Below are 72,089 nucleotides of genomic sequence, written 5' to 3'. Positions count from 1 at the left end.
ACAATAAACAAATATTTTACAAAATTTACATTAATTTTAAAATAAATTTACAGTTTTTTTGAATTCTTTTAACTTTCAACTCTTTTTCTAAAATAATCCATCGCATATCCTTGCGGGGGAGGAACCGCAAGATGCCGTGTGGCAAAGTCACGTAAAAACTAACAGTGTAAGTGCTCTGTGAGTAATCTACCAGGAAAGCTAGTTATAGCTCACGTGGCACCAGAATTGCGCGGAAATTCAAATTAACACTGAGTTGTAAAACCGCGTACAAAGTTCGTCCCTGTATTATATCTAGGATCTAATATTTCTTGCCGCGATTACGTTATCAATAACAATTAAGATTTATATAAGACAATATTACAACAAATGTTAAAGAATGTCTTAGCGGTCAGAACTATGATAAAGGAACTTATTTCTATTCCTTTGCAGTGAAAAGAATCTGGAATAGAATATTAATTTATTGAAAAATTTGTTGTACATATAACAGAACATATTCGTATTTATTAAACTTATGCTAAAAGATAACTAACTGCAAATACTTGTATTATGAAGATTTTGGAATGGATGTATTAACTCTTTTGTACATAAAACCGAGAAAATAAGAAAAATTAAAAAAGCAAATATATTTTGCTTATTATCTAAAATTTAAAATAATTGACATATGTTATTAATAATTCTGTTTTACTGTTGATTTTATCTAAAAGTATAGATATTAAAATAATCTCGATATATGGCATGAGATATATTCGGATAAAGCCTGTTCATTTATCGATCATGTCTATCATGCACTATATTGCTATAATTACGTCACCTTAGCTTGAAATTGCCTATTTGCAATTACCGTAATGATTATCAAGTCGATACGCCTAAATTGAAAGCGAGATGGAACAAGTGAAAGCGCAATTGATAAAATATTCAACATTTGTCTAATAATTGAAAATTTTTCAGTCATAGTAAGATGACACACTACTAAATATCATAATATTTATTGCTGACCACAAATAAAAAATGAAACTCCGTACATTACATGTACACGGAATGAAATGAAGTAACAAGATCTCATTAAAAAAAATTATCTGCTTATCGTGATTTGAGCAGGAAGATAATAATTTAATAAATTCTTGCCTTATCTTTTGTATCGTCACATCTTTTGTGCGTTAGCATTGCATGGAATCTTGCTATACCAAGCATGAATAGCAAACTCATGCACTTTATATTACGTCACATGTATAACAATTAACACATAACACATTGCGTCGTTTCCCTGGAATTTTCATTTGACTTTTATATGTGTTAAAGATTGTTTTCGTGTGATAATGAAATTGTAATCCATTATAGTAACAACTGCAATTTTAAGATTCATTATTTTATTCGTTACATGTTAGCTACTTACTACCAACAGTTTTTCATAAAACTTAGTCCTTGTGTGCTGTAATAAAAATACAAAACAATAAAAATACATGCTGACGTGTATTAAAACATTAACAAATTTTATTGATTTTTATCTTCTACAGAATTATAAAAGATACAATTTCTAAGTGTAAAAGTCAATACGGAAATCAGTGATTAAAATATAAAATTAGAATTAAATACAATTTTAGTAAAAAGATACAACTTTGAATGAATATAAATGTTTTTTAAACCCAAAATAATTTGCTGTTTTTTAACAGATAAAATTTTTGTCATTATGATAAGATAACTTAAAAACAATACATATATGTGTGTGTGTGTGTGTTGTTTTTAAGTAAGTTTAAAAAAAATATATATATATACACAGGGTGGTCCATTTTCCAATCCAGTCACTAAAATATCTCAAAATCTTTAAGTTAAAGACAAAATGTTTCAGACAAAAACTCAGTTATAAGGAGGAAAAAAGATGGTAACCTTGGTTGATCTTGAAAAGGGGTCTTTAAAGTTATACAAGGTTATTTAACATTTTTTAAATAGAATTATATATTTCTTTTACATAATATGATTCTTTTAATTATTCTACATATAAAAGTATTAAGGTGAGATACCAAAAAACCAATAGTTTACGAAATATTTTATACTTTATTCTGAGAATAATGAGATGAATATGATATATATATATAATACATATGTGTATGCAATTTTATTTTATGCATCTAAATTCACACAAAAATCATGAATGATATCTTTCACAAATATCACAAATTAACTTTTGTTAGCAATTTGGAAGCAAGGGTTATACCGTTATGATTGCAATTAGGACAGGAAATGCGAATAAACGTTCGCAAGTCTCTTCAAGTTTACGTCCGTTTCGCAGCGTACACATGGCTACCGAGATATGTGCACATATTTTATGCGTTTTCGAGGGGATTCTAAATAAAGCAGGCGGAATTCATTAGGTCAGTTCCTTCTTTCATGGTCTGCCAGATGGTGACGCTTCTCATATGTATACTAATGATAAGTGCATGTGTCTATATAATGTTACCAGATACAACATATTGTACGAAATTAAAATATCTTTTATGATATTGTTGTTTGTAAAGTACGCTAAAAAATAGGAAAATAAACGCTATTTCATTCTTTGTTCGATGGACTGTATTCTCGGTATCTAACTTAACATCTTTAGTTGTTAAAGCGGATTTAGATAGATTAATTTAATGATATGTTTATTTAATGACATATAATCTTAAATATATTTCTTCAATTTAATATAATAGGTAGGCACACGATGGAAATTAATTATAATATTAAATTATTTTAAGCTTTCAAGTTTATCAATAATGTAAAGGCATGTGAGATTTTTTTTTGCGGCTAAGAATTACTTATTCTAACACGTTCATACAATTCAATGTGTGAGGATACCTCATCCTAGATAGCCACCCTTGGATTGACAGAAAATCCAAAGTGAAAATCCACCGTGATGATTGAAATTCTGTAACCATCCACGTTAGGAAGAAGTACTCTTGAACAAATAAAAATGCAGATTATATTCACAAGATTTTGATCGGTTGAATAAGTCAATCATTATATGTTAATGTGTGGTCAAGTAAAATATATGTTACTTACATGGCTTATTCAACCGATCAAAATCTTGTGAATATAATCTGCATTTTTATTTGTTCAAGGATACTTCTTCCTAACGTAGATGGTTACAGAATTTCAATAATCACGGTCGATTTTCACTTTGGATTTTCTGTCAATTCAGGAGTGGCTTCCATCTAGGATGAGGTATCCTCACACATTGAATTATATGAACGTATCTCGCTGAAGAAGACTCAAACGTTCGAAATTTATACTTATTAGTAAAGAAAATATACAATGAATACGATCTATTAACCGCGTTATACTTTCACATGCCTTTACATTATTATTGTTAAATTCAAGAGTCACAGAGATATCGTTTATTTCAAGTTTATAATCGTCTATAATTAATATCAAGAAATATCTTATTTATCAAACTATTTTCCAACATACTGATTTAAAAACATACAGTAATTATAAAATAAAATTTTAAAAACGACGTGTATTGAATTAATCAGTTCCGACTAAATGATAAAAACTGCTCCGTAGCTGCATATCTGATATTTAATTATATTCAGTAACAATCTATATTTGACATAATGATTGCAAACTACGCTCTTTGTTCGGTCTCGTTGCACACTAATTATCGGTACGAGTGTGGCGTATATGATTATCTCCAAATAGCAGTTGATATTTCTTTGAATACAATACGTCTCTCGAGATTGCAATTCGTTAACTAAATCGTGTATGCGATATAATGAGTCCTATTAATATCCAATTTGACAATACGCTTGCTGTATTCATATACACGTAACTTCGCAAATATATTTTTTGATAATATATTTCGATGTTAAAAAAATATTATTATTTTAATAATATAAAAATGCACACATGGGAAAAAGGGGGTTGATGAGAAAAATAAGATTTGTTTTTGATATAAAATGTTCCACATTTCAATCATAATCCTACTTAAGCGACGTTTGATGACTAACGATAGATAAGAATATTGTGTTTTAGATTTTCTACAGAAGAAGAGGCAAAGTGTAATCCAAGTCTTTTGATCCTTGAGAAGGCGGATTTATTTGCAGAGATATGACAGATATTTTTTAATCTGATAAATTAGAATGTTATGTCAATTTCAGCCTCGCCTGATTTTTATTACACTAGTATACCATTCTTTGTCAATTTCAACACGTTATTTCATTGTCGCAACACATTATTTCATTATCGCGTCATATTGGTGTAATACTGGCGGATTGCCCGATATCACAGTGCTACAGTGGTTTGACTCAAATGCTGTCAAACTTCACTGCTATAAGCTTTCAACATCTGTTTATTTATTTACCACGAATATATATATCGACGTTTGAAATCTGTCAAATCCGTTCATCAGCGATATCTTTGAGGAAAAGTTTTTTTCTGGATTTTGGGATAAGTTCAAGGTTTGCGAGTAGCATAATTTATTCAACTTGCAAAATTGTTTATCAATAATTAAAATTGCACTTATAATAGCTAGTTTTACAGAAAAAGTCTATAAGATCTCTTGCGTAGATTGCACAACATAGATTGGCATTACACAACTGATTTTCATGATGACTGTATGTATGAGAGAGAAGGCTGAGATACTTCTAAATAATACTTCAGTTGTAATTATGTAATCCGTCTAGACATTATTCGTCTAAATTTTGCATATGATTAAATGCATAGAAAAAGTGATTTAATTAACTGCTAAAGTATCTAATTTCTCTAGATACAGATCTGAAAATAATTTTGTTAGAGATCATCAAATAATCAAAATAATTATGCAGGATGCTCAAGCTAGTCGCTAGAATGTCAACTTTTTACAATGTTATTAACTTAAGCATTCTATATAATTATTTTAATGGTTCAACAAAATTATTTTCAGATCTATATCTAAATAATTTTCAGAACTCTGTAGCTAAATTTTTACTCTTTAATAAAACCATTCTATTCTTGTGAAGCTTGGATTTACTTATTGTTTGGTCTCGAGCACGTGTGAGCTATGTAAATTATTATAATCCCATAAAAAATCTGTAGGAGGTATAAGAAAGCTCCAAAGAAGTATATTCCGCACGAAGCATGAGCTTGTGTGGAAAATCGATCCGCATCTACGATTAAATAACAAAGGGGATAATCTTTTCAATGAGGCCAAGTGCCATTCCGCCCCTTGCTTAGCTCTCGACCGTAGTGGATGGATATTGCGATCGATTCCACGAACTTCTGCCTGTAATTGGTGTCTCCACGAAGACAATGAATATCTATCTTCGTAGCCAGTCGCTATATTTGTTTTTAAATGATAAATGGTTCAAAAATATTTTTTAAAGCACAACTATTAATGTTTATAAATTTTTATATATAATACTATGTAAAGTTTGAATGCTTTCTTTACGTAGTCACATATTTTTTACTTTTTTTTTAACTTTTGATTCTCATGTTGATTTTCTAATTGTAAGTTTCCAAACGTAAGCGGGGGATAAACAATTGACCTCAAAAAATTTTCTATATAACAGCACATTCATGATTTAAAAAATTAGTTATAAAGATGTGAACATTAAAATGTACTAAATAAACATATTAATAATGCTTAAATATAATACAACATTATTCACTTTTTTTATCGATACAGAATCTCTTCAAAACTAAAAAATTATAATATATTATACTGAAACAATTATAGTGCTATATTTTAGTTTTCATACAGTACTTATTATTGCGAATAACTTAAATGTTACAATTTAAAAATCCATAAAAATTATCATAATTTTCTAGAATTATTGTGAAAAGATCATTTACAAGACGAACAGCTTGCCTCGACTGAAAGTCGAAAGGTTAAAAAGAATGAGAAATGTTAGACTTTAAAGATGACCTTACATTGCTACAGGATACTTTCTGTGCTTGAAGGATCGCGTTAAATTCTTATTTTTAAAAATACATTATATTATATTTCCGCAGATCATATTCAAGTATATTTTTAAATTAGTTAAAAATTATTTATACCGATTTTATTAGGTGTCTTAAAACTTTATTATTATTATTAAAAATTGTACATTTTTTAATAAAACTTTGCTCTATTGCATTTGTAACACTATAATGAAAAATTCTAAAAGAATAAAAATATAAAAAAAAAATCTTTATTTTTTCTCGAATAAAATAACAAAGAACATTTTCGCAATCCTTATAGACTGCCGACGTAAACAAATTATTTTGCAAAAGCAGTTTGCCAATCGACACAACAGATAGCTAGTTAAATAGTCAGACAATCAATTTTGCATTTCAATCCGTGCAAACGTTGTTACGTTCCGCGAATGAGGACAAAACCACCATCTTTGACAGAAAAAAACTGGCAGAAAAAAACGTTTCTCCACGCATTCTCCGCAAACAATTATTTCTCGAATATGCGAGACCAACATAGGTGTGAATAAGCCGGGACATCTCGAGATTCAACAGCCACGATCCAGTTAAAGCCAGTCGAATCCAGCCGATCTGGTAGACCATCTGGAATACCGCAAGGTTTGGGATTCCGAAGCATTAGTCCTCACTTGTATGAAACGCAGCTCATACCAAGGATAATGACTAAATGTGCTTAAAATAAGGATTGTATTGAAAGAAAAAGAATTAAAGTTAAATCTAAACTATCGCGACAATAATATAATTTTTAATATGGTGTGTTATATTTTTAGTCAGTCGTTTATATTTTTGTCTTTTTTTATTGTTAAAATAATTAAATAATTATTAAAAAAGTATTTTTGTAATAATTCCAAATTTTTTTATTTTTAATTCTAAAATAATTCTTAAGAGACTGTGGAAAATTTTATCAAAATAGATTAATTTTTCTTTAGAATAATTTAGAATAATTTGAAATTTTTAATAAATTAATAATATAAATTTAGTTTTAAATAATATTCAGTTTTTTTTATTCCTGGAAGAAATCAATTAGATTTATGATGTAAGCATACATATACACATATACAAGAAAATTTTTAATTCGTCTGTATGACAGTTAATGTTTATCTCATATCCCCTTCATCCATTATGAATTTCGTGAAATACCAGCTCCTCACGTAACATATTTTATTTGAGAAATGTTTACAAGAGTCCTTAGAACACCCTTAAAATGATCCTTCTGGATGTCTTTATAACGTCTCTTAGAGATCTGTGCTGTGTAGGATCAGTATCTCTAACACGTGTCGTATTCGCGACTTCTCATTGCAGCTCCTTAAAAAATAGAGGTGTGGAAGCTTCCGACGGAATACGTCATAAGAAGTATACTAAATGGGGCCAAACCGCTGCGAAGAAAGAGTTGTAACTGATCGATAGAACTATACACGTGGTTCAGGCATACCAATGTTTACCATAAGGATAAAGTAGGCGAAACCTTATCTGTATGAACTGACTTACGCAATTGCGAAAGAATATTTTTTGCAAACGTTTGTGCACCACATCGTAACTCTAGAATATATTATTACTACACAATTTGACATCCCCCTAACTAAGACGTATTATAAATATGGCTTTACCTAGGAGAGAGACTAGATTTTAATGATAATAGTTCAAAAAGTTATCAAAGATTTATGATAAAATAAAATAAAAAATCTTAAAAATTTTTATTTTTTACGTATTGATTCATAACAGAATCTTAAAAATTTATTTAATTTTATAGAGAAAGTCGCTTATATATCGTACCTTATAAGGTTTAAACAGAAATTATAATAAAGTACTGAAGAGATCAGAAGAGAACTTTTTTACTTATATCGAACTTTATTGATTTATTAGTATATAACAAAACAACATTTTTATGAAAATAAATATTGAAGTATTGTTTAAATTGAATGTTGTAGAAAAGTAGCTATCGAGCAATTACGATTGAAAGAGCGAATTTTTAAATTATATCATATTGGCCGGGTTCCTATATCGTACTTCTAACAATAAACAATCATAATAATCACTTTTACATAAATAAATTTTTTTTATACATAAATCAAGGTAGTATTATAATAATTATGTAGTATTATTTAACTACTTAATCTTAATATGTTATTTTATCTTAAATATAGATACAATATAAATGTCAACAACAAGTACGATTTACCCCACTTCCTCTATATTCACAAAGTTACCATATTACCAACAGCAACATAACCCACAAATGCTTTGCTAATTTGATGTTTTACTTAAAAAGAGTTTAAATACTAATTATAATTCTAAAATGTACTAAACTTCAATTAGTCACATTGTGCTGATCACATCTTAGAAAAAATTATTGCACGACAATTTATATTAAACACCGAAGGAAATCATTTTGAATGTCACTCGTAAAATACAATTTAGTCAACTCTCTCTCCTAATTTAGTTGATTAATTGTAATATAAATTTGAATAATATTAAAAACAAATATTATTTTTATTTTATAATAAATTTTTTTAGAAATATAGTTGAAAGAAAGATATTTCTTAACAACAATAAAATTTTTTACTTCTATTTTTAGCTGCTAATGCATAAAGTAGATAATGTTACACAAACTGTTAGCAGTTCTATAAATAACGGATATACTATATGTGTTATCATTTTCTTCTTTAATCGTGAATCTTTTCACACGGCTGCAATAAATGCCAATCGTATTTAGAGCTTGTATTATCACGGTTAAAAATATTAACTGCATAATATTTTTAATAGATGCTATAAAAACAAGGAAACATTATTGTCTTCATAATCAATTCTAATATATAACGAAAATAAAAACATATTTATCATATTATTTTATACAACATAAAAAATACAGATATAAATTGATCGATGGTTTAACCCCTTTAGATTCTGTGTACATTGTAATATACATCAAATTTGACCACATCCATTGAAATCATTTAGTTCTATCGACATCGTCTGAGATCAGATTGACATAATAATGTATATGTTGAAAAAGTATAAATTTAAAAAAAAATTAATTTTTTAGTATAAATTACTTATTAAAAAAAAGCCCTTAAATTAAATTAAATTAAATTAAATTAAATTTAAAAAATGCTTTTTAAACATGGTTATTAAAATCAGGTAAATTAATTCAGAAATGAGTTAATTTAGAAAACAACGAAAAGCTTGCTTAATGTATAATATTTTCATTTTCAATATTACATGAAGTTTGATTAGAAGGAAAAAAGAGAAATAATGTCAAATCAAAATCGTATAAAGCATACATTAAAATTATACTAAAACCCACAAAGCCATTTAAAGTTATATAAAAATTTTAATATTTACCTTTAAAATTGATACAATGTTGAAATCTTCTTTAAAATCTTGAATTAAATAATTCCCTTTGCATGCAATGGAAATTTGCGTGATAAAGACATTTATAATTTCGGTAAAGTTTTACTGATGTAAATTTTACAGAATAATCTATACCATTACTTAAGAATTTTTACTCTATTATAATAGCGATATTGTATCATATATCTTAGAGTATATTTCTTTGAATCTTATATTTAACAATTTAAATATAGAAACTAAATTAAATACTATTTGGCAAGTGAATAAATAATTGATCTTTAGCATAAACTGTCAATAAACTGAAGCAAACTGAAGAATCCTCAAATATAAGTATGCGCTGCAATCATCCGATGAGACTACTTGGAGAGCAAGCTAGTATTAGCTAGCAAGATATTATTGTTGGTATATTTATTGTTTTAGTTTAAATCCTAGGATGTGTGTGTGTGTGTAATTAGATTTAACTATGAGAACATAAAAAAACAATACACATTAATAAAAATAAAACAACTGAATTGCGCAGTTCAAAAACTCACAAAGAACATAAACTTTGATGTATTTGTCACGCACATTAGACTCTATCTATTGCTCTTTTTAATGTACTTCAAGCGTTTACAAAAGAAATTTGCAGTGAGATTATTGAATTAATAACGTTTTACGAGGGATATGATAATAATAAATACTTGAGATGGAAGAACCAATCTTTTTACAATAATAATTGCAAATATTGAAACTTTATCAAATTCTGATAAAAAGTGTCTACATTTAAACATAATAATAATTTTTATTTATATCTGTATAACTGTCAATATTTTCTAGTAATGAATAAAATAATATTTTAAATTTTATGATGCGAATAGTAGAAAGTCTGATTTTCCCGCAATTTTGTACAAAGTATTGTAGCTTTAAAACTATAATTTTGCACATTTTTAGTAATAATTTTTTTTAGCAATAAGTTTTCATGACAAACCAATTTTAGAGAACGTAATTAAATCTACTACGTCTATTTCATGTTTTACACGATCATATCTGGAGAATGCATATATAATTACAGTATAATATTATTTATTCAGACATTTTATTATTAAATAAGATATAAGAATTATATCAACGTCACAAACTTATTGATTGAATATAATTTGTATATTTGGAAACGTAAGCTTATATGATTTCAAGATATAAGCTTATAATTGTAGACTTACATTTCGACTTGGCTTGGTATATACCGATAAATACTGTATACATAGAATTTCCGATATTTTTCTACATAATATTATTTATTATAATATGATCATGGTCCAAGATACGTGTATCTTCAAAAATTGAATAAATATCATGTGTAGGTCCTGTTATGTCTTTTGAAAATACAACGTGATGCTATAATTTATCAATTTTCCGTAATCTATTGATATTGAAACATCGCATTATCGGGCGCTCTTTTACATAACTACTACTTTTATATTCAGTCGATAATTGCAGTTATAAATCACAATACATGATCGCAGACACGCTGTTAGAAACTAATTAGCGACATCGGGTATAATAATATCGCGATATTATTAAACTCATATAATAATAAATATTATTATACTCATATAATAATGGACATTATTATTATACTTATACAACAATGCATAATACAATTATGTTAGTCATACAATTCATAGTATGATATTTGAAAGACATAAATTGCATCTCTATAAATCTGACTTATGAATTTCACTACACACTTGATCACATTTAAGATTAACTGTGATGTTTTTATATTATATTATATAAAAGATATTTGTGTATTCTGTCTAAGAACACAGCGACTGATCATGAATACGAATGACACATCTAAACACCTATTCAATAAATTAAAAAATTAAAGCCCGCCTAAAGTATCTTTTAGCATCATCAAAAAGGATTAAACAATTAAAATTATATATAATTTCCAATATATTCAAATAAATAAAATTCACTGGATGTTAACAAGTTGCTTAATAATTCATTTACATTCAAAAAACTAAAGTCGGTTCCGTCATGTCTCGCCTTAATTATTACTGAAGATTATAATCCAAACTAAACTTTCTTAGTAACTAATATAACTATATGTACTAATTTTTAAATATACTTAGTACATTGCACTTGTGGACGGACATTTGCTTCAAGTCCGTACAATTAGGCTCGCCAAACAAGAACATTGGTATTTTTCGGCCTAGAAATCGATCACTAACGGTTTTTATGTATAAATAAAATCTCTCAAGTCGATTAATCAACGTAATTGTCGGAATAATCGTTCACATTCTACATATTTACAATTATAGAGAGCGACGTACCACGGAATTGAGATATATTCTGTACAATGATAACAACAACAATAACAATAACAACAATAAAATATCTGATTTGAAAAAATAATCAGAAATCGTTCTGTCTGGATAATATTACAAAAGGAACGATTGTTGTGTTACCAAATATAATTATTATATATAAACAATTACGTCTTCTACATTTAGAAGATATATATAATATTTAATACACGACTGCAGTACTGCTCGATTTCATGTTTTTCTTGCATAATTTAAAAAGTATTTTTTATTATCTATTCCAGATTCAAGTCAAAATGTTTAAAATTTATACTTTTTCAATGAGAAGAGCAAAATTCGAACTTTATTTCCTAAAATGATATTTTTCTTGTATAAACAACACAGATTAAAAACGCAGATTAAAATTAAAATTTATGTTTTTTCGCTTCAGATAAATTGAGATTTTTAAATTATACATATACGCTGTTAAGGAACATTTTTTAAAAACAGGGTGTGTATTTTATTATAAAATAAGCGACTTATTACTTCAAAAATATTAATAGAAATTTAAAAATTTATAAACATAATTTAAATATAAATAAACATATACGTTAAATCTTAAAATATTATATTCATTTATTTTATTTAAAAGAGATTCATAAAATTTGTCTTAAAAATTCATTTCTAAACAGGAATATCTCTTTAAAATCTTAATCAATTCTTGGATACTATATACTTCAAAATATGCTCAAACTTTCTGATGGCGATTCAATTGCATTACATTCGTGTAAAATTATTATATAATAAAAAATGTATTAATCTCAACACTAAAATTTCAATCGAACTCGTCTCTTCTCTTGAACTTTAATGTTCCATCTACATTGCGAGACACATTAAGCAAATAATATCAACGCATCTTATAATCTTAGGGATGTTCAAAAATAGTACCGTTGTTTAAGTTCAAAGAATTTTAAAAAGTTTGTTTTTTAAATATCGATTTGTAAATAATAATAAAGTTAGATTTTATTTACTTTTACTAAGTAAGCGTATTTTAATTAAGAAAGTATTATACGTACGCAAATTTAGAAGAGTAGCAAAAACTTCTCTTCTGGAGAAAAGAAAGAAGTCTTTGGGAATCCCTAAAATTCTATACTGACAAACCCACAAATCGGTAGTGAAATGAATTGCGTCAACATCAGTAAACTTACAAGTAATCTAAGAGTTCACATATCACAAATTAATTTCACGCTATAGGTAACGTTTAGTTTTTCCAACAAATCTGCACATATCATCTCACATATCATTACGTAACATTTAGCATTCTAACAAAATACACATTCACCCTGTTTTATATTTATTTCGTGATCATCATTTTGTCTGTCAGTTCGACAAAGTTTCTTTTTTTCTTGAAGATATTAGAATATCTCTTTAAATCAGACAACATTTGGCAACTTCGTAGTTTATCTTCTTCAGTCAGCAGCTTACTCATCCATCCGTACAAAAACCTTTTTGGATAAAGGTTCCTTCCGATTTCACATACATTCTACTGTCTACTTTGGTTCGCTAACCAAATAGCTCTTGTCAACTGACGTTCGTTTTCGCAAATCTTCAGAATTTCTACTTCACGTCGATTCCAGCACACCGCCGGCGAGTTTTGTCGCGTACAAGTTTAGTGCCTTTAAAAAAGAAAAATCTATTTTAGACTATCCGTATCAGGTTGTGATAACATTATATTATTAAATTTGATTATACATAAATTAATCTATCTTCCGATATAATTTTAGAAATTTAATTTCAGACAAACCGTACAGTTATAACTTGGATTTATGAATTTGTAACTGATATAATTTTTGCGCTTTTATAAACTCTAAGCATATCAATTATATAAACTTACAATAGTTTATAAACCAAACAGCAAACATTTTCCTATTTCTTTATACAATTATATTTTTTTTACAGTTTTATTTGTAACTGTAACAATTATATTCTATCCAACTTTTATATAAAAACTCTAATTTGATTTATTCTTTTGTAAATGTCATGTTTTATATTTTTAACGTAAAATAAGTTATTAAATAAACTATTAATTCGTATAGTTAAAGTAATTTGAAGGAAAATAAGCATTCTGTTTTAACGTTCTCGTGTAGCGTTTGATAGAATCGATTATCACCTTGTATATGAAAGCATATTGTTCCTTGGTCTGAACTGCGCCAGCCCGATCTCTCCTGATAGTATAAACGACCCTCGGCACATCCACAGTCCTCGTAATTTCATATTGTCTAATTCCTAGGTCGAGGGCTATTAGCGTGCCAGTGCGTCCTGTGCCAGGACTACAATGGACCACGATGGGCCCGGGGCCACCTCTCTGGAGTGCTCTCGCCTCGAGGAGCACCGCTATTAGGCCTGTACCGTCTGATTGGACGCCACTCACTGGCCATAGGTACCAAATGTGGAATACCTCTCGGAATGTATTGTTCTCCAGGTTCTACAAAAAAAATTAATTTCTTGCGCTTGATAAAAGGTCGCCACAAAGCTATTGAATATTTTAATTGCTACAATTATTGTTATGTTCGTTAAAGCTATATTTGGATGCTATTTCTACAGAGATCTCTCGCAGTATATTATACTTTGACTTTCACAAAGAATGTTATTTTGTAGCCAATATTTAATTAATTAGTCTGAAGCAAATCAATAATATAATAACTGAAAAAATATTACTGATTTTACTAAATTATACGCGTTAGTATAATGAACTCTTACAAGACGAGAAGCTACTAAAGTGTACTGAAAGAATGTCTTATTTTGAAACAAGAAATAAAACTTTATAATAAATTTTACTCAGAAAAATAAAACTATTTGTAGCTTAATTTTTAAAAGGTGGCAGATGTGTTTTTAAAATCTCACAGAGCTCTCTCTCTCTCTCTCTCTCTCTCTCTCTCTCTCTCTGTGAGATTTTAAAAACAAATCTGCCACTTTTTAAAAATTAAGCTACAAATAGTTTTATTATGTGCACTTAGGAATATTCTGTACCTTAAGGTGAAGTGTAGAGATAGCGTACTTCTCCTTGGTTTCTCGCTTTTTCAGAGTGACTTGGAAATCACCGTAGAGTCGATGACAGTCTGTTATCTCTGAAGGTGGAATGTATTCCGTACACTTTTCCACTTCATTCTCGACGAGATCGGTCAGCATGATAATCACTTTGGACTGCTGCTCCCAAATCATTCGCCAAAAGTCGGTAACGGTCGACTCTATTGGCGCTTGGCACGCGATATAATACTTTGTGGCGTTTTTAGGTCCCTGAAAAATTGGCGAGCGTTTTTTTATCCAAATTGAGATTCTATACGAAACAACTATACTGAAATATTAAAAAATTTTGCTAAATATAGATCTAAAAATAACTTTATTGGACTATCAAAATGGTACAAAAAATTTTGATAATTCAGCAGAATTGTTTTTAGGTAACTAGCTAAATTTTTAGATACTTTAGCAAAATTGTTCTTTCGTGTATACAAATAATACGTACAATAATTTTTTTTTTCTAAATATTTTCTAACAATGAAACTAAATATCATTATTTGTATCAAATATGAGTTAGCCTCTTTATTAAATATGTTCTATTAGGAAATTAGAAAATGTGAAATATTAGATTCATTTTGTAGTTAAATTATTAATATTAATATATATAATACACGTTACACATAAAATATTATCAATTAAAATATAAAATATTTTTTTATCTAAATTTAGTCCGAAAGAAAAATGAAAACATAATAATGTCTACAAATATCAAAGAAATATAATTTATCTTATATATTATTTATCTTACCATTTTAAAATGAAACTCATTTCTTCATTAATTATTGCTACAATTAATCTAACATTGCAGGGCATATTCGTGGAAAGTTTTAATTAATAATATTATATTTTTAGTAACTCGGCTGGTGTAGAGTTTTGTTTTTTTTTTAATTTATTTAAAATATTTGTTCAATTTATAGATAATTATCAAGTATAACTAATGCTCTATTCAAACGCGCAATTGTATTTCCAGAATATTGCGCGATCTTATCGAGAATTGAGCGAAATTAATTACACGTCAGACTGCGTTCCATCGACCACATTCGACGCGCATTAATTGATTGTGTACGCTCTGTAATTGCAAGACGTATGCTATATACAAGGTAGAAACGTTACGAATGCTAGCTTGATTCGCGATATGAAGCAATCCGAAGGCGGAAGCGATATCGCTGTATACGCTTATCGATCGATCGATTCGTTCCTAATGGAAGTCTTGCCCATTGCCGCCGAATCCCTCGTAAAAGCGATTTAACGCATATGAGATAAATGGGCTCGCTGTATCCTTAGGGTGCTAGGCACCACAGGATACTCAGGAAAAGAAAAAAAACATGACTCTTGCGTGTTTATATACTTTTTCTCTGGACTTTCATTTCTTAAACAAAAAAAATTTCATAAGCGATAAATTGAAAATTGCTTAGTCACGGCGTACTTTACGTTTATTGAATAAAATTATCACGTAAATTGTTGCGACACCATATGCGTAATATATTCGCGACATCCACTTGCGATTTATGCAACAAAAGAGATTCCGTATGCGCAAGTTTTTCTTTTAGTATTATTATTACTACAGATTGTCTCTATCAAAGTACTATTTATGTGCTACACAATCGCGATGCGTTTTGGGCATTGCTAAAATAGATTTAATCAATGTATGAAATATTCCAAGAATCAATAAATATCTTAAATATAATAAAATAAAACATACTTTTGAACAGAGAAGGTATAACTGAAAGATAAATTAAATAAATTTTAGGAAAGAGAGTAACCTCCCGCACCAAATCTATAGTTAAAAAATAATTTTAATTTCTTATTTTAAGGCAATATTATCATAAGTATATAAGTCACTTTTTAACAATCCATCTACATGTACTGTATATAGAATTGATTTTAAGAATCTATCTATATATATTGTGGATAAATAGAATTCTGTCTGGAATTATGTCATATTATAGGTCGCCCAAAATGAGTTCTGTAAAGTTTTTAATTATGAATTGTGTCTTTTACTATGTATTATACAACATATTTCATCATTATTTTTAATGATAAAAAATCAGGGTGTGCATAAAAATTTTCGTTTTATAATTTCATCAATTTTTTTATAGATTCTGTTCGAATATATACTACCAGTATTGAAAAATTAATATATATAACGTGAACTACAGATTTCAGTACAGGCAGAGTATATTCAAAAACGATCAAAGACGCATATGACTATTTTCCAGACTTCTGCAATGTGCTGAATTTGTTGAAATATTAAAAAATTTAGCTAAATACAGGTCTGAAAATAATTTGGTTAAACCACAAAAATAATGTGGGAAATTTAAGCATAATGAGCAATGCTGCAAAAAGTTTTGATATTCTAACAATTATTTTGATTGTTCTCCAACTTTATTGATGGGCCATTATTTTCATTTTTTTATCTAATTAAATTTTCAGATATTTCAATAAAATATCTTCAAAATCAAACATCAAAATAGCAACGTCCTTTCCATGTGATTTCCTTGAAATGTGCGAGAAACGCATATACATTCCAAGACGAACGTATTCCAGGTAACCTTGCGCTCGCGAGATTAGCCTTTGTACTTCTTTGACCCCGTTTTGTGAAACTATTAAGGCTATGAAAGACAAACTATAGTTATATTCTGCAGACAATTCCTAACACTTCCGCGTCTAAGTTCCCAGGTTGCGCGATACAATGCACTCACTTTCCCGGCGATGCGTATTACGAAATATTTCTTTCCCACGGCACCGCGAAAACGCTTTACTACACTTTAACACTTTACAGCATTCTCTGTATGACGTGACTGACGTAATCTGATCTCGCATATAAACACCTCATTATCCTAATGACATAGATAATCATGCAATTCTCCCATGGTCTATGTAAAACCGAGACGGGTATAAGTTAAAATAGATCGTCATTTGTTTTTCATTTGACGCTACTCGCTATTGATTCACAAATTAATTAATCCGTATTAGACCTTATCTATTATATTATACAATGGTCGCTCAGTCTGTGTCGCAGGCCGCAAGCTTGATGCGACAGCTAATCTGATACTTCAATATTAAAATTGAGCATCAATCAGATTGGCTGTCACAGCAAGCTTGCGACCTGCAACACAGCTTATACGACTATGGTAGATGCAGAATCCTCAACACAGAAACATGGATTTACAATCAGAATTCCAGGACATAGCTGTAAATCACTGAATTCGAGCGTAGGTTATGGCTTCATATTTCGTCGTAAATGCCGGGGGAGAATAAAGTCTTCAACAGCAATGACGCGTGTGCAGTGACAAAGACGTCCCTTGTGAACCACGCGATATGTGACGAGAGATATGCCCGCGAAATCAGCTTGACAAAACGTCTCACTTACCCGCACGTAACTAGCATTAACGTATTCGGTTAAGGCGTCATTGTTCAGTCTCTGTAACGGCACCCTCGTCTCCGGAAGCGGAATCACGTTCGCGTATCTATTCTTCACCTCTGCACCTGGGGGCAGCTCGTCTATCTTTGCCGAAACCTGAGGTATGCCCGCGAACTCCTCGTTGATTGTGTTAACGTCGTTACAGAAAGATGAAAGCCCAGCGAAGTTGAGAGGATGGGAGGGAATGGCGCTCTGAAATAAGAGAATACCTTTCATAGAAAGCTTCACTCGTAGCTTCCCTCGTGGAAAGAGAGACCGTCGCCTCACTTCCTTTGATCGAGCACTATCATGGGAAATCACTCAATATCGATTGAAAATAGATTGAAAAATATTTCGAATATGCTAATTTTCTAAATTTAATTAAATAGAAAAATATATATTAAGTAGATAGGTTTAATTTTGAGTTATAAAGTAACTTTAGCCAAAATACATTTTATAATATTTCCGATATACTAATTTTCCCAATTTAATTAAGTAGAAAGGTACACATTTAAAAAAGTAGAAAAATTGATCTTGAAATATAAAGCAACTTTAAATGTTGCAAATTAAAAGTATGTATTAACGGATTAAAGCCAAAATATATTTTTTTAATTTTAATAACTATATATATTATATTAAATATTAATATAATTCTTTTTCATTTTAATAATTGTATTTATAATTCAACTTATAATCGATATTAAGAAATTATTTTCAGGAGACATATCAAATAAATTCCTTGCGGAATTAACTGATTAAAAGCTAATTATTGTTACCAATGTCTATAAATCCTTTGAAGATAATGATTTATCAATACATTTTAATAAAACAAAGTACATGTTGTCCACATAAAATTAAATCTGTGTTCCAGAATATAGTTTACAAAAAGAATTTACGCAAGAGTTGCTATATTTAATAAGGCCAACAAAATTCTAGCAAGAATCTAAGTCAACTAACGGCAATCTAACGGCAAAAATCAAACAAAGCAACATAATTAACTTACTATAATGTGTCGATCCAATCTACTAAACCAAATTGTTAATATATTGCTATCATTTTACAATTTGGACACAGATATTATTGCTCTCTTTTACCTAAACAATCAATTTAGATTTATACTTGCGTAACACGTAACAGCTATAAAGAAAAAAAATTACTGCTGTAAAATAATAGAAATTATATAACTATGTATTAATAAAAAAAATGCATTGTCAGAACAAATAAATCGTTCCTTTCTAAAAAAATGTCACATTACGTTATTAAAATATTAAAACAATGTCCATTAAAGAAAAATTATTGTAACATTGTTAACTAAGCTAGCTAAATTTTTCATAATATTCAAAATATTTTTAAATTAATTTACATAACGTACAAACTCTTAACGTAACTAAGTATAGTATAGTATATATATGAATCGAAATATTTCTGATGTAATATATTTCATAATTATTGATTAGAATTAAGATTAAATTCCTATAAACAGCACAATAAAAATTCAAACAGTCTTGAAAGAGGTGTTCATAATTAATCTAATCGAACTTACCGAATCTTCAAAAGTCGGGTTGCCGTAACTTCTCTTGGAGGATCTTACCGCACCTTTGCGTCTTACGCTATTGTACGCCGAAACGCTGTCGAGGCTGTAGGCGTCCAAGGATACTGGCCGGCACCGTTCTCCATAATTGAATCTCGTTTGCCTCTTTCTCATTATGAACTGTAAGTAGTTACAGCTAAGGTTTAGCGGCCGTTACGTTCGACGAAATGAAAAGCAAAAGCTGAAGTAGCGACCTTCTACTATTTGCAAATTTGCAACTCTGCTCCGTAACTTGTCTACAAATACTCACGATATCCCGAAATGCGGTGACGGTTAATTTAGTAGCCATGCATTGAATCACAAACTGCGGTTCGCCAGCGTGCAAAATACATTTACAAACGATAATAATAACGATATATCGCGAACTATAATCGTCGATTTAAGGCTTCTGTTTACTCGCCAATACTCGGATTGTGATATCAGAAGCGAGAAAATTCAATAAAAATTCGTGCATGTTATATTTGAATAGAAATACTTTTTAATTAAACAATCAATAGAATAGACTTATAAAATATATCAAAAAGTATCTTCTTATTCCTGGAAAAATTAAGTTATATTTAATTTTTCGTTTTAATTACATTATTAAATTATATTTATTAATTTGACAATTTATCATAGTTTATATTGTGAACATGTTCATTTCGTTTTTAGTATAATTCGTTTCTAAATATGGTTATTCATTTTAATTAACGAAACAATAAAGGGGAGTTTTTGAAATATTTTGCAAGCGCACGGTTCTATCGATTACAAGTATTAATTGTTTTATTAAAACATATTTCAATATTAAAATATTGCAAGAATTTTTATTGTGTATTTTCTCATTTCTGACGTCACAGGTTGAGTGACGCATAGTAATGAGTAAACAGGGACTTTAAACAAATTAGTATAATGGAGAATTGTACAATTACGTGTGTTTCTTATTTGACTCTTAATAAAAGATAATTGTAATAAGGAAATTAACTATCAGTTAGATCAATTGATGCAAACGTCATTCCCTTTCTTTTTCTAACTGTAATTTAATAAGAGTAAAAAAGTAAAACTGAATCAAATTTAGCAAGATTATAACGATTGTCAGCATACGTCAAATATAACGATCAATTATAATCGTAAATCATGCATTCTGATAAGTCCCTTTCATTGCAATTAACGACACCTGTATTACCAATTACGCCACATGACCGACATATCTGAAAAGAGATTGAGGAAATCTCACGACAGTCAGCGAAATAGAATAACGTATTCGAAACACACGTAACAGAGGGGGCCATTTCAACATCATTATTCGCATGCACAAAGACACGGCAAGAAACACGGCGCAGCGACGCTGATGAAGTGTGGAACGCCGTTTGCTAGTCAATCTAATCAGGCATTCAAGGTTAGACAACCGTGTGTGCGAATGACATTTCATTTCTTCCGGCAAGAAGACGCGACACCAATTTTCTTATCGTTAATTGTACGTTGCTGTAAATATACGCTTCATAGTATTTCCTCATATATTGCGTGTTCGATAAGCGTATTTAAAAATAAACTGCATCAATTTTAATACCGTATTAATAATTTATATAATTTAATATTATATTATCGTCATTATTCATATTCCATGTATATAATCATTTTTATTTTTAATATTTTATGATACTGCCGATTTATATAATTGAATAAAAATTATAATTTAAATATAAAAAATGGCAATGATTCACGCCAGAGAGTGTTGTTCTTGCGTTTATATTAATATACTTAAATGCATATAATATATCTAAAAATTATAAGTTTTCTAAAAATGCGTTTCATTTTTTTCGCGACGTTAAACACGTTTTTCACGCTAAACTTGTATTTAATGAAGTTATTAAGTCTACTCAATAAGAAAGATTGCATTTATAACGACGAGAGTACATTTTCGAAAATAGAATAATACCGTTGTATTTCCTAACGCCGTGCAGTAGATAATTTTCTTTCTCTTCTATATTAATTGATTCGTTAAGTTTCGTTAGTTCAAATTCCGTCTGATGTTATACGACTGTATTATACATTCATTAAAATTAATTGCTGTGCAAGTACGATATTAATGTTACTCAGGACCAGAGAAAACGTTACGCTGTAAGCGGCGGATCTTGATGTAACGACGCTATTATCGAAATAATAGTAGAACATATTCCAGCATTAAAGTTATATAATCTAATAAGAAATATAAATGTAACCATTATTTTTGCGATTAATGATACCGTTAATATCTAAAAGAACTACATTTTTTTCTATTAATGCTTACAGAAATAAAATATCTTTTACACAAGAATAATCTACAAATCTCTCGATTTCCCGTGAAACAATCAACTTACATTCGGTGTGAGTCACACATCATATGCATGCATATTATTATAAATGTCATAACCGCGAGTGAAAAAAAAATATAATAAGCTGTCGTTATCGTAAAAGTAAAAAAAGCTCGTTTGTGCCACGAAGCCATTACTCGTGCATCGCGCATTATCTTCATCATTCCGCGCGACGGAGAAGAGAGAACATTGTCTCTTTCACCTCCCAGGTGAAAACATATACACAGACATGTTATCATGAGCGTATTACGTACACTGGAAGAGAATTATGAGTGTGGACAGATGGACGAACGAATGGACGGTGACGAACCGACACGCGGAACGTAAACCTTCCGTGAACAGAGGTTTATCGCCATGCAAGCGCGACTTAGCAGCAGGCTACGTCAGTGAGCAGAGATTTTCGCGGACCTGCGCAGCTGTCATCTTGAAATATTAGTATTTCCTGCTTCGATTCCTCAGTAACGTGCCGCATGATGCGTGAGAAGAGCACGGCACAAAAACGCATGCGACATACATTTACAATTGAAAAAAAAAAAAAAAAAACAAGATAGAAGACTTGAGGAAGAACACTCAAGCTTGAAAATTCTCGCAATCATGTCGCTCCGTCGAAAGAAATCTAGTCGATACCAACTAAAAGCAACATAACATCAGGGTTTGGAAACTTATCTCATAAAAGTAACTTGTTACCGTTATTCGTTACTGATTTAAAAAAAAAACTCGTAACCGCATCATTATTTAAAAACTATAATGAGTTGTTACAATTTTCGTTACTTTTTAAAATTAAATTTTGATAATTTTTTTGTAGAATGGCATCCAATTGTCCATATCATTGTAATTAATCAGTTCAACATGAGATTTTATAGCGGCACAATTATTATGGTAAAAAAACTCGCATGTATCATACTTTCTAAATTCTTTAAAGTGAAATCTTACTCTAAAGAGTGAAAATTAAGTTACTCTAAAAAAAAGCTTAATTTTTAATCTTTAAGAGTGAGATTTCACTCACCATAATGAGATTTACTCTAAAAATTTTAGAGAGTACATACACATGTATTGTACAAATAATGATTGTATTTGTTTTACAATTATATTGTTGAGCGTAAAATTATAACATGTATGTTATATTATTTTTAATTAAGGTCGACTGAGAAACTGAATTAATCTTACATGACATGCCGAATAATTTCTACGCTGCGCTTTTTATTTTGCGTGTATATATAAACGCGAAAAGACTAATTTAAGCATCAATATCTCTTATAAATTAAATATGGTGCATAGATATCTCCGGAATTGTTAAATATTTATAATTACAGAACGCTTACTTTTAAAAACCCTTACCAAAAGGCCAGCTAATAGAAGTAAGCAAATAAAGGCCACAGAGGAGACCACAACGACCGCTATTGCGTTTCCGGAGTCCGTTTCCGATACCAGGAGAATCTTGTGTATCTGGAAAGAATGAATGACCTAAGAAAATTTAATATAGAAATACTTTTTCGATTATTGTCACTAATTATAATATCAATTACTTCGATACGGCATCGATCGATTAATAGAGAAAGCTAACGGAGAAGGAGCGCTTCATAGAAATATTTTCAATGAAAATCGAAAATTACTCGCGAGTGATGAATGATTTCAAGTTAATAATCATTTTCACGAGACGTGCCGAAGCAAGAGTTATAATGGACTATGGACTTTTGCTGACATTCAACAGCCAGTGCTTTAATCCGCGCTCGACCTTCTCCGCCGTTTTCAACTTACTCTCACTGGGAAGTTGGGAGACACCTTGTATAAACTTGGTAGAATCTTCGTCATGGCGGCGTCAAACTTGCCGTCCTCATCGATAACGTAAATCATGAGAGTGATTAGAGAAACGTCTATGGGTGTCGGTGACACATTCTGCTCCTGGCAAGGGTTTTGATGAATCACAATTTGTTTTGGCTGTACGGGCCTGCAAAATAAAATATTCCGCACTTTATAATATGTGACAAGTGTATTTTTAATCAAATCTCATTCATAATTTTCAAACCTTCATTGATATTGATATAGGTAAATAAAGCTTGAATATTTTTGCGAAAAAAAGAATGACATTTTACATTAATCTACACTTTTTCATAGTCTCTATAAATTCACATATTTTTGAAAAACTTTTTATTAATTTATTATTATTTATCAATATTATTGTACTGTTACATGGATTATCTATTCAAGCACAAGATTTATTTATATTTTAATTTACTTCTAATGTGTACAAAGGTATATAAATATATACGATTGCAAAGATTTAAATATCTAAGTACATGAAAAATATTTATATATTACATATATAGAATATATTTATAAAATAATGTAATAAATAATAAATAATAGTTAAATATATAATAACATTGATCAATAAGGTTTCGACAACATTGATAAAACCTGTATTTTGTGCTTCTCTATTGACTCTGTTTCTCTGTGTCTGATATTAAAAAAGTTGTAGCATGTCATTTTTGCAATCAAAAGGACTTGTTTGTTGAACATGTAAATAGGCGAGTTCTTCTTGTATAAATGCATTAAATAAATTTTATGTATGTGGTTGTTATAAAATCACAAAGTAAATCGCTTACAAAACTTTGAAGGAAGCTATACACGTTTAGTTCATACACGTATTTCGATTATCAATTTAGAAATCGAGATAAAAATTGATTTTCTTCGTGTATGCTCTATACGTTATTATGTATCTCTCCTTACCTAGTTAAAAAAAAATAAAGAAAAACTTTAAACTTACCTCGCTATTAAAAGAAGATAATAATAAATTATTCAATATCAAAAAATTGTACGTGTTAAAGAGTTTGTACATATTTTTATCTCAGCGAGCAAAAACAATTAACAATTACTTTATTTGATTCATAAAAAAGTGTTCAATTAGTATATTCATACATTCAACTGTAAAAAATATTCACAGTCAAAATAATAAAAAATTTTGCAAATCACTTACTTGTTCAGTCCATCCCTGAGGAAATCCGCGAGCGCTTTTCTTAGATTCGACAACCGAGGACAGACCTCGTGTAAGGTACCTTCGATGATTATTTTAACTAACAACGTGATCTCATCCGGTGACGGAGTTTGAATATTTTCCGTTATCTCTTCCTCGGGAGATTCCGTGAAACTCATTGTACTCCAGAATATTATTGGCTCCAAAGTACTCGTAGCCGAAGGGCCCTTTGTGACGTTCATCGTTGTCCTAATGCTTGTATTCGGTGGAAGTTCCGTCGCGCCTGAGGCGGACGTCTCGGTGATGTTCGCATCAAAACTTGAATCCTTAGATTTTGAAGGATCCTCGATAACGCCGGAGGCTCTCGTAGCATTGCCGGCAGCGTCGCTGGTGAAATCGATAACGCTTATAGTAACTTCGTTCATTTCCGTTCGATTATTTTGACTCTCAGTAGTGGTCTGAGTAATTGTGGGATTTCTGATGGTTTCGTTGTGGTGCATATCCAACACTTGATCCGTCGTTGGAGTTCCGTCTTCAGTCGTCACAGGAAGTTCGGTAAATTCCTCCGGTTTCATCGCAGTAATCACGTTCTCCGTCGAATTGTCCGTCGCGGACGAATTTTGGATTGTCGTTGTCCTATAAGGTATCGTTTGTTCCTCGAAAGTTTGCCCTTCGATACTCTTCTCGGTCACGTTTTTTTTTTCCGAAGAGATCGCTTCCGTAAGACTAACAAACTCAAATTCGATGGATGTAGTCGTCGGAATTGGGGATTCATCGGGATTTAAAGTGACAAAAGGGGGAGATTCTGTGGTGTGATTAACACTCGAAGAGGGTTGCAGTGTGACGTTCGTTTTCGGTGCAGATTCCGTAGAATTCTCAAGAAGCATTGTGGCGATAGTATTAACTTCCGCTGCCGTCATCGAAGTTTTGGACTTACTCGCTTCTGTCGTCGCATTTTTGTCCAAGGGAATGACACTCGTGGATTCGGTAACGACAAAAGTTGAACGAATCATCATAGCTTCTTCCGGTTCCATCTGAATATCAGTATTCAAAGACACCGCCTTAGATGTATGTGTTTCTGTGGAACGTAACGTTGATGATTCCGTTGTTCCGCTGAAACGTGATTCCGATTTCACTTCTTTGCCATCCGGAGTCAGGCTCACTTCCGTTATTCCATTTCCAGTCACGTCGTAGCCTTCGTCTCTGCCTACAATCACTTTCTCCTCCTCTTTCACACCTGACGTGTCATTTTCGTTTGACTTCGATCGTTTGATTTCCGTGGCTTTTGAGCTGCCATTGAATCCTTCCGGAAAAGTTTCGTTCATTGGTTCAACTTTAGCCGAAACACTCGAGATTGCCGTCACTGGCATCAAAGAGGAGAAACTCTTTGTCGTAGAATTCGTGGACTCGTTTTTTTTGTTCGGCTTGTGCTGTTGAATGCTATTCTCGATCACAACTGAAGGTTCAGTAACAACGAGTTTCTTCTCGGATTCGCCTCTTCCGATCGTATTCTCGTAAGCAGAAGATTCTTCCGTAACATCGCCGTTTTCCTTTTTCAATTTCAAATTGGCCTCTGTTATTGGCCTCTGAAATGATCCTTTGCTGGATTTTAGGTACGGATAAGGTTTTTGATCTATTTTTTCCGTGCTGCTTTGCAAGCTCTGAGTGATCAATGTTTCCCCATCAGTCCTCATTGAGGCTGTAGTTTTCACCTCGTTATTCGGAAACTTATTAGCTCCGGAAAATCCGATAGTTCTGCCTTGCGGAACTAGACTAGAAGTGGTTTCTGGAACGGATGACGTACGTTCTTCAAGTCGCACGCTTTGAGTTGTTTCGGGTAACTTCACCTGACTCTCGGGGTCTCCTATTGATTTCCATTCTTCCACACTATCTATCCTCTTAACAGTTGTATTAGAAATGGAGAAGTCCACGTTTTGTTCAGGACTATTTTCATCTTTCGCGCTAGTCTCTCCTTTCTTCTTAACGTAAGCTCCTTTCTGATTACTCAGTTCATTAAAAGAATCGTTCTTCGTAGTATCGTTTGCAGTTATAATCCTCAGCACCGACAGGTCAGTCACGTTCTTAACTATCTCCACTTCTTCCTTCGGATTACCTTTCTTACGCGATTCATTCGCGTCAATCGAACGATTTTCCGGGCTAGTTTTGAGATCTCTTTCTGTCACAGTCTTGTAAAAATTATTGAAGTTCACACGAGTGTCATTAACTAATGAGACACTTCCTTCGGGTTCCTCCTCATCGGTATTTTCGAGATCGAACGCTTCGGATGCTATCGTTCCTAGATGGTTGACGCTTTTTTTCTGTTCTAAGGACTTTTCGCCGCGCACCGTTGTTGGTTCCCGATCATGATCCTCTACTTCTTCCTTTAAGTCACTTAAAATTATATTTTTGTCCTTTCTCGAAACGACTTCCTTATGATCAAGTTTTATCATTTTGTCCTTCTTTTCGTCGGATTTAACAGCATCATCAAATATTGATTTCGAGGTTGTCGAAAGGAAATTTATGATGGATTTGAAGGTCGGTATGTCTTGTTTGTTCACAGTTACGTTATTCTTTTCTTCATACTTGACGGAAGGCTCCTTCCTTATCTCTTTAGATTCTGATATCTCCATAATGTTTGCGATTAATTTGTCGTTGACAATTTTTTCTTTTGTATTTGGAGATGTAGTCTTCGTCATATCGGATATTTTTTCATAGTTGAAGGATTCTTGAAGGGAGACATTCTCTAGATTTTTACTGTCCTGCTTCGAATCATCGAAAGCTGGTTTCGCGGTCGCCGCAGTTAGTTCGTTCTTCCGGGAAAGTCTGAGAAGATCTTCGGATACGACTTTCGTACTGGTGCTTTTTCCGGAGCTTTCAACAGCAATTTCTCCGTACCTCGGTTTCCTGCTTCCATCCGACGATGAATTTTCAGATTCGTCGTTTGTTTTTTCCGCATTTGAATTCGCGTGTACCAGTATATCTTTCTTTTCATCTTGATTTACACTATCGGTAATACTGTCGTGTAATCTATTTTCCGCGTCATGAGTTTTCCGATTCGTCAATTCGGTATTTCTTCCATCGTTTTCTGTAAACGATCGATTTTGATGGATCGAGAAGACTTTTGTTAAGATTGTCGTAGATCCTTGGGGAGTCGACGCTTTTTGGGACTCAGATTTCTCTGATGCAACCGACGCTTCCGTAACTTCCGCCACCGCATTGTCGAAGAGTAGCAGCGAAGTGCCTGAAATAGCAAAGTTCTATTTTATAACTTTGTATCAATGCTTATCTTCTCTTAGGTAATGATTATTTTATAATTATGTTTATAATTATTTTATGTTTATAATTATTTTCTACTTCAAATATATATAGTGTCTTGTATAACGTTTTTGTAGATATTGAATTCATCAAAATAATTAGAATCAAGAAAAATCACAATATTTTAGAATTATCGAGATATCTTTAGGTATAATTACTACCTTATGTCGATCTATCATCTGTTATTGACAATCAATATTAATTTATTATCTGTTACTTCACAATTCAAATACTATTGACTTTTACTGCTCAATTAACGTTATCTTTTGATTACTCATGTGTAGATGCTGCATACAGTATAGTTCAAATTTACAAGAATTAGCTAATATTGATAAAGTAATAAATTCTAATTGATGCGCTGTAATAAATGTTTTAAGAAAACTTTTAACAGTTTATTAAAATTATTAATTCTACTAGTTCAAATTTATATTTGAAAAAGTTTATGTTTAGTATTTAGTACTTTAATTATAAAATTAAATTGTATACCAGGATAGGCCAGAAGTTTGGACAATCGAATATCTTATGACAAACAAAGCAGTTTTGAGAAAAATATGTCGTACGAAAGTTGTAAGGTTTCAATAATCATCAAATAATCATCAAACGACAATGCTTATTTAACCTTAAATGTAGGTATGATGGAACTCTCAAGGTCAACTTTAAAATTTTTAATAGAAACCCTCATTTCTTACAATATTGCAGCTGACATCGAAATCTTTTCACCTCTATAAAACTAGCTCCTAAATTTTCAAATTAATAAAATCATGAAATATGTAATACAGGCAATAGGAGTCGCTGGTTATCAATTAGCGCAATTTTTCTTAATATTAAAAATGTAAACTTTAACTTTGTCAAAGTCATATTTCATGATTTTATTAATTGTTCTAATTAAAGGATCTGTAAAAACTTATTAGTTTTTTCGTTAATTTGTGATTTATCATTGTAAATTTTCAAAATTTGAAAAAAATAAATCGAGTCTTGTGTAGATCAAAGTGCTGAAAGATAAAAAAGTTATAGTCCTTTAAAGTTTCAGAATCGTGAAGGTACCCCTTTTCCTCCTTCCCGTTACTTCAAATGGTGTTTTCACCGCTTTAATCAACGAAACTCTTTCTAAAATCGATTGAGAATTCTAATAAGATACTCTTTAGAGGATACTATTACAACTCTCAAGAAAATGCTGAATTTTTTTTGAAAAAAATTTTTTTTAATCCGGCGTTCTGTTATGAGTTTTGATAAAAACATTTATAAAAACATTTTTTACATATTAATATCATAAAAATATTTTTTTTTTAATGAGAATTTATGATTTGTATTCGAAGAAAATTTACACTTTCAAAATTCATTAATATATAGAAAAACTTTAGCAGAAAATTGACTCTTATGTATTAATTGTTCTTACTCCATATAATCTCTCTCTCTCTCTTAGTCGCACGTACGTTTGACGTTAAAAAAGGTGAATTATGATTATAGTATGCAAGAAGCATGTTTGTTTGATGCATGAAAACAGAAGTTCCGCGCTCTCATCGACAACAACGACAACTGGTTTCTATCGAGGTGCTCGATGCGATAAAAATGTGGCGTGCGTAGACGAAGCATTTAATGGATCGGAAAACCGGTTGTCCGTGGAATTACCGGCGAGTTCCTTTGGAACTATTCACGAGGTTCTACGATACAGTTCGCATTTTGTAAACTGAAAGCGCTCGCGCAACCACGGCACGGCGAGAGCATGAGTTTGAATATTAAACAGACCTCGGAATTATGCAGGGGCTTCGAGTGTGTCCTCGTGTTTTGCTGATTTACGTCGATACAACATGACTAGTCCTCTCCGTGAACATCGAAGTCAAGATAAATATTTATTGTATTGGCGCGCGGATTTGCAGCGAGAATTTTCCAACTGATTTCTACCTCGATATTCTCATCCCATATATTTCCGATGAATACTAAAGATTTTATGGCAAAACGTCGATTCCGTGAACTTGATTATTTAAAAGAGAAGATAAAAAAAATGTTTCTTTTCTTATATCGTCATTTATCAATTGCCCAGATTTGCATATCTTGACATTTAAAACGTATGCATTTTCAGCACTGTAATAATTTTCATGCAGAAATAGTTACGTTAAAAACAAGAAACAAGTATGTTGTTATTTTTATAAATTTTATTATACAAATATTTAATAAAATAAAAATTGAAAAAGACTTAAGATATATATTTTAAACGAATTTATACTTGAAATATATTTCGAAATATAATTAAAATAAAGATTCTGCATAAAACGTGATATAAAGTACATCTGTGTAAAGCGCATCTGTGTACACATTTAAATGTAATTATTTTCTCAAAGCATCTCTTTATGTGTAAATTTCGTATTGAGAAATATCTCTGGAAATAGCCATAACACATCATATAACACGAAATATTTACATATATAATCAGATTCGTAGAAATGTATCTCGATATTCATGAAGAAGACATTTCATCTGTTAAGTTATATAATGGAACTATCATTTAAAATAATTAAATTTTGATGTACGTGAAAATTACATAATTATTTATTAAATGTTTCTTTCCTTGCAATAATATGATTCGAGTAAGCGAAATATTTACTTATGCAGCGCACGAAGTCTTTTAATAATAGATGTCTCTTAACTCGTTAGTTAACACGCAACTTCTTTAACGTAATTACTGAGAATTTGCACATTGTTCTCTAATCACACAGCATTCTGCTTAACAATACATCTAAATTCATTTAAAAAGAGTTAATTTTAATGTACATAAAGTGACACGCGTGTGCGATTGTTTTTTTTATTGCAATGGTATTAAAAATTATAGGCTATATTGTTTAAATTTCTTCATTTCTGTTGGGAAATACTTAGTCTACCACGTTAGAAACATCGTTAAAATAATTACCAACCTCATTGCTACTCGTTGCGTCACCGAGACGCCACTTATCTTACAGACGTTAATTCCAGCTAATTAATTAAATTCGCGAGAATTCTATCGCTATCTTTAACTCATACATTAACTCATGATTCTTTTAAAGAAATATATTTTATATGCAAATAGATACATGTAGGATATCTAACATCTAAAATCCGAATATTTCTTGTAATATTTATCTCAGACATATCAGCTCAGTTAAATATTCAACAAAGTTGTCGTCCACTATAAATTGAAAGACGATAATCAAGGTGGAATGGCAAAATTTTGTTGATAAGTTACAAGTTACAGTTAACTCGCGAGCATGCAGCAGAGCTAACAGTACTTGGTGCAGTCACCTCGATTGGCAAGCTTTACATCACGAGTTCACAATGCAACAGGATGCAGCTGAAAGATGCTAGTCTCTTTGGCGGCAATACCACTGCATGCGCGGTACTCAAAACGAAAATTGTGTAAAAATACCGTAATTTTATGGTTAATGTTATTTCTACATAAACGTAGAAATAACATTAACCATAAAATACTATCTTCTCTTTCTTTTTTATCAACGCGTTAACATTTATTCTATATATTTTCGTAAATAGTAAAACCTATGAAAAATAAAGAAGATAATTCAAATTTTTTTGCAACTTACCTATGCATATTCCTAATACAAAGATAAATGTTTTTCTTCGCATCATTTCTGACCGTTAAATCTTCTCCCTCGATCTGCAACAAAAAACAAAATATCCTTTCAAAACTGCATATTGCAATAAAAGTCTAAAGTTAATGAATAGAAATTAATCATAACATTATCTGGTCGTTTTATATATATTTAAAAATAAAATGTCAATTTCATTAAAGTATAGAAGACTGAATATTTATAACAATTTTTAATAAATGTGCACAAATACAAGTTATAAAAGAAAGGTGACTCTATATATATACATATATATATATGCATGTATGTATATGTATATATATTTCGTGTCAGTATATTGATATTCAAGGAAAAGTATCGATCAAGAGCTTGGAAATGGGTACAGTATACGCCCAGCATATAATTTTCAACATTGTGAGGATGACCTCGTTTACAAGCCTGTTCACCTTAGGGAGTAACATAAAACTCCAGTCCGCAATGCAGCGCGAGAGCTTTATTAAAAGTTTTCATCCTGTGTTAGCAATGTTGCGCGAAGATACAGTATAGTCGGCTAAGGATGATCGGATTTGCAGATCTTCAAGCTTTTTGTTAATCGCTTGAATGTACATTAAAATACTTCAATACTGTTCGAATCCAATTTTGTAAAAAAATATGGAAAACTTCTTACGAAAATCAATTATTTTTTTATACATGTAGAGATCGCATAGCGCATTTAAGTTGTAAGGAAAACGTAAAAGAAAAATATTTTCGAATTTCACAAAAACGATTCTGATTCGATGGTGTAAATGAAACGAAGTTGCGCTATAGTCTGATTGCAATTACTCAATTTCCATAATATGTAGGCTGGTACATTCCGCTATTCAACGCTTCGTTTGCTGCACGAACACGCTTCTTACTGATAGCGTGCATGGTATCGTTCACCGAACGCATACTTTATGGTTTAATTATAGAAAGTAATTGTAGAAAGTACAATTATCAATCATCAGTAATGCGTACAGAGACGCAGTGCGTATATCCTAACTAAATAAATCTTTTTATCGTTCATGACGTATCGACTATTTTTGAAATATATGTGAAACTGTTATATGAAACAAACTCCAATGCGAAGTTCATTTCGTGTAGTAGTTTCATGTATGTTTCAAATTAGAAGCATGAAGAAGTCGGTCAGTAATTTCAGGTAGTTATGAGTTAACTAATTCATAAAATTAACAAGTCAAACATAAAATTTAAACATTTTAAATATTTCAAGCTTTCTTCGGATATTATCAAATATAATTCAAATGTTACTCAAAAAGATTTAAAAGTATAATGTAATCTTACCTTTTTTTATCTATGATTTTACGAATTATAAAATCTAAAATTGTATCTCATGCAAATCTAAAATTTAAAATAAGAACTGATAATATGGAAAAATTTAGTCATTCTCTTTTGTCCAACCGCCACAATTACTCGAATAAACATAACGATGACTTTCTCACTTTGCATTGAATTTATAAAGCCATATTCTGCTTTATCGCTCTTATTTCAGAACACATTGTGGCAAATTCGCTCATATTCCGTATTAATTCGACTCCTGGGAGGGCATGTCCAAAGTATCTATTAAATCCCATAGGTATGTAGCTCGTGGCACTGTGTCAAATAGCTTCATTTAAGTGACACTTTATAAAACGGCGCAGCGCGGTGTGGGCATCGACAATCGAAAGTTGTAACTCCGTCGTGCGAATGAAGACGTAACGTAATTACAACCCGGTGTCGTAATGAGGTTCATTTACTATGATGCTCACGAAATTAACGGTGTATACAATTAGTGAATCCATTTACGTTACATCTCCTGTATTTCGAGCAAATTTAAACGAACATCTTAATTCAAGCAAACATCTTATCATATATATTATGCAGATTCCTTCTTAATTTATTAAAGTTATACAATTTCACTATTCTTGGTACGTAAATATTTGACACAAAAAGCAATAGTAATAAATAAACGTTTTAAACCTGTAACATAGTATTCTCAAATAAACGTTTAATATGCAACGATAGAAATCATAATGGAATTCTATTTACTTTGTGGAGGACAGAATATATTTGAAGTAAATTCAGCTTATAAAGTATTTTAAATGTTAAAATATTTTCAGGACGGCAACAATTCGGTCGACGCGTGACCTTCGTGTTTGTTTTCCGACCTACAACGCGCCGTCACCGCCTCGCGTACACAAGGCCGCTCTATCATTCGTGCAGTTTACACTAAAATGAACTAGTAATGGCAAAGCGATATTTTATCGTAAATTTGAACTTTAATAGTGCCGTGCGATAACAGTATTTTGACAGTAAGTTCGTGCACAATTGTAATTATCTATGTCTTCGCGTATGTATATTGTATGAGTGCAATATGCAATTCCTATCAACCTGAGAGGAGGAGCAAGTCTAGGAGAGGCATCGAGCGACAGTGGAATAACTTTGGGGTGAGTAATTAATTAGTTATGTATTATTTCTTACGCGGAATTAATCGATTTCCTTTTAATTGGATTGTTCCTTTAAATGATTCAAAATATAAGGTTTAGAAAAAAGGCTATTTTTTACCAAATTAAAAAATTTTAGAGATTTCCGCGAATATTTTCTTCAAAAAGCTACGCGGGTTATCTCTGTGTCTTGATACATTGTTAAATGTCAAGGTTTCGTGAGTTTGCAGTTCAAGTCATCAGGGCGAAAAGCAAGACTGGGAAGAAACGCATTACTTGTAACTTGTAACCTTTACCATTGTAATGAATTCAACCGTTACTTTTATTATTACTTTAGTCTCTTATTATATTTATCATTTTTCAATAGATCGCATTATTTTAATTGATTAGAAGTATTTTATAATAGAAAATTTAAATATCGAAAATAATTTTGTACTTCTTAGACTGCATTCCGATAGTCAATATTGAAAATCTGTGGTATATATACAATATATAACAAAATATATACAATATGTAACATAAATTATAAATTTTTAGTATATATATTGGTAGTAAATATTGAAATTAATTCTAAATAACACCATTAATGCTTAAAATGTTTAATGAAATTTGCATTTGCAAATTACAATTTAATTTCTTAAACAGAAGCATAAATTAGAAAATGGAAATATTAATATAAAAAAACGTTTATTCATAAATAGTAACTAGTTAAAAATTTTAAGTTTTAATATTAATTTTTACAATATTGATTATTAAATAATACAATTTTTAAATCTAATATTTTACTTTAATATTACAAAAAATAATAAAAAACAAATTGTTACTTTCTAAGTAAGAATAACGGTAACGAGTTACTTTTTACAAAAAGTAACTGTAACGGTAACGAGTTACTTTTATGAAGTAACGTTCCTAACTCTGATAAAAACAACTCTTATCTTGATGAAGTTAAACTGCAATGTTCAACCGATATTTAACAATTTATCAAGACACGGACATCAAGACACGGAGAAACCCGCAAACTCCGCGTAACTTCTAAGTCTATAAACGTAATACAAAACAGAGAAAAAGAAAACTTTTTTGAAAAATAAATATAATTATTTAATTAAATAGATTCATTTAAAAAAGAAGAATAAAAAATTTGAAACACGCTGTTATTTTTTTGAAATTACTTATTTTGACCGTTGCTGCAATTTGGTTGTTATATTTGTATGTTAGTTTCATTGTAATTTGCGGCGCAGATTACTTTAGCCGCTGTTGTACATCATATCGGTGAGTGATAAATTAAATTAATTTTCTATTGAAATAATGGATCTGTGAATATTCAAATATACGTGAAATTTATATGTCAGAGAAGTGTGATAATATATTACAAATAAATAAAATTTCACAGATCCATTGCTTTCAAATGGACAGACTGGAATATAATAAATATTTAACTCTGAAAATATATACAGTTACTTGTCAATTTGTCGTGCATATAAAAAGAGTTCGTTTTATTGACATATTTTGTCGTGCATATAAAAAGAGTTCGTTTTATTGACATATTTTGTTGGCGTATTTTGTTTTCACACCAAAATATAATACTAATTACGAGAGACGTCAATTATATGAAATTTATACAGCAATCTTGCAAATACGTTGCGAGAATAAATAATACACGGAAAGAATGATTTTGCACTGAAGTATTTAAAAATTTAACTAAATACAGATTTAGAAATAATTTTATTAGATTATTAAATAATTAAACGCTCAAGCGAGTTACTGGAATGTCAATATTTCATGTGGTATTGCTCATGCTTGATTTTTCTACATAGGAATTGTTTTGATGGTTCAACAAAATTATTTTTAGATCTGTATCTAGCTAAATTTTTAGATCTTCATTAAAATTGGCCGGTGTGAAGTTGGCATCCGATTTTGAAAAAATCGATATATGAAACCTATCAGGAACTGTAGAACTCTTAGAGAACTTTAGAATTTCGTGATAAAAATTAATTTTTGCGATACTTGGGGCCACGCGAAGTTGGCACCCCATTTATAAATTTTTTTTTTTTTTTAGCTGAATCAGCGGAACTATTGTTAAAACTTAGCAGGAACTGTAGAACTATTGTGGGTGCAAACGAAACTGTGTATAAAATATTGATTTTTTCAAAATGGGGTGCCAACTTCACACCGGCTTAAAATTGTTCTTTCCATGTTACAGATTAAAACAAGTAAGGTAAGAAATTAAAAGGATAATAATAATAGATAATTATTTATAAAGATAGCAGAAAAATGATTATAATAACTATGCGTGTCATTTTATTTCTATATCTTTCTATCCTTTTATGAAATATTTTTCTTCCAAGATTGTATATTATATTAGTACATATATAATGTAAAAATGCAATATACCTACTCGGATATAATTTTTTCGATATATACCTTAGCAAAAATGAAAAAATGATTGAAAGTATTTCAGTCATTCTAGATATTTTATCTAATAAGAACACATAACATTTATTTTATTAATTACTTCTATAATGCGCCAATTTATCCTAAACTTTTATAGTTTATTCTATCCATTTGTATTGATTAATAAGTAAATTTTATCCCAGTTAAAATAACTTAAGATAACGGGAAATCCATATTGTTAGCTGATATGTTTCATCGCAGAAAAGATTTATAAAATAAATTAAGTAAAAAGTAATAGATAAAAAAAATTTTTTTAATTTACAAAGAAAAGAGAACTGTCGGTTACATCGGCAAGGATGATGGAAAGTTTGCATAAGTTGAACCGTACTTTTACCGGATAAAATTTTAACCAAAATCTAAAATTGTATGTGTATGAGAATATAATTAGAAAACGATTTAATTAGAAAACTGTTTAAGTCAAAATAAATCTAATCAGAACAATATTCGATAAAAATAAAGTAATTTAAAAAATATAAAAGATAAGAGTCACAAGATAAGATGCTTATACATTTTTCAAATAATTATCGTTAGGATAAAGTTATCAGCTTATTGCCTCGAGGTTGTAAAAAATTTTCTGTAAAAGAGGACGTAAAAGAGATTGAAATCTTTAAGAGAATTAGCGAAAGAGACCGTTATATTCCACTCGCAAAGGAAAAAGACGTTCTTTAATAGAAAAATATAGGAAAATATGTCATCTACAATGTCATCTCCTTATTTGCAAGACGAGGTATACGGGAAAATATTTTATTCTCTTTTTTTTAACAACCGAGATAACACATATATGATAGAGTTTCACATGGTGTGTGTAAGTTGCGAGGAATAACTTTAACGCAAGAGGAAGGAGAGATGAATAGTGAATCACGAACGCCTCTATCTAATTAATTAGCACGTGAAAGGATTAAGCCATCAGAGCAAGAGACATCAAAGTGCGCTTTTAGTCATGTGAACGGAGCATATGTGCAAGATTCACATGTTACAATGTCTATGATGCAGCTCGCAGGGATCATTCAGCTAGTCAGTAGTACCCAAAGGAGGTCGACCTCAAGGCTTGTCAATTAGATTAGTACAAGTTGGCTTGCCTCGGGGACAAGAATCTAGTCTCGTCGCACAACGCTACGTTATCGTTCGCGATCTCTTTGTACGCGGCAAACAGGGCAGCGGCTTTGAATGTCGATTCTGAATGTTTGTCTAGAACTTCGTATCCGCTGTTTACCATGACCCAAATAGACCAAATATCGAGCGCTGTACGATTATTGTAACCCAATACTTCACAGAGTTACATCGCTGCCGTTTGCACATATATCGGTAAATGCTTCCGTATTTACATTTTGCGCTTGGATTAGCAGGACCAACGCTACGATTTTTTTCAAAAAATTTACTCAATATATTCGTATTCCAGGAAAATCATTCGCGTTATTACGATATATTAATCGGTAACATCAAAAGATGTATTAAGTACATTGCTTTATAGGTTATTACATTGAAAAGTACGCGTAATAAAGGAGAATGCCATGAAACTTTGTTGCGAGTAATATAAAAAAATATACGTCGTGCTTTTTATTGTACTGTATATGTATATATAAATATATAGATATATAATACAGTAAAAAGTATGACATACGATTTTTTCAAAAAAAAAAAGAGAAAAATGAAAAATGATCACTGTAGAAAGTTAACTCGTGTATGCGATAATTAAAACTGATGATGTAACATCAATTAGCCTTTTAACGTCTAATATATCATTTAAATTCAAATATTTTTTTAGCTTTAAATACTATATATTGGAAGCGCTTGCACTCTTTTATCTCTTGCGTTACGGTGAGTGCCGTTATTGTGCTGGATTAATCTGTCGCAGCTAGCTAAAGCAATAGTACGCGTCCATTTGGTGACAATTCAGCAGCAGTCATTGCACAAAAGTGGGATACATAAAGGATGCATTTTCCACCAATCTTGCTCCCTTTGTTTCCGTTGATTGGATCGCTTTTCCGCGCTCCGTTGCGAAAAGCCTTTTTTCGCCATGAATTGGGCCACTGCGCCCCGTCCATCTCTCCGGAACGTGAAACGTATCGAGAGATAGTAGAAAGTTTAGTATAATTCTTAAACGCTGAGATGTGTGTGTTGTGCCGAGCTCTGAGTCACGGTAGCGGATATCCTTCGCATTGAAGAAATCGCCTATATCGAAGACAACTTAGACAACGTATCTGCATGTATAATACTATTGCGACATTCCCTTTTCGTTAAGCGAAGAAGTCTGTTAGAGATTATCACAAGCTCATTTTCAGATTTCAATTTTGATTATATTCTCGTACAACTTGTTGAAAAGATAAAAGAGCTAAAATAAGTACTTATGATTTTAATGATTTTTATCATTACAGTACTTATATTATATAACTTTGACGACAGAAAATGTGATTATTAGAAAAATGAAATTCAATTAAAAAATCGCGACGTTATGGAATTGTTAATCCAAATTTGATTGGAGACACGAGTGCACGCTAAAGCCGTGCATGCACATTAAAGCCGTCGTACACAAATTGATGTAAAAATGCATGTTTAATATAAATATATAGGATAAACTCGGGTAAGATGGCCATAGTTTTTTTAAACGTAAAAAACATACTATTATTTTTGTTATTTCTTAATAGCGTTTGATATACCACTTCACTGAAGCTTAAAGTAATAATAACTATTGATTGTTGTACATTTTGTAAAATAATAAATAAAACTTATAATTTCATATATTTAGTACAAATATATATAATTGCATATAACTTAGTTGTAATTATAAATATAATAATGATATTGCAATATTAACATAAAAATTATAATTATTTTAAACTAAAAAAACCAAACAAAGATTACTATAATCAAAACAATTATATGTTTGTATGTGTGTGTGTTATGAGCTATCTTTTCCAAATTGTGACGGAAAAATAGACATGGTATTAATAAATGAACAGTGAAAATAAAAATACGAATTATAGATCACATTACAATTTACGTACTTTTATTACTTAACGTTGATTAGGGCAGTTTAATTGCAATAATTTATTTAACGTTATAGTAGCTTTTAGTGGACACATGCAAACCTTTGTAGGCAAAATAAAAATTACATAAATTTTGTTATTCTGTATAGTATACGCACATAAACTACTGCAAATATTAATTCTTAACAATGACTACAAAAATGCACTATTTAGTGATTATCAGAAAAATCACAGCCTATATAATCATAATATCCTAGTTTACCCTATTAAACTGCGAAATCCTCAATATACTTTTTGCGCTGTTTCGTAAAATATATATTGGGGACGTTTTATTATTCAAAATGTTTGCATTTTACTTTTACACTCTAATTAAATACATATGGATATCAGTGCTTACTAGTGCGTCTCATTTATTTTGCTATAAAAGTTTAATTACAACGCAAAGGCTGCCCTTCGGCATAGATGTAGAAATTTTGCTGTAGCAGTGAGAAGAGCGGCGAAGGAAAACGCTGCACTTTCTCCTAGCTGCAGCGAACGATGCGGTACGAAAAGCGGTTTACTAAAGCGAGAACACGAAGCGTCACGAGCTACGCCGAGTTGATCCATCGTCATAGCTGACGGAAAAGTGAAACACATTTCTAGCACATGAATTCTCCATACCGTCTACTTGTTCCTCCAAACGCAACGCGTCCCAAGTGCATACACAAACCGCCTGTGGATTTGCGTTGCACAAGTTCCTTCATTTACATGCTAATACAACTACTGGCGACTCGCGGATAGTTAAGGACGCATTGTTGCACGAAGGAGCTCGCGTAATTCGAGCGTGTAAATTTTGCTGCATTTCTGTAGTGTACTTTCTCGGATTTTTCGAAGATCGTAGTAAATACTGCAATTGTAAATAACGCGCGATCCGCGTCAGAAATAGATTATAATTTCGCGAAGCTTAAATCAAAATCAGTTATTCAATCAGGTTTGACAGATCGGTTTACTAAAAAAAATCTAATAATAATAATAAATAAGAAGACTCTACCAGGTCAATTCAAAACCGAGCTATAAAAGGTGTAAATAGTAAATTTTATTATTCTTTTATAACAATTTCACGGAACGTTTCGACTGTACTAAGTCCTCATCAGCCGTGTTTACAACTGGAAATAATGTTACCACTGAATTATTGACTGGACTTTCTTTTTTGATCACATTGACTACCCTTTCTCGCTGTTAACTGAAGAATTGGTTTGGATTTACTTTTGATATACGTTTTATAATTTGACTCAGTATAACATGGTTGAATTTATAATACATTGTGTGATTGTTCGATGAAATAATTCGATACCGTTACCGAAATTAATTTTAAGTTTAATGTCTATTTAAATTATTGTTTCGGAGATTTTATTTATTTATAAACACGCTGATGAGGACTTAGTCGAAACGTTTCGTGAAATTGTGAATAAAAGAATAATAAAGTTTACTGTTTACTGTACCTTTTATAGCTCGGTTTTGAATTGACCTGGTAGAGTCATCTTATTTATTGTTGAAATTTATACGAGTGAATTATATAATATATTTTCTATTGTAATTACTAATAATAATAATCGAGCTTAATGATAGTGACAATAATTGTTAAAGTTTTGGTGAAATAGTTCGAATCAAATGTTCGATTAATAAAACTACCTTCCTCAAACATTTTTTCCAAATCAACGCTATTATTTGTTTATTAAATACTGTATCAATATATGTTAAAAATGCATTAATTATTACTAGTCTTTTTCAGTATTTATGTGAGTTCTCTTTGGTTCTTCTGTCCGCGAGCACTTTGCATTTTGCATATTTTAATAAAGAAAATTTTTGCGGTAGACAATCGCGCCCCTTGCCATATTTTTGCTATCTCGCTACGGTATGCTTATGAATATGTTTTCTGCATAAGAGTGCAAATGAAACTCATGTAAACGTTATGAAGATAGTAAAATTTCGAGAATTGCGAATTTCGTAAAAATGCAAAGCAGAGAAAAAGCTTCACAGTAAAAACTTAAAAAAAAAAGTTATAAAAAAGAATCGTTTCGACTATGGAAAGTTTCGCTTTTAATGATATTTAAAATAACTTCAAGAAGTATTAAATTTCATTCACTCTACTCGCGACAATGCTGCACTTTGCGCTTTGAACAAAGGCTGTACAACTTTTATAGAAAATTTCAAACTCGTGATGAATTTACTGCATGCAAGAGAAGCTGTTAAAAATATATTAATTCTAAAGGCTTTGTTAAAATACAAAGATTGAAATTATTATTAAATTACGTATGAAATTATGAAAAATATTATTTCAAATAATAAACGATACAATATTGAAAAAATTGCAGATATTAAAATTTAATTTATGAAAGACAAAATTTTTATATCTATTCATCGTTCAATTAACCACAATTAAATGCATAATAATTATGCTCCTCCTTCTTTTTAATTTTAATACAACAGGGTGGTTTCTTTTGCTTTAGCTCTACTTGTCTCTCGCAGTAAAGAAACTGTATTGGATATTTATGTACTGTCTCCCCAGTAAATTTACATTCCCGCACTGGGTGCTTGACCGAGCGTCTCTGAGAAAAAAAAACCATTGGTCTCAAGTATAGATGGCAGGTCAGCGGAGCGTGACCACCTGTTCTCCCTTGGTATTTCATTGTTGGCTCTTCGTGGCTCTTCGTGTTTCATGATGTTTTGCCGGATACAGTGCACACGACTGTACGCTCCACTAACTTCAACGTCCGTCGCGATGTCTTCGCGCTTCGTGACTGTGGTGTGGGCGCTAGGGCGAAGGAGAACCAGTTCGGATCAACGGAGCTAACGGTACTTTTTGCAACTAATATTTGCGAGCTATGTACATGTTAACATAAAGGCCTCTTAGTTGTCTTGAGAATGTTTGCTTCCTGTTATTAGCTCTATAAACCTTTCTATTAAAATACAACAATTTATATTTGGCTATTAAACAAAGTTACGGAAGACATTAATAATGCAAATAAATAATGCAACATTAAGTATTGTAAGTACTGTAATTTTAGTACTTTATAAAATACTAAAATTGATTTAATTAATGTACGATATAATTCTCAAATTTAGTTATTATTCAATTAATTATAATTATGTATATATTATTCTGATCGTTAAAATTTATGGCACATTTAATGCTTTAGTGATTATGTTCATTTGTTACGAAAAATTGCTTGTTTGTAACATTATTACTGTATTGTCAATTGCTAAAAGACTTAGCAATTGATAATACAGTAATATCGGTGACATCTGTTTAATTAATCTTGCATACAGCATATCAGATGAATAAATAATTTATTTTAAATATTATATAAGCCGAATTTAAAATTTAAAATATTATAAATTTAAAACAATTTATTTCACCTTCTATAAAAAAACAACTCGCCGAAGAAAGACATACATACAAATTATTTACTGAAAATTATTACTTGAAAATGATGTATACTTTTATTTTTACTTCTAAATTATAATTATAAAGAAAAAAATACTCTATATATTACATTCAGTTAAAAATGAGTTTTTCCAAAACCTTGCCTTCGATTAGGACATCACGAGAAACTTTATTGGAGAAACGTAGACAAAGCAGACGTGTGTTTAGTGTCGTATAAAGTTACACGCTTCGCAGCGTTCGATTGCAAACGCGATTCACGTTAAAGCACACAGTGTAACCTATATAAAAATTTATTCAATCAGCTCTCAAGATATTGTTGGTATACCAAAGTACATTAATTTATTATTAATACATTAATTTAATTATTTACATAATTACTTCCGGTTGCTATATTTCCAATTACTACACATTTTAGTCCTGTATTAGAGAATGTAAGAGAATGAATATAATATATATCACAATAAAGGGAGAGGAAACTACTAGGTAAATAAATTGCTGTATAGTGTAGATTATAATTTGATTCAATCTTCTTCTGAGTTTTATTTAATATAATGATTCAAGTTAATTAAAGAGAATCTTGAAAGAAATGTGTGTATATTGTATTCCGAGATTTAATCATTATAGAATTTTAATATAATTATTTTCTGGAATAATTTACTACATGGTACAGAAAAAGTTATTATTTATTTTAATCTCATAAAAACTATTTGAACAAAATGTTTTTATTTCGTTTATATAAAATTGTGTGCAAATTGTAAAACGTAAAAATAACTGAAAACATGCACAATTGTTAATTTTAATTTATATCATGCAATCCAATTATATAAGAAATCTCGGGAAAAATATTTTTCTCGTAATCCAATTATGAAACAAAAAAAACTGTTGAACAACATTAGATAAGAAAATATACAGTTTGCGAATCAATATACTGAAAAAAGTGATGTTTTAGCAGCATTATTTTAGTTGAAAATAATTATATTTCATTAATACGTCATGCGCTGGTTTCATTAATATATTTAATGAAACAAATATGTCATGCTCTTGTTTTAATAAAATAATTACTTGTGTTTCATTAATAGATATTATTATTAAAAATTAAAACGAGATTATTTTCAATTAAAATAATGTTGATAATACATTATTTTTTCATGTGCACCTATTCATTGGATACATTATTTCGTTATTATAAACATTATATCATGATATATCGATTAACACGACAACGGGAGAGATCGATTGTTCTTGGTCAATAATGATTGGATACAGGATCATTCTCATTATGATTGTAACGATGCTCTATGCGATGCATCAGTGAAATTGAAGGACGCGGTGGGAGTGGCTAGCAAGTGCTGTCAATCGAATTCAACGTGATGCAACGTGAATGTCAACCGATGACGGAATGACATTCTGATATCGATTCGCTTGTTCACGGTCGGCCTCCATTGTTTCGCCGTGCGCGCCCGCGTTTGTGCTCCCAGTTGCGACGAATTTGCATTAATGAGCGATTATGCGTGCACTGCATTTTATAAATATGGTTATGCGGAAACGTTTGATCGCCTCATCCGTAGACGCGCTTTGAAAATGTAAATGTTACGCGAACGAAAAGAACGCAGATGCTGCTTAATAGATCTCCTTGTAATAATACAAATGATTAATGTTTCAAGGACAACGAATTACATTTGCAAACATTAATTAATTTATATCTTTGTAACAGATAATTTCGATATATTCGGATAAATTTATACCTTTGTAACAGATCAAATAATATTAATGAAAATTAAATAATATTAAATGGTAATAAATATTTAATTTATCACTCGATAGCAATCAGTTGTAAAAAAGAATAATTAATATCTTTGCATCTTTTTATGGAAAACACTCTTACATGCTTCACGTATGTTTTTTATAATTTTGTTTTGTTTTGTTAACATATTCAAAAAGTTTTAATTTTTTAAGACAGATAAGAGTCAAGGTTTCAAAGTTTTTAAAACAAATAGAAGTTAAGTTTTATCATATTTGAAGTTTTTGTTATATTCTTCAATGTTCTTCATTAGGTTTTCGTCTGTAGATCTATTGGTAAGGTAAAGAAACTTTTTCATTAAACACTGAAAGAGTCAACTTTTTCCAACTGGAAGCAATACCGAATGTTTCCTATCGGCCGTACTTCAAGCAAGGAAACGGCAATCGTGCGATTTTCCAGTTCGTTTGGTAACGCTAGTAGGGAAACACGTTACGTCACTCTCTAAAACGTTGTAATGATCCTCTTTATTGGCTGAAACGTCGAAGAAGCGCGCCCACCGCCTTCGTATTTGCTCGACTGCAGCGGCGCATTGTTTCCGTTCCGACTACTAAATCCACGTTAAAGTTAGCCAAGCTGCAACATTCGATTGCAAGTACGAGTAGCCGGTTAACTGCTCCAAAAGTTTCCGATCGAGTATCGCGTTTAAACAGATATCCTAAGCTTATGAGAGTCTAACGTAACGACCCGTCTCTTTTCATCAAACAAAATGCAGTATTTGCAGTTCGAGAAACATTTTGCAAGTAATAGTTTTCGTTGAATAAAGCTCTCGAAGTAGTAAGGTGACATCTAATGCCTTTTAAGCTGATATTAGTCTTAAATCTTAAGATGTCATAATAAACCAATCACAGAGTCATTTTGCATCTTAAGACATTACTTAAGACAGTCTTAAAATAAGAACGGACTATGAATATCTGCCTTAATGACAATTTTTAATGTCAATAAGACGTCATTAAAACGTTACTTTGCTTAAGCCCTACTTTAAAAAATCAACAACTTTATTAATATATCAAATCCTGCTAACACACTTTAACGAAATTAATAATAATAAAAAATACAAGATATTTGTAAACAAGATATTTATAAACGAATCTTTTCAATTAGTCGACATGTGAAATGTACAGTTCATTGTGCAATATTCTATTTGCGAAGAAGCGGAATCGCAATTTCCACAAATTATATCTGCTTAAGCGGAATACTATCCGAATAATTGGATCTGGTGTTGAAAGGTAATTAACCCTTTATTATCGATGGAATAATAGTTCCACAGCATGTTCATAGCTAATCGCAAATAGCTGTTCAAATTGCGGTCTTAAACATATTATCCATGCGGAATATTCATTGCTAAATTACGATTAAAGATACATTCATCGCCTCAATGCTATCGCGTTATCAGATAATTACTGATATCACGGGAACGTATCACACCGTATTGCGCACGTGGCCCGATTTGCTCCGTATGATATCTTGGGGCGGTTCTAGTTTTTTTCTAAATCACCGTCCTATTTATTCGGTGCTTTTGTTGTCGAGTATACTCTAAGCGGATTGAATCATTTCGTAGACCCATCACGCCACGGTGAGCCTTGCATCGTGCGTAGATACGAGTATGAGTAACAGTGCGAATACGAGTGCCCAATTATCCAATAACGAGTCACGGCCTTGTCTTGCGTTGTCGAACAATGACGTCCCATTACGCTCTCTTAGTTTGTTTGCTGTTGGTTGGGTTGTTGGCTACCATGTTGCGAGAATGTTTGCCTCGGATACGCTGGAGGCTGGGGAAATGCACCAAATCTTTTATGCAAATCGGATACATGTAGGGTGCGTTCCATTATTCTTTGTGGGAGTATTGAAAATCTATAGTTCGCGTTACATACGCTATAGATTTTCAGTACTTGCAGTGAATAACGGAACGCAGCCATAGACGTATATTTAAATTCCGCGTATTAATCTGTTCGTTCACCTCTGAGACGGGAATTGAAACTGATATAAACTAGATATATGACTTTCGATTTTGTACATACACATGCATTGAATCAACGTATCTATACTTATTTATGATACTACAGCTGCATTTAATTTCTCACAACATGACATTATTTTAATTTTAAGCGCGTCACTATAAAATACATATTGCGTCTCGTATGAGAAAAAAATCAATAACAGAAAAAATTTGTTTTAGATATATCATGTATGTTCGTAACTCACTGAAATAGCTTCAAAAATTCAAATATTAAAAGCTTGAGAGAAAAATGTTCAAATATAACAGCTTTAAAAAGCCGAATTTTAAAAGCTTGAAGTATTAATAAGTTTTGGGAATAAAAATTTAAACGTTTAAATAATTCTAGTCAAATTAAAATTTTATGTTTAATTTATAATAATATAAAAAAAGTTTTTATATTTTTATATTTTAAATTAAAGTATACTTACACAAAAAAATTAATTTATATTTTGTTTTTATACAAATTAATAATCCATATTTATTATTATAGCTAAAAAATTATCCAGTTATATAGTCATATAGTTAATATAAAAAAATATTAAAAAATTAAATATCTGTAATATTTGTACATAAACGCTCCATTATATTGTTTCTTAATTTAAAAAATGCGAGAGATTTTTATAGTTTCGCCGATCTTTATTAGTACTGGATACGCTCGTGCATTTCTTTTTCTGCTCGTCTCTTTCACTTCTCGTGCCGCTGCTAATTAGAAGTGCTACGGCGTAATACGATCTCCCATAAGGCCGGCATGTTCATTGTGTCACAGGCGAGTAACGTCACTCACGACGCGCGAAAGCAAATTGCAAAATAGCGATGGGGACCGCGAATTACCGTCACGAGGAGGGCATTGTTCGCGTGAAGCCGACACAACGACGTTTCTCCGTGGAAAATGTTCCCAGGATGTTTCCGTAGGCATAAATCGGGTGATTAATCGCAACGTGTCTCGTCATTGTCACTATAGGTACCCTTTGTTTGATAATGCCTGACATTCGTGTTTATTGCCTCATCAGCAATCTCCGCCCTCTGGATGCATAAAGGGCAATTGGCATTTATAAATTGTTAAGTAAGATTATTAATACAATATCTCTGCGTCATATAAATCCCGCTAGTCTATTTTCAGAGAAAATATTTAGAGAAAGTATTTAGTAAAAAATCGGATATTGTTTCTAAAAATAAATAAGACAAACACAAATTAATTTGTATTAAATGGCAATCTATATTAATCAAATTACTTTTGTTAAAAAACAAGACAAGATAATTCAAAATAACTCTTATTAAAACTAACACTAATATAAAAATAATATAATTTATTTTCTATCTTTCTATATCCATTTGCTGAGTACAATATTTCTTAAATTATTTTGTAATTGTGTACAAGAACCACGTACGTGTTTTTTATTAATTAGTTTTTTAATTTGTTTTCTATATAAAGTGATATTAAAGACATGAACAATTTCTTTAAGGTTGTATGTTAGTAACACAAAGGAAAGTGTGGCATAGTCGACGAGCACGCAATGTCTGTCCGGAAGCGGAGTTTCGTTTTTATGAAGTAGTGAAAGTTGGATTAATCGCAACACACAGTGGCTACGACGCAATAAAAATCTATGGGTACATAGTTTCATTGAAGCTTCGACCTTAATAGCTTGCGAATTACGTACTCGTCACAATATTAATTTTTGCTTCTTCGATTAATTAACACCTATTGTACATCCGTCAGCATAATTTATTGTTTCCGCATAAAAGTTCATTAGAATTAAATTCACGTTATGCCCATTCAGTCCTGATGCACGTAAACGTGTATGCACTGGCAATACAATGCAGTCGAATATCAATATAGAAAAACATAGATATAATTAAGCGTAATAAAAATTGTAACTTCATAATATTTTTAAATATCATATATTTTTATTCTTTTCCTCCCAAAACTACGTTAAACTTTTTTATTAAAAATTCGAATTAAAAAAACAATCCTTTTTTATTTTATGGAACAAAATTTTCTATTTAAATAAAATAAAAAATAAAGTTTTTTTTCTATTTAAAATATAACGTAATCATGTTACTTTTATCGAACAAATATGTTTTTATAATGGTGATTCTTTCTAAATTTATCACTTTACAGAAAATAATATACAAAAGGATTAAGAGAGAGAGAGAGAGAAATAGAATAAAAATTGCGTGAATTTTTGTCTAAAATATCATATTGTTATAATATCAAGAACAGTAAATTTCACGCACTATATTTTTCATTTCATTCTATGCATAAAATAATTTGTTATTACATTTGCATAGCAAGCAACAAATGGTGTATACAAAATTCGTTTTATTAAATGCTATTTTTATTAATTTTTATTAATTTGCTTAAAAAATGAGGAGAAGGTAACTAGCAAACAAAATATTGCAATAGTGATATCTGTTTGACGGAGTCTATCCTTAATTATCATCAGATAATACGTTCACTGTGTAGATAAATGTTATACAACGTAATATTATTGCTCGGTATATAATGAGAGAGAAGAGAGTATGCTGACACTGAAATAATATTTTACTCCCGGTTAAGACAACAGAGACAGTAGCGGTGGAACCATGGTTCTTTGAAAGGTAAACTTTGGTTCCCTTTGCCATAGAAGTACAGCTCATCGTTGAAATTCATCAACGCGTGTACATGTCGGAACGTCTCTGCTGATGTAAAAATAGTACGAAAATTCATCTCTCTGTTTGCAAACGTACATCACAATTATTTTCATTTATACGTTTGATACATTTATATGTCAGATATGAAGGAAAAATGTTTTTAAAGCGACTCGAACCTTTCTCACATTCACGAACAAATGAAAATAAAGCGGAAGAAGTTCAATTACAAAAAAAAAAGAAGGTTCGTACTAACACAATTATTTTTGAGGAGCAATTACGAGTGGTTAGCTGCCATAATTGCACTTGTTGCGGATATTCTTTTCATTAAGCGCGCTGCATGCAATCATGTGTTATTTTTTCGCGGCTTGGTAAATATTAGCTTTATGCTAAGGCTCTTTTATTATTCAGTCGCATGTAACTGCATCCCAGAACAAAGCTATTAAAAAACTAATGTTAATTTTTCCATATACGATGAACAAAGAAAATTGTATAAGCACGCGGTACGTTTATATACGATATATGTACGATATTATTTCTAGTTAATTAAAACATAAATACAACCCTCACTGTTACCAAAATATCAAATAAAAATATCGTATTGATACGTAAATACGTGTATTGCGATGTTATTTCTAGTTAAAAATACAAACGGTTTACTTTAATGTTTCTTTTGCAATGCTCTTTTATCAAAATACCTCGGTTTAATATAGCGTATTAATAAAAATAAAAAAATGATCGATTGTAGCCGCGCGCGCGTTTAAAGAAAATTTTTGAAAAGATTAACTAAGTAACAGAAGTGTCACGTACGGTCAAAGTCAGATATTGAAATAATACTTCTATTTAAATAAATTTATCACAGATATATGATTGTTAAAAATACAATTATTTTTAACTTGCAACACAATATCAACTGACATAATAATAATTCTCTCCCAAATTAAATTAGAAGAGTAATTTATAATAACAATCAGTAAAAAAAGAATAAAACAAATTTTTCTTTCGCCGTAAATCCGAGCTGTTTTTACACTGACAAATGGAAAAAGCAATGTTGCAAGGAATTATTTTAATTACGTAGTGGAAGTCTCTTAAACAGGACAATAATAGGAACGAACCTCTCTGATTTATATTCCGAGAAATTGCGAGACATTTTGTCGTTACAAGGTATCGAATAACACGAGAATTCGCAGTCGGCGAAACCGATTCCATCGCGATTTCTCTTCTCGTTACAATTAAGTCAAACAATCATAATGACAAAGACAATAATAATGGCGATACCGATGACGCAATTAGTAACGTGATCTCGATATTATCAATCGCAATTTTTTTCTTCGACGAAACATGAGATCGAGTGAGACGCAACCAATACGTGGACGTAATGGAAATTACCTCTGTGACCTAGTCTTCAGGCATAATGCCTCTTTACAATGTTTCTTTGATTTAGTATATATAATATATTCAATATTTGAGAATAGAGATATATACAGTTAAAAATGTAGAAAGTGCTTTAATCAAATTTCAAACCGTTCAAAATTCTCAATAATTATAAACTATATGTAATTTTTCAACACATTATAAGTTATAACACAAATATATAATAAATATGTTCCTCTCTCTCTCTCTCTCTATTTCTCTCTTTGTGAATTATGCATAATAGTAAAGTATTTAGTATAGAATATTCTAATATTTTTTAGTACGATTGTTTTATAATGTTAGTGAAATATATTAATGTACTGAAAAGTTATGATGTTAGAAACAAGTAAAATATAATTTATATTGATTAAAAAAATTGTTAATATACGTATAGATATTTTTTATTTCTAATTCAGGATTTAAGCTATATTTAAACTGTAATTTTAATACAAATAATGCTTATCAAAAATTTTAAACTATTTCTCAATATGATTGTGATTATAATGTTAATGAAATATTAATATCTTTTTAAAAAATTATGACATTAGGAGCAACTAATTAAAATGCAATTTGAATTAAAAAAATTGTTAATATACATAAAAATATTTTTCCATATCACATTTTATTTCTATTTCAGAAATTAAGCTGCAATTCAGCTGTAATTTTAATGCTAATAATGCTTATTTATATATGGACTATTCATCTGTAATATTTAACATGTTGTGCATTAATAACTAATAGCGATTTATATTATTATGCAAATAATAATAATATTTAATATTTTTTTTATGTCTGATACTTATATATATATAATATCTAAAACTTTTATTTAAAAATTATCTTAGTAATTTTGCATTAATGTGTTACGGATATTGGGCTGTGTCTTACTTGTAAAACAATTGTTTCATTTTAATACTTTTGATTTAACTATAGTTATCGCCTCGCGACGACGAGCGCCAAATTGGCGCTCTAATAAGAGGATTATCTAGCGACGTTATCGTGTTAATCTGCGAGCGAGATAGCCGTCCACTTCAATGTGTTTGATTTAATGCGTCGCGCGCGCGCATATATTCACGTGACAAATCACGACGGAATCTTTCGAATAGTACGGTACTAATATAGAGAATTGCCGGACGTGGTTGACGTGCGATTGAAAATAGACGCTTCCGGCTTCTCCTTAACACATACGGCCATAACACGTAATGTGTGCCACGACGACTTGTGCTGTTAGTCGCTTTCAAACCGAAGCGTAGAAATCGAACATGGACGGACAAACACGCGAGTAATACCAGCTATTCATTTTACATGCTCCGTTTCAAGACGCAACTGTACTTCTTTAGTGAAATTCCCGAAATGAAAATAAAATCTTGACGTTTTACAGCGAACGTAAACAGTATCGCACAGGAGATACTTTTAAAAAGAATCTTATTTTTTAAAAATTAACATTAATTAGCAGTTTATTAACAAAAAATTAATTTTTAAAAAATAAGATTTTTTTGATGAAAAAAAAATAATTTTAGAAATATATAGTCTATTTTATATATTCCTAAAATTATTTTTTTTTAAATTAATTATGATATATTCAAAATAAGCGAAAATAATAAATTATTTAGACGTACAAAAAATATTTGCACAGTCGAGAGCTTCCAGGATTAGGAACATGCAAAGCTCTTTTATTTATATATATGACAGAACGTATTCATTGTATAAAGTTGTTAATTAGTGCTAATTATTTTCTATAATTAAGACCTTTTTATAAAAATTTTCCGTGTATAAATACTTTTTGCGCTCATTATACGTATATATTGAAACATTTTTAATAATTAACTGCTATATATATATATTTTAATTTTCAGAAAAAATATCAAAATTATATAATTCAACAAACAGACTTTGACAAATTAATTATGCAGTTGTTTACGTACATATTAATCAATAATGAATTAAGTTGCTGAAATTCTCTTTTATTAGCTCTAGAAAAATCATACTATCGTGTTTTATTTGCAATTTTATCAGATACAAAATAGACGATCGAGATCGACGGAGTCCTTGCAGTTCGCTGAATAATCTAATCGTTAGGAACGTGAAACTTAAAGCGGTTTACGACATTGGCTTATCTTATCATGGTAGTTCCGACGTTCGCGAGTAGCGAAATCTTGTGAAGTGCAATGTAGCAACCATGTAAGTTGAAGGTGCAATGACCTTCAAGACGACTCAAATCCCTCAATAAATCGGTGACGTTAGAAGTAACATTTTTCCGTTGGAAAATCGTGCACACTACTTTTTCTTCTTGGCGTATCCATTAAGATTTCCGGGTCAAAAATATCGAAAAGTACACTGTCAGATAGCAAAGGAGGAGCAATGGCAACCGAATCCCTTAAGTTAAATAATATTTATTATTTTTTATTTCTATCATGTACGTCAAAATGTAAATCAATCTATTTCTGTTATTTTTAAGATAAACAATATCTATATAAATATATATATACATATTCAGTAAATAAACTAAATTTGAATTAAATTTAATACATTTTCTTAAGTTAAATTATTTAACTTCATTGTTTTAGTTAAATTAAGAACATATATATGTATATTGAGTAGGAGCAATGGTGACTTATAGAAATGATAAAAAAAATAACTCAAATTAAGTATAATTTGATATTAGAAATTTAACAGTGTAATATTTTATCGTAACATTAAAAATATAAATGGATAATTGTTCCGTGTTCTATTGCTTCCATATATGAAACTATAAAAGAAAGTTACATAAACTAGAAAAAAAGTATCTTCGAAAAAACTCATTGCGAAATCACGTAGAACAATTTCGCGGAAAGTATCGCTTTCTTCTCAATAAGTTGTAATCGGTGCTTTTCAATAAGCTGTACATGTACGTGTCGTACTGTACCGGAAACTTAATATTGGCTTTCGGCAGCCAAAGTGTGTCTGAAAGAGTTGAAAGTAGATTCCAGTGTAGGTTCGAAAGGTTTTAAAAAAGTCGCCGGAAATAGGCGTACTTCTACGTAGGAAAGGACCCTCGCATAACTCACGTGTACACGTAGCAATTAGCTTGAGAAAAAAGGGCACGTAGGAATATTCCCAACCAATTTTTTTAAAACAGTAGAAAAAAATTGAGGAAGAAAACATTACTATAATTTTTCATATATAGTAAAATCTTTCTCGAGCAATTATTGTTTATTAAATGCTTATTATTTATTAAAACAGCATATTAAAGATGCAGCATTATTAAAGATGATTATAAAAATAACAACAATAACATAATATGTTTGTTAAAACAATAAAATTATGTTAAATATATTTATTTATAAAAAATTAATATAAATTAAAAATAATTTTATTCGATATCCAAGAAAAATTGGAGATTATTTTTACGAATAAATGTTTAAATAAGAATATCTGCTGTCTCTCTTCATCGAATAGGGATACGTTCATTTTAGCTTTAAATAAAATATAAGTGTATCGAGCAATATTCGAAGAAAATTGGACCGTCAATATTCCCCAAAGGCACTGCAACTTCCATCAATATATTGCAAACTAAGAGGAGAAAATCTCATTAGAAAAATTTAAAATTTGCACCCTTTGTTTTAGTTGCGCAACTGTAATTATATACAGAGCATTTTTAATTAACTGATGATGAAGAACGCGTCAAATGCAAGAATCTCTTAATGGCAAGAAACGAGTCTGAAGACGTTCTGCGCGATCTCGTTGCTCTGTCATTAGGGGTAGAGGAAATTTTTCATTAAGTTGAAAGTGACATTCTCAAATTAAGAAATCCGAGAAACAACTCGCGTAACTTTGCCTCGAGCTGCTTTGCAAATGCGATTATACACATGAGAAAATTTAATTAATGCAAACAACAAGTTGCATTATGTTGTAATGTAAATTCGCCGAGGCATAAAGTGAAATACATATACAGTAAACGTCGTATGAGAAAACTGACGTTTTCAGCTTTTTTTCTCTACATAATTTTCTTTATTAATAAATTCCCGATATTGGCAATTTAGTAAAATCAATACGTAAGGTATAAAACGAAAATATGCATATTCATACGATTATAAATATGTATATGTAAATCATAAATGTTCATAAATAATATTTTTACAATACAAATTTTTGTGTTATAAATCAATATAATGAGAATAACGAGACAGCACAAACCATTTCGCTACATGATAGCATTTACATGATATGAAAGAGAAGAAATTTTATATAAGAAGCAAGATACGCAATCGTTTTCTCAAGCAATCTTCTATGAAAATTGCATTATAGAAAATTCCTCTTTTGAATATCAAGCAAAAATACATTGCATCATCGTGATGTAAGGTACATAAAAATTCTCTCTGTGCATGCACATTACGCCACGTATGAGAGAGATCCTCGATAACTTTAATTTTTAATTCCTTGATATGTACTGCAACCATTTTAATCTGATCTCTTCAGTAAGAGAGAGGGATAATATGTTGTGAATATTGCTTAAAGATAATCATCGAACATTGTAAGTAGTTGTTATATTTTAGATTTTTTTTTAAATCAGAGTGAAATTTCGTAAAAAAATTTCCTGAGAATTCCTCGATTTTTCTGGTATTTTTGTTCAAAATTTCAAATAAGATTAGAGTATATGTTCGTACAATTTTGAAATAAATTGGAGTGCAAGCAGCGCGCAAGCAAACTATATACTAAAAATTACCAGAAAATAGAGATTTGTACGAGATTGTATCTATCATTTTCTACAATTGGAGCAATATAAAACCTATAATAGGACAGTATAAAGGAAAGCTTACACTACGAAATAGTATCAGCTATTCTATTCTGCTGAGTATTCTTTTCTATATTTTATCTTGATTTTTTAAATAAAAACTCGCAAAGTACACAAGAATGTGTACATGAAGTATGCAAATGTGTATACGTATTTATTGCTAATTTATTGTCAACATTATCAAGAAAAAAATGATTGAACAAACAATGTTTTCAGAGAAAGATAGAATTTAAGTTCAAAAAGTAAAATTCGAAAATCCCTGAGACCCAATAAAATTCCATAAAAATCTCTGATTTTTAAGGATAAAAAAATCCTCTAAAAATTCCAGGTTGTCCAGATTTTTCCAGGTAACATCCCAAAAATTCTTTTTTAACAATGTTTATTTATAAATATATACAAAAACGTGGAAAGTACGTAATATATACATATATATTATAAATACATACGTGTATGTATATGACATTTTCCGTGAATTAAGAGAGACTCTGTCTCCTGGCCTTAGAATTATTTTTACACACAACAGAAATATCTGCTTCGCTGAACTATGAGTCATAAAAGTTAAAGGTTGATGGGATATTACGAGCATAATAGGACAGATATTGCAATATAGACACTATTGTTAACGATACAATTTGCTTCCCATATTTTTTCCCGATATTTCAATTAGCTTTTCAGTCGACATTCGTCTCGTGCAACGAAAAAAATACTAACTACGCACAAAGATATTTTTATTATTTTTTTTTTAAGAGAGAAGAATTGTTTCTTATATCTATTCGTGCACAAAAATATATCGAATTGTATACTTATGGACATAAAACAACGATAATCCCAATTGAACATTTCGAAAGAATTCATGTATCGTATAAAGATTCAACTCAATTTTTCATTTAAATGCGAAATAGTGAAACACAATTCGTATTACTTATCCCTATTACAATTTTAATATTATATAATATTTTATAATTAATATTTCATTTTAAAAAATATTACGACAAATTTCAATTAATGAATTATATATTATGTTGTAAAATTTATATTACTCAATTAGTCATAAGTTTTTTTTAATTAAACCAGAACAAAGAGAAATTCTCATAATTAATATTTTATTGTTTTCAATTAAACATATTCTTTTTAAAAGCGCGTATTCATTTTCCCTTAGAGAATATCGATTCAATTATACAATATATATAAATTTTTGTTTGTTGCGCAATATCCTCCCTGTACGCTACGAACAAACGAGAAAAGGCATGAACGTGATGGCGCAAAGACTCCCACGGCATATTTCGCAACGAGCGCGCTATGCAAAATTCCCTTTGACCGCGCAGTACGAGCAATAAAAAGCTGTGCCAGATGAACAATTCGAACGCGCCAATCGCGGGTGCTCTCAGAGAGAATGGGAGTAGGCGCGCCGTTTGTAGGTATGTTATATTCGCGGTGGAAATAAAGTACACACGGAGAGGCTACAATTGCACACAGACTCGACTAGCTTCGCCAGTCACTTGACCTGACATTTAATGCCATTACACAAGTCGGGGCTACTCGTTACTCTTTGTCCGCGCGATGCAGATGCCTATTTACCGAGATGACGGTGTAAATGGAAGAAAACAAGGCCCGATACATGTACGCATCATTATACGAGAATGATATATTATATGATGACGATTGCGCGCTGATTTATTCTAAAGGTTACAGCTTTCTTGCATTCCTCGGTACGTAAGGGCGATCTATTTTTTCACATATATGCGTACACATATGCGCATATTGATTCATCACCTCGATTAACATCATGTTCATGAATAGCAAAAAACATGATGTATTATGAGAACGAATATACATTGGTACAATGGTATGTATCTGGAACGGATAGACGGACTTTTGCATATCACCTGCCGTAAAACTTATACGCCTTATAATTCAATTCTGGATTATTTGAGATGGAAAGAACGTATTATATCCCTCGAGGGATATTATATTATATCCGTCCATTCGTATGAAAGGTTATAAATGAGTAGCCCATTTGTAAAAGTAGTTATCTTTACTAAAAATGTTTTTAGGGGAAGCGATAAAACTTGTATAATTTTTTTTATTCAAGCTATTAATGAGAAGTCTTTTTTTTTAATCAAGAAAAAATAATTATTTTAATTAACAAAATGTGTATATTATGACATAAGAAATACAATTTCTACTTATTAAAGTACAATGCACTTGACTACTTTTGTAGATGAAAGATTTAATTGATTTTGGAACTGAAGTATTGATACAAAACCTAAATATTAAGTTATTGAATTTTTATAATTTTAAACAGAATTTTTATAAATTTGAAACGTGTTTTTATTATTTTATTAATAAAAAAAGAAAATACTTATTGTATTACAAAACATCACATTTTGTTAAATTTATTTAAAAAATAAATTGTTTTTTCTCTTTTATATTTATGTCAAATTCATCAAGTGAAAACAAAATATTAAACACAGAGGAAAAATTTGGTAAAACAAGTTTGATAAAAAAATAATAATAAATAAAAGTAAAAAATTAAAAAGTAAACCAGCTAGGTTAGTAACAGTACAAAACAGAGATTTAATTTCTTTTGCCACTTTACTCAACGTTTTTAAAAATAATTCTTATAAGATGTAATTGTTTCACAATTTAAAATGTGTAATTCGTAACCAAGATATTAAGAAATTCAAAGATTTCGATACCTCTTTTGTTTTTATTTTTAGATATGGCAGCTTTTGCATTTCAGTTATTTCAATAATAGATATAAAATAGGCAAACTAAAAGAGATCATAAAATTACTTTTAAAAATTTTAGGGCAAATCCAATGAAAAAATGGAAGAACAAATAAGCTACAACTAATTTCGATAAAAAAAATGTACAAAAAACAAGAAATAAGTACACATATAATATAAATCAGTACGATTAAAAGTCACGATTAAGTCCACTAATGTGATAATAATAATAATAAGCATGCTGTTGCTCCTGTCATGTCTTCTGCCATCATAGGAATCTTTTATGAAGTCATAACGGAAGTCTTACGCCCATCTATACTCTCGGAGGGACGGATCAATGATCGGTATACACACGATCACATTTCGTTGCTCTCACGAGGCTTCGCAATAAATAATGTGCCTCGGTTTATGTTAATACTCCCGCTATAAACGATCACTCTTCGTAGCCGTTATAAATGCAAATTTCGTTCGTCGATCTGTTATCATTTCATTATGAAAGCAAACGCTCGTTACGCTTGTCAAGTGACACGTAACCGAAGTGCTATTAGCGGATGTTGTAATATTTACGCGATCTCAGAATCTCTGCTCGACGATAAAATTCTATTCAGACCTTTATCTGGAATCGTCACTCCTCTACGTAAAAACTTTGTCACAATCTCGCTCTTCATTTTCCACTGCATCATTCATGCACACAATCATATTTCTCGTCTAGATTAACTAATTCTGGGCTAATTTGGCTTCCTTCTTCTGTTTCTCTTTTGTTACACCAAAGTTCAATCTGATAGACAGGCACAACAGAAAGGAGACTCGAGTCGCCCAGAATTAGCTCAAGTTGCCGGCGGTCGAGTCTATAACATCTTCAGTTCAACAGGCAGAATTCCTCCTGTCGATATTTTACGACGTAGACGCCGTAGCTTCACCGTTTCAATGGAATTATTTATGATCTCGCTTGCCCACGAAAAGCGTTTGATGCATTATATATTATTGCTTTGAGCTTGTCTGACCAATGTACTGCTTGATGAACTGGCGTCTCTACTACGATAATTAACATTGAATGCTTGATACAAGACATTGCGTATTTATCAGTCCTAGTAAAAGAACATGTTATCGTAGATTAAAAGATTTTTGTGTAGAACGTACTATCGTGAGACTGAATTGATTGTCGCATCGCGTGTTAACGCGACGTACTCTTACGAATCATATGTCTGGTGACATATTAACTCAAACGTTTCATTGATTGCCAGGCGGCTGGAATATTATTGACGTCGATGTGACTCATATAAAATCAAGGCTAAATATCTGGCAATGTAATGAACCGCTATAGTTTTACTTTCCAAAGTTTCAGCATCCAAAAAGGAACCGCAAAATTATTTATTAAAACGCGTCTTTAATTGTTTGTGTATTTTTTTATTAATAATTCATATACGCCCATGAATCACAGTCAGAGAACAGAATTTTTCCTTTGAATATTTTGCATAGTCGCACGTGACATCCACATTCCATATAATAATATTATAAAATACTTGTACGTTTTATAATGTATAAAATATTAAATCGACACAACGCATGTCTTTACGATTTCAGACACTAAATTTGTCACTAATTTAATATAAACTCTCTCTTTAACACGCAAGTACAAAAATTTCTCTGTTTTAAACAATAATTATATATATAGAGAGAATATCAAAATCTTTACAGGACGGGAAAATCACTGTATGGCGTTGAAACTGTCATATTTTGAGACAAAAAATAAATAAAATAATAGATTATAATAAATTTTACTCGAAAAAAAAGTCATAAGATTTTAAAAATAAATTCCGCTTTATAAAGATTAAAAAACAAGTACATACCTGGTTTCCTAAAATACTGTGTTTGTCACATATATATAATAATAATATGCAATTTATGCTAATCAATGACTAAGCCGTTTTAATAGCTAGTTTGATAAGATATCGACAAGGTAATTACTCGTCCCTCTAAAACGCGAATGGTTCGTATGCCTTGTTTAAAGCCTGCTCAAACTTATGTGAAACACAGAAATGTTTCCGTAATTCGAAGATGTATCTACCTACTATATATGTAATAGCGAAAGTTGTTCCAATTTGCAGGATTTCCATTCCCGGATGTGATCTAGCCGGTGCGCATTGTGCACCACAATAGGCCGTATTTCCATGTCCCTTATGTATGGCACATACCTATGCACATATATATGTCATGGATATTAATTTCGATGTCCCTGTCGCAGTGCAACGGCATAGCCCATCTGTACAATCGTAAAACGAAATGACTCGTTGTACCCGGCATTACACAAACAATGACATCGAAGGAGTGCGCAACATTAAAATAACAGACATAAAAATAATATTACTCGTATATATACGATAAATGTGAATAAAAGCAAACGACAAGTGTTCTCTTATGAATGGTCCAGGAATAGACTAAAAATATAATTTTGAATAAATAATATTAAAATTTGAATATTAAAAATACTTTACACTTTTTGTTTGAATCTGTTCTTTCCTAAACAAGTGTAATGTTATTATAAACTTTCACAGATTTTAAGTAAAAAATTATTGCACGATGTAAATTCCTCTGTATTGTCATATTTTGATCACATTTACGTTCCTCATTTCGTATCCTGTGTTTCTCAAAAAAAAAATTTGTATGATTGATGTTTCCAAACATATACATATATAGGATGGTCCTTAAGCATTCTAAACATTTTAAGGAGTAATTCTTTACGTTATTTCAAGACAAAAAAGTTTTATGCGACCGTATATTCGAAATGGTTTAGTTTCAAAAATATCAGCTTATCTTTAAGTTGAATGAAAAAAGAATGTATGGACTAAAAAAAATGAGTCTTTATATCTTTGAAACATAAAGTTTGATTAAACAGCCCGAGTCTTTAAAATTTTTAAAGAAAAACTTTTTCCTTCAATTTATATATCCTGTATCTTTAAAACTAACAAAAGCCTTTTCAAATATATAGTTATATCAAGTATTCATTTTAAATTAATATGAAGAGAATTACTTCCCAAAATATTTTACAATATTTAAGGATTACCTTGTATATTAATATATTAAATATTATTTTTTTTAATTTAATGGATTTTAACGATAGCTTGTCGCAAGCATTTTGCAACTAAAAACGTAACACATATAAACGTAGGATGAGGATACTATATTTTAATAACGTTTTAATATCAATCCTGAAACGGTTAAGCATTGAGAGTACCAAGAATATTTTCATATAACTGAAGACTCATACATTAATCATTACTATCACCAATCATTATTGTCTTCCACGAAGATCGTTTTCCTCGTGATTCTCTTTGCATAAATTACAGGCGGGCTCCCACAGCTCGTGCGAGATTATTGCGCTTTCATGATGTGCGCTAAGGGCCTGGAGCTCAAGTCCTACAGGAACACGAATTAAAAAACATAATGGTGCTCGCGTTGCGTGTGTTCACGAGAAGAGTGTCACGACGTGACGTGGAGGCATGCGTACGCGAAGGCATGCGAAAGAAAATAGGCTGAGAGAAGCTCGTAAGAAAGACATGTAAGCGACAAGGAAATACGCTCTGGATGAGTTTTCTTAATTTCTAGCGAAAACTCCTTTAAACATTATCATAAAAATTAATCGATACAGTTGATATACAGGATAAACCACTTAGGACGAATGCTTAGAAACTTCAGCGTAAATTAATTTTGAGACTGCCTAACTCTCTTATAGTGCCATAAAATTAAGACAGTTATAAATCGAAAGTTTAAAGCATCGTTAATGTTTTATTAATAGTAAGTGTTATTAAATATCGTTAAAATGTGAAAAGTATAAAAATATAAAAAGTGTTTTCGAAACTTGTTTTGTTTTACATATTCAACTTGCAACTTTGCTCATATTACTGATGTAAAAAGTTATCGACCTAAATGCACCTTAATGGAAGAGAAAATAAAATAATGAGACACTATAACGAATCACGAGATATAAATATACTACGTCGCATTTTTTTAGCCAACGCGACGGACGTGAGTTTATTAATAAATCTGACGGTGTGCTGGATAACATTAATTTTTCTAAGGAGAAAGGATCACAACAATTGCATTTCCTGCCATGAAGTATGTATACCATCGCATGCTTACGCTTCGTTCCTCAACGACAAAGAAGAGAAGACGTTCGTGAAAGACGGCAGCGTACATTCCGCGCATTGCTTTGTACTGACGAATCTGCCACGGATATACAAGGTGTTTCATTCTTTCGATTGCTCTGCATCGTTGCGAGTAGCAACCGATGTGATACTTACGAAATTCTTGCTATCGCAAATAAACGTGGTTAGCTTTCAATTAATTTTTAAAGAGTTTAAATCTCTTCCTATATTAAAAAGAAAAGAAATTATAAATAGTGTTTTATAGATAAAGTAATGAATTTCAAAAGAAGAAAATGTTTTTCGAAGTTTTTGAGTTGGAAATTACTACTTGTTTTTAAAAGAACACTTAAATCAGTTTAGCATGAAAAAAGAAGAATTTCATAAAATAGGATTTTAAAAAATAATTATTTCTTTTAAATCTTTAAATAAATGTATCTTACATCATCAGCATTACTTAGTTTTAAGGCATCCGTTAGAACATTTTTTATTAAAAATAATATTAGCAACACACACAAGCAAACACACACATATTCAAAAAGTTACGAATAATTAATCAGAAACATCCAATAAACCTTAGAGGAAAACAAAATTTTGAAGTGCGTTGTAGGACGTGAAATATTTTACAATATTTCAATGTCCGAGTTTCTCAGTTTCCAGTTTCAACGTGCGACGTAGGACATTTTCGATATAAATTCGCGTCGCAATATCAACGTCATTGCTTTGCAAAAAAAGCGCACCTGTATTCGGTCCGATATAAAAGTAACAGACAAAAAATTCAGACAGAAATTCAACTGCGTAAAATCCTTTTCGAGCCGGCCAAAATATACAGAGCCGCTATGAGAGATATTTATCAACGGAGATTAAAACGGGACATCTCGCGTGTGCCTGCACACATACGAGCATACACTCGCACACATTTGGATACCGTAAGATTTCGGTCCTTTCGAATCCGTCCTGTCGAGGTATCTCGCTATTCGGCAGTGTAGAATAATCCGATAAAAAGTAAATCGTACGGTAAAGAAAAAAAAATCACTTCTCGCGTTGACGCAATATGCAAATCGATTGGTAGTCAATCCAGCTTGAGAACCTAGATTCTCCCACAGCGCTCATTGTAAATTCAAATAGCAGAAACGAACGATCGTGATATATTATGATTGTAGTCTGAAAATACAAATAATTGTGTTGATTCCTCTCGCTTTAGGTCATGGAATTTTGTTGTGCCAAAAACGATCACAATATTTGTTATTGTTTGATAAATAATGTTTTAAATCTTGGTATACAGATATGGACTTAGTATCCTAGATTTCTCTCATTTATTTATTTAGGATTTCTTTAGAGTCTAATTTGGAGTCGACTATCTGAAAACACATCGGAATAGGCCTACAACATTAATCTTTAATTAGAAATTTAAATATTGAAGCAAGATTTCAATTTACTTTGAAATATAAAATGTCCCGTTTATAATAAAAGAAATTCATAACATAAAAAGTACTAGTACTACTTTTAATAACAGAAGATGGACGTCACAGTGTAAAGAGCAAGAGCTCTGAAATTTATATTATCTGGGTTAAAATTTATTTCTGAGCTTTGATATCTGGAAGAATACATGTATCACTTATAGTAAATTGTAATAAATTCAAAATTTATGACAATTCTTTTTATTAAACGTCTAAACGGGACATTCTGTATAAGATCTTATTTTGTATGAATCTCGTTTGAAGTTAAAACGCAATAAATCTCCCCAAACATCCGATTTAAATGTTATTAATGTCGCAACGTTCGGGCAGATTTCCCCTAAATTGATCCGAAATGAGAGTGTGAAAATGGAATAACCTGGATATTGTATTAATCCGAAGTTTGCAGTTGCAGAGATTATTCGATAGCGCGAAACGCGCGCGAAAGAGAAGAGATAAAAATCTGCCGGCGGAAATGCTTAGCATGCAGCGCGGATGCATTCCCTCAGTTAACGTAATTTTGCAGACTCGTGTTGGCCACGGATGAGCGTTTCAACGCCGCCGTCGTGACTCAGAATAAAAAGTCAACGTTATCGTGTATTATTTTTTCGTTGGGGTCCATTATTATCGTACTGGATTGTAAGTGCCTCCTTTTGTTCATATCGACCGGGGGCTTGAATCGTGAATTGCTATCCGAGTGCTTTGTATGTTTAGCAGTCTAGATATACCTCGATGCTGTTGCTGCTTTATAACAGATAATCAGCGTCAACAACAACAGGCAAAGCTCTTAAAACAGAAAAACAAAAACGAGGAAAATCTGGCAGGCGCGATCGCGCAATCTTCGAGCAGGCTGTTCATAAATCATGACTCAAGCTTCCTTTGAAATCGTCTGAGTCATTCTTGCAGGTCCGGCGCATAAAGCCTTTTATATTTTCGCAGTAATACACAAAATTCCATCGGAAAGAAACTTACTTAGAGTGAATTCGAATATAATAGAGGAATCTATTCAAGGTAGCGGTATTTGTTGCGATGTACCGTTGCGCATTTTGCGATTGTCATTGAAGTGCCGTCCTCTACTTTGGCACGGATTCTCATTTCAGAATTGCAATTTCAACGCCGTGCTTTACCATTAAATAACGAAGTGAAATTATACTGTAAATTCTGCATTTGCTAGAACTCATTATTTGATTAATCGTTACAAAGCTTTGATCGTTTCGAGTAACAATACGCGCTGTGTCCGCGGCAGAAACGATTTATTTGCGAGTTAGATTTTCAAACGTTTTTGTTTTGAACGCTCCGTTCCGAAGAAAAATAAAAGCAACACACATGGACAGTGAGTCGGATGTTTTTCTCTTAAACTTTCTAACGTCGTTCAGAAGCTTTGTCTTATAGATAGTGCGCATTTCCTCCTCACTTAGAATTCTAAAGAAGAACAATGGACGCGGTGATTCGAAAAAGAAAGGTGGGCAATCAGGGCCACCATTTTACGTTTTATCGATGCCGAAAGGTTAACCGTGTGTTAAGCGTTTCCCACCCAGCTAATCGTTTGTGCGAAAAGCGTGGGTGATAAATGAGTGCGGCGAGGAAAAGTTACGGGCACAATTGCGTGATGGGAATCCGCGGTCACGTGCGCCACTCTTATTTATGAGATGCGGAAAAGAATGAGTGCGTGCAAAGCTTACGTATCATTACTGTGAAATATTCTAGCAATAGCAGAGTGCAACGTTATAACTGAAAGCAATACGATTAAGCGCGCGATATCGGATAACATGTACTGATATTAAAGAAGGGGAAGAGATTCCATTTGACTTCATATTTTCCCGATATCCATACTAATGGGTTAAATGTTACATATCGTAGCTTAATAAATTGCATTATAACTGAGTTAGTCGTTAATACGAATATACCAGAGTCGTTAAAATAAATCAACAAATAACAAGTGTATATTTTGTTGATTTGATGATACAAAATTGTATCGCGAGCTTGCTGATTACAAAGTAATGAATTTATGTTCGTTTAATTATACCATTGTACGAATTTAATTCGTCAAATTATCTTATGCAGATTCGAAATCAAATCAACGGAATGAAAATGCGAAATGCATTTACTGATTTACGTATTATCGTTAGAAAAAGGAACTGTCTTCGAGAAACGATGTTGCGAGAGAAATAGTGATGCAACGATGGGTAATGAATATACGCGATATAAAGGAAATTTCTTTAGTTGATTTACCTACGTCTCAAGGATTATTACATGATACAACACGCAATTCTAAGTATTCCTTGAGCTTTTACGGATTCTTGGAAAGGTCTCTTGTAAGTGATGCGGGGTTGCAGTCAAATTAATGAGATTAAATAAACGTGAAAATATCGTGAACTTTCCTTGTTACGAGCAATGTTAACGATCTCCTATTATTCTATTTCACATTATTTTGCATATCTCATTTGCCAAAATTATATTCCGGTAAAGAAGAAAATTGATTGAATTGGAGATGAATTAGATAATGCGAAATTATGCAAATTATCTCTACTATATTCTTCGATGAAAACAGTTTCCTCAATAGAACTGTCTTTACATTGAAATCGCGCTGCAATTTCAGTGGAAAATTCTTATCTGCGAAACACTGCATTAAATCCCCGTCAATTTATCGGCTAAATCGAATCTCTACTTAATGAAGGAAAATCAAATTGATTTCATTTCGCACTTCAAGAGCGGCCAGTCAACAGCTCTTGTTGCGAGTTTGCGGAGTCAACCCGCGCAAATTCATCGTCGCAATGCCTCATGCATTTCAATGAACGGCATTTTGAAAGTAGATTCGTTTTTGCAGCATGGAGAGGTACAAATTAGCCGTATTCAAAAACTATAAATGTAATTAACGCCGAAGCATAGTTAACGAGCATGCCTTTGTATAAATATGTCGCGTTGCCACTGCGCGAAATTCGGAATTTGCCAATTAACGACCAGTGTACCATAAAAATCAATATCCTTGCATACCAAATATCGTAAACAGTATCGCAAAGTGGCTTTTTTATCTTTTTATCGTTATACATTTTTATTTATATTAATAAAACTATATGTATATATATATTATATATATACTAAATTTTCTATGCAATTTTAATTAAAGATGTTGTCTCGGATGTTGTAATATCTTTTTTAAATATTAATAAAATATACAGAGTTCTCTCTTATTACAACACTGATATATCTAAAAATAAAAATTCTGATGTTTGATCAAATTGTTGCGCAAGCTTGTGGCTAGATGAAAATCGATAGTTTCGTAATATTTGCGATCAGTATATTTATATTTAACTCTGAGTATATGGCATATACCTCGTCTTTCTTTTTCCAATACTTTTCCAGTGCTTCTACCATTGCTTATAACTTTTTTAATTATAAAGAAACATAAATTTGCTTGGCATTGCTACGTTCCTCAATGTCTAGAGTTTCGATAAAAAAAATATTTTACAATGTTTATTTTTATAAAAGTTATAAACAATTGAATCAAGTTGGATCCAAGTGTGTCACTCTCGTAGTATCCCACAAGTAGCAAAGTGACGTCAAAGCACGTCTTAATAACATCTTTTACGTCAATAAGACGTTATTAAAACGTCATTTGGGATGGTATCGAAAGATTAAGTCTCATTTTTCTAGTGAATTAAAAGGAACTTGTAGGTGGATACCAAGTTTCTATAAATTTATATAGAATGATAAAAGTCGTTCTATTATTCTGTTTCTTTATTCACGCGCTACATCAAGATAGAATAAATTTTGTTCAAAAATAATTATCGGTATTCGCAATCAGTTCTTATATTCAAGACTGTCTTAGGTGCAATCTTGAAATGTTATAAACTAGATCTATATATCACAGAACCGTATTAGCATCTTAAAATATTTCCTAAAATGGTCTGGCAATAAAAACGGACTATAAATATCGATCTAAAAGAATCATTATGACATAACAGGTAGGTGATTGAATAGTGTTTCCCTAATGCGCTAATGTTTTAATATGTAATCTAGACTTAACTCATAATGTGCGTTTTTTATCTTGTATCATGATATATAACTATACTTTAACATATCCATGATCTCTGATACGAATCGCTCCCACATTGTAATTCGCAAACAAATCTCGCGTTACATATTCATAGCAACACATTTAACTAACAGAGCTTCATTTGCTACATGAATAAAATGTTTTAAATTATTGACACGTAGACGGGTGAATATAAAAAGAGTAAACTAATCGAAAATGCGTTAAACAATACGCGACAGGAACCACATGTTATTCTGCGTCGCGACAATTACGTTTAATTTATCGGACGGCAAATAATGTAATACAACAATAAACTTTGTCCCGCTGTTGTTTCCGCTCAACTAATTCGCAAATGTCATTTCCGATTTTCGCACGAATGAAATGTTATAAGTGACACCTGCCATATATTTCCGATGACATAAGTCACTGTCGAGATTCAAGAGATCAACATTTGGGAAGTCACGTCCGTATACTCCGAAAGAATTCTCTGGATATATGTATATATATAATATACGTCCCGTTTAAGTTACGGTCGATCGCCTCGAGCGACTACGCCTTATTTTTAACCCTTTAAAGCAACGGAACTGGCGCGTAGTCGTTCTTACGTGAAAATCGGGGATAACGAGACACTCAACCTCTTCACAATTGCTTTAATTGATGCAGACGAAATGGCGCCTGATTAAAGATGAGAATTACGATCGCTATAGTACTAGATGAATTAGATCAGTTAAAATTTATTAATAGCAAAAAAAGTAAGGCAATAAGACGTAAGCAGTCAATAAATCGGTCAATCACAGTAGAAAACATAAGACAATAACAGAACGCAAGTAATAACAAATTCAAAATGATTCGCTTACGTTACTGCTTAAGGTTTTTTGCGTACCATAACCTTAAGCAAACGAACAGTTATAATTATTCAATATCACGAAGAGTTGCAATTATAATTAAGAGTTATAATTATTCCATATCACGAAGAGTTGCAACTTGCAACTTATCTTCAAGATGCAAAGTAATCCATGTACGTAAAGCGGCGTTCATAGAATTAAGATCCATCTCGTTTAACTTTGAATAACAGAGTATGAACTTTACAAAGAGGTTCAATACCGATATCATGGATTCGTGTGATCTTTAGGAAAGTTTATTAATTACGTGGAGAATAAATTTGGCGTTCCTCTTTCGTGATGATCGATAGCTTTTCCTCAGGAAAAAATGCGAAAGGATGTATGAATGACTGATTACTTTCGAGTGACTCCCACATTTTGAGAGATATTATGTCATCGCGTTCTCTCTCAGTAATGTATGCGTGTATATGCCTGTGAGATTATATCGCAGAATTACATAATCGAATTCGATAATATCGGTTAATACATTTTATCATGTTTAATATTTTCATTCGTTAAAAGTTCTCGGTTTGTAACGTTTGTAAATCCTATTCTCGTTCGGACAAAGAATTTTGAATTTTCCTTCTAAAACTCGATATTCCCGTGGGCTACATTATCTGTGTTGTTACAACAAACATTGTTTATTACTGTTTGTACATATAAAACTCATCGATGTGACTCATCGATATATGATATCAGCATCTGTGTAACTGTGAAACGTTTATATTTTTAAATTTTGTAGCTTGCCAGCTTTTGAGTTCGTACAGCAAATATATCATATTTAATTATAACAGAACATAATACAGCACTGCCTTTGGCATGATTTTTCATTAAAAGAATATATAAAGAAAATTTATGTAAAAAAAGTTTTTATAACGAAAGCAGGATTACCTTTTTACGAGGCGATAAATGTGCTCGATATTCTTTCTTATTCATTAATCCCATTTAACTTATTGTCCATTAAATTAAAAAGAAACCGCGAGTACATGAAAAGATTAAACTTTTAAGAGAATATTATCTGTATGAATCTAGCATTCATTCTGTATGAATCTAGCAGATGTTGGAAATGATACGATAAAGGAAGATAAAAGACACGAGAGTATTATTATATTATCAGATAATATTTTCACAATTGATGACTAAATTTTTGCGTACACGGAATGAAGAGGTCATGCTGATATATCTAAAAATTTAGTTAAATATACACATTAAAAAATAATTTTATTAGATCATCAAAATAATTACGCACAGTCGTTTAAACTAGTGTAAATGTCAAAACTTTTTCCAACATTACACGTCGTGTTTGAGCGACCTACATAATTATTTTGATAATTCAACATAATATTTTTAAATCTATATCTATATACGTTTTAAAACTTTTAGAGTGAATCTTACTCTGAGTAGTGAAATCTCTTAAAGATTGAAAATTAAGCCACTCTTTTTCAAGACTGGCTCAATTTTCACTTTTTAAAGTGAAATTTCATTCTTACAATTTAGAGAATAATTAAATTTTAAATACCTCTCAGCAAAATCGTTTTTTCCATCTAAAAAATAACTAAATTTACTATCATGTTGATCAATTATTATAGAATATTGACACGAAAACGATTTGCGCGTCGCGAGAATACGAACAGAATTCGAGTCGAAGTTACGAAGGGCGGGCAACCCCTACGACGTATCCCCATAAATCCGACGCAGTTGTTTATCTCCGCGAACATCCCTGGTGGTTTATTATCACTTACTAGGAGCGGATCCGAACGTCGTCCTGTCGCTGAAGACGGAAGCAACGGCTCCGCATTATCGTCTCTCCATGCGCCTTTATCTTTTCCGTCCCTTCAAGGCTTCGTTTCTCCCTCGTATTTCTCCACGACGAGACTTCGCCTCGCGGTCTAGCCAACACGCTCTGTATCCTCAGTCTTTTCTCGGTCGCTTGCCTATACCTCTTTCTTTATCCCCCTCGTACGTTGCGCGCAATCCGCACTCTACACCCGCGGGGCACAACACACGGTACCCATGACGACGCGTTCTCTTTTACAATTAACACTTTTAGTATTTATGTAGCGACTCCACGCTCGTTCAAGTGACGATAGGTCAAGTCGAGCAGACGGTATTCAATTAAAACACGCGCTGCAGGGAACACGAGCGACGAGGTATCACGCGAGTGCTCCGCTCTGCTCCGATTTAGCGCCAAGTGAGCGCAATCAGCGGAAAAAGAACACCACCCTCCCAAAACAACGCTCGGCGCGTTACTGACCGTCCGCGGTCCGCGCAGAGGTATAGACAGCGGCGCACGCTTTGATGCCTTTGAGACGACCGGCCGCGCGCATGCGTCGTCGCTAGCAAAGGTAAAAGGCGAAAACGCGATCCGCATTCTCGAAGCGCGCGAGGAACCGATCGTGAACTGGCGATTGAGGGATTTCTCATCAGAAAATTATCGTCCCCCTTCAACGAGGTGTTTAACTCGTTTGCAAATTATCTACGCGAATAGCGTTATGCTTAATTCCGGCTTCCATCGCGAATGGTACATGACGGAAAGCATCCGGTAGCGTTCAAGACTGACGTCGCTCTTTTGGAAATATGTAATTACCTACTTGTCGCTAACATTTGCGAGAGTAATGAATCAATAGTGATTAATAATTCGCCAACGGGGTCTATTATAAATGTGTGTGTTCACACATTTCAGATAATATTTTATGTGCATGCAAAGACTATCAATTTTAATGCGTCTATTTGAATCCTTTGAAACTTTATGTACGTAATATCGTAAAAAACTGTAATAATGTAATAAAATAATGTTTTTTATAAAATTTCCAAATAAAGTATAAAATGTTGAGACTTGCGAGAATAATGTGTTGACAGTGATTAATATTCACGAAAAGAATGTAACCGTGTTACAACATTGTAGTTAAAGTTTTATATTAAAAAGTTGCTCAATTTATAGTAATTTTATGAACATGTTTGAGTCTTTTGACCAGCTTTATGCATGTAATACGTAATAAAAAAATATATTAATATAATAAAGTAACATTTTTCTTAAGACTTTCAAACAAAGAACAAAATGTCGTCAAAATTTACGAGAGT

The 72,089-nt window shown here is 31.2% G+C and overlaps 1 protein-coding gene across 1 annotated transcript; it reads right to left on the bottom strand.

Moving 5' to 3' along the window:
• Positions 1-12,634: 12,634 nt before the first annotated feature.
• On the bottom strand, positions 12,635-71,235 carry LOC108764203 (mucin-4). The gene is made up of 10 exons (XM_018512321.1): positions 70,751-71,235; positions 31,822-31,895; positions 24,941-28,178; positions 23,722-23,911; positions 23,302-23,409; positions 19,586-19,753; positions 18,013-18,255; positions 14,592-14,858; positions 13,732-14,046; positions 12,635-13,237 (listed from the first exon to the last, which is right to left on the bottom strand). The coding sequence occupies exons 2-10, from the start codon at positions 31,865-31,867 to the stop codon at positions 13,184-13,186; spliced, it is 4,629 nt and encodes a 1,542-aa protein (XP_018367823.1). The 5' UTR covers positions 31,868-31,895; positions 70,751-71,235; the 3' UTR covers positions 12,635-13,183.
• Positions 71,236-72,089: the final 854 nt, after the last annotated feature.

Source organism: Trachymyrmex cornetzi, unplaced genomic scaffold (assembly GCF_001594075.2).
Source record: "Trachymyrmex cornetzi isolate Tcor2-1 unplaced genomic scaffold, Tcor1.1 scaffold4, whole genome shotgun sequence".
NCBI lineage: Eukaryota > Metazoa > Arthropoda > Insecta > Hymenoptera > Formicidae > Trachymyrmex > Trachymyrmex cornetzi.
Note: the sequence above shows the minus strand (reverse complement) of the source record. Positions and strands in the feature narration are given on the sequence as shown.

Excerpts from the sequence above, each read along its gene's own strand:
- LOC108764203 (XM_018512321.1), bottom strand. The coding sequence starts at position 31,867 with ATGATGCGAAGAAAAACATTTATCTTTGTATTAGGAATATGCATAG. Across the intron at positions 14,859-18,012 it reads TTAATGCTAGTTACGTGCGG|GGACCTAAAAACGCCACAAA; the intron begins GTAAGTGAGACG and ends CCAATTTTTCAG. Across the intron at positions 13,238-13,731 it reads AATATGCTTTCATATACAAG|GCACTAAACTTGTACGCGAC; the intron begins GTGATAATCGAT and ends TCTTTTTTAAAG.